The sequence below is a fragment of the Budorcas taxicolor genome, chromosome 8, assembly GCF_023091745.1.
Source record: "Budorcas taxicolor isolate Tak-1 chromosome 8, Takin1.1, whole genome shotgun sequence".
NCBI classification, from domain to species: domain Eukaryota; kingdom Metazoa; phylum Chordata; class Mammalia; order Artiodactyla; family Bovidae; genus Budorcas; species Budorcas taxicolor.
In genome coordinates this window covers 9874024-9946112 of record NC_068917.1, presented here as the reverse complement: position 1 = coordinate 9946112, position 72089 = coordinate 9874024, and the positions used below count along the sequence as shown (strand labels likewise).

Sequence of the window (72089 nt, the reverse complement as noted above, 5' to 3'; positions counted from 1 at the left end):
GACAATAAAAATACTTTTTCTTGTAAATTAATAATTTTTGTATTTATTTTTATAAATATAGAAAGAAATTTTATATTCTTCAATCCATTTTAAAGGATTAAAGAATAAATAGGAAGTGATAGATTTAAGATGATTAGTATGTACCGATATCAAAATTGTTGTTGCTGCTGTTTAGTTACTAAGTCGTGTCCAACTCTTTTGCAACCCTAGGGACTGTAGCCTACCAGCTCCTCTGTCCATGGGATTCTCCAGGCAAGAATACTGGAGTGGGTTGCCATTTCCTTCTCCGGGGGATCTTCTGGACCCAGGGACTGAACTGAGGTCTGCTGCATTGCAGGCGAATTCTTTACTGCTGAGCCAATGAGAAAGCAACAGATCTTTTTTTTTTTTTTTCGAAAGTGTTTCCATAAGATTGATGCCAATGGAGAAAGAGGAACTGAATATAAGGGGGAAAGAAAGCAGATAAATGGTGAACTAACATTGCCATGAAGAGGAAAGGACTGGATTTTAAAGTACAGATGGAAAAATTAGAGTTATGCCAAAGATGTGACATTGCTAGTGTGATCTAGATGCAAGGAAAAAGGAAGAAAAAGCCATGGGTATGATAATAATAAGAGAGATAATAAGATAGTAATATTATGATAATAACACTTTATGCTTTCAGGGAAATTATAAGGTCTCCTCCTGACAGTAAAAGGAAAAGTATAGAGATAGAAGGGTTAGTAGAGACTTTGAATCCTTGAATTATTACCCCTGAGTATGAGAGGACAGCAAAGAGTTGGGCATGAGAGAGAGGACTGCCAAGAGGGTCACTCCTATCATTAGAGTTAATGCCCTCGTAGGACCCGAGGCCTGAATTTGAAAATAGAGAAGTTGGATAGATTTGTCATTATAGTTCATCCACTATATGAATATTGGTGCTTAGGTAATTGGCAATAAGGTAGTGCACTAATGGGTTGTGGATCCTAGAGAATATGTGTGTGCGTGCTCAGTTGCTCAGTCATGTCTGACTCTCTGTAACCTCATGGACTGTAGCCCACCAGGCTCTTCTGTCCATGAAGTTTTCCAGGCAAGAAAACTGGAGTGAGTTTCTATTTCCAGTTCCAGGGGATCTTCCTGTCTCAGGGATTGAATCCATGTCTCCTGCATTGCAGGCAGATTCTTTACCACTGCGCCACCTGGGAAGCCCAGAAAAGATGAGGATCAGAGAAAATGAGATGCCAGGTAGGCAAGGAGAATGCCTGAAGATATGGAGGTGCAAGTTTAAAAACCTCGTATGTTCAGCTAATCAATTCTTTCGTGGATCATGCTGGATGTACAGATTTATTATCAAACCCAAAGTCAACCTACATATCCACCTCTTTTACCTTCCAGGGATTTTATAGTTTTGCATTTTACATGTAAGCCTGTGATCCATTTTGAGTTAATTTTTGTGACGGGTCTGTGCCTGTTCATTATTTTGCACATGAAAAAATGTGTTCCAGCTGTCCCAGCACTGTCTGTTGAAAAGACTGTCTTTATGCCATTATATTGTCTTTGCTCCTCTGATGAAGATCAGTAACTACACAGATCTCTCTCGACTTATGATGGGGTTGTGTCCTGTAATTTGAAAATATCAAAAGTCAAAAATGCATTCACTATACCTAATCTACCTCATAGGAACAGCTCATTCCTCCTTTCTGACTAGTTAGGATATGGTTCTGACCCCATTTTGGAAAATAAGACCCAGACTGGATATTGCTGGCAACTTGCAAAAAACTATGTTCTTCCAGTTTCAATCTAATTTGAGTAGCTGACAAACCCCACCTAGAAAAGATTACAGGGCTCTGTGGTACTATTTTGTGTTCTGGATGCCACGGTTTTTTGAGGGTCCAGAGGTTGCCCTGTGGAGGAGGAAGCTGTGACAGTCTCTAGTGCTTTCAGGAGAAAGATGAATTGATTCTCTTTTCCCCAGGGGATGTCACATAACACCCAGCATACAGGAGGAGAGCTGTTCCCAGGTACTGCAAAGGAGTGTGCGCTCTGACGTCCAGAATTCGGTTTGCTAGAATCACTTGTGGTAAGTTGACAGGGGCCAGGCTGAAACCATAATTGGTGCAGAGACACTGAAGAGAAGGCAATGGCACCCCACTCCAGTACTCCTGCCTGAGAAATCCCATGGGCGGAGGAGCCTGGAAGGCTGCAGTCCATGGGGTCGCTAAGAGTCGGACATGACTGAGCGACTTCACTTTCACTTTTCACTTTCATGCACTGGAGAAGGAAATGGCAACCCACTCCAGTGTTCTTGCCTGGAGAATCCCAGGGACGGGGGAGTCTGGTGGGCTACTGTCTATGGGGTCACACAGAGTCGGACACGACTGAAGTGACTTAGCAGCAGCAGCAGCAGAGACACTGCATATGATTAATAGGGTCTGGAGCTGACTGCCCTGAGTTAGAGAGAAGGTGCCTTTTCTGAAAGTGCATCCACAGATGTCCCAGTGACAAAGTCTATAAGAGATGAATGTGTACACCCCATACTAGGACTCTTCCTGGAATTGAGGTCATTGTCAGAGCAAATAAGGGTTTGTTTACTCCCACAGCCTCCAGACTGTTCACCTTGAGGCTATTGCTGCACAGTCAAGAAAATGAAGATAGAGGAGAGAGAAATCGTATAGTCTTTTATCACGCAGCCAGAGTTTTGTTGACTCAGATAGAGATAATTTTTACTGCTTGCCAATGTGGCCAGCTACTAAGGAACGCTGCTCTTCCCAAGGCATGGAGAGACAGAAGGTCAAGTCATTATAAGCTTGCCAAAGCCTCTGGTTTCTGGAAAAACTATAGATAGAAACTTTTACTGAATCATTTTTTAAAAGTTCTATTGACATCTGATATGCTATAGACTGCGTATAATTAAAGTGTACAATTGGATTTGTATGCTGCTGCTGCTGCTCAGTCGCTTCAGTCGCGTCCGACTCTGTGTGAGGTACGTATAAATCCATGAAACCATTGTAACCATGCTAGCGAACACATCCATTGCCCCTATGTTCACCCTGTGTCCTTTTATAATCTCATCCTGCCCTCACCAGCCCTCTGGGAATCCACTGACTTACTTTCTTTGACAATAAACTCATTTAAATTTTCTAGAATTTTCCATGACTGGAATCATAATGTTTGCTTTAAAAAAAATCTGGTTTTCTTCATGCTTCGTAATTATTTTCAGGTTCAAAAACAGTATTTCTGTGAATAGTTTATTATTTCTGTTGTTGAGTAGTATTCTACTGTTTGGATATACCACTACTTGTTCATCTATTTAGCTGTTAATGGACATTGGGGCTCCTTCCAGTTTGGGGCTATTACAGAGAAAGCTGCAGATTTTAAATGTATAATTTGATGTTTTGATACATGCTTAAATCTTTGATACCAAAAGTCTCTTTTCAGCCTTTTTACATCCATCCTTTGTGACTTGTAAAATTATTGGTGCAAGGACTCTCAGAGTGGATATTCACTTGCAGTGGATATTGATATGTCCATACAAATGGTGAGGGCCCTGTTATGAAGCCCTAGTCCTTCACTGACTGTCATCTCACAGCTATTCTTGTATCATCAGTCTCCACCACATTACAGGGTTATTTTACTTGTAAGTTCAGACATCCTGTCACTTAATGCATAACCTCTTCAGAGTGTATTTCTAAAGTGTAATTTCATAGCCTTAATAGCTATCACACAAAATAAAAATATTTAAACTATGACCAAAAATGGATAAGGTGAAGGAGTTTACAATTCGCAGAATAAAAAAATAAAATTGACCAATAAACATACAAAAAATACCCAGCTACACTAGCAATCAAGATATACACATTCAAATACAACCAACAACCAGCTGTATAAATTTTTTTGCTCAAATTTAGCAAAAATTTAAAAGTGTGACAGCATTAGCTGGTAGGAAAATGGTCACTTTTATACTAGTTGGTGGGAGTATACATTGGTATCACATTTTTGGAAATATAATCTGATATATTCTAACTCAGAACTTTTACTTTTTGGAATTTAAATTAAGGAAATAATTATAAAGGGTTTTTTAAAGTAAAAATGCAAATAATTGAAATATCCAAAATAAGATATTTCTTTTCATGGAGTAATATGTGTCATTTAAAATAATGATGTTGAATAAAGAAGATGGGCACATAAATACAATGAAATATCACTCAGCCATTTAGAAGAACGAGATAATGCCATTTGCAGCAACATGGATGAACCTAGAGACTGTCATACTGGGTGAGTAAGTCAGACAGAGAAGGAGAAATAGTGTTTGACATCCCTTGTATGAAAAATCTAAAAAGAAATGATACAAATGAACTTATTTACAAAACAGAAACAGACTCACGGATTTAGAAAATTAACTTATGGTTGCCAGGGGTAAGGATGGGAGAAGGGTGATTAGGGAGTTTGGGATCTACAGGTACACACTGCTGTATTTAAAATGGATAACTAACAAGGTCCTACTGTATAGCACAGGGAAATCTGCTGAGTGTTATGTAGCAATCGGGATGGGAAGGGAGTTTGGGGGAGAATGGATCATGTATATGTATGGCTGAGTCCCTTTGCTGTCCACCCAAACTATCACAAGTTGGTTAATTGGCTATACTCCAATATAAAATTAAAAGTTAAAAAAAATTAGATAATGCCGTTAATAGGATAGCAAATGTATTTCAGTTCATGTGCAAAGTCTAAAATATGACTTTCCTTTATGGATCACATTATTATGCAAATATAATATAATTAACTCTGATTTGTTTGTGTGTTTAAATGTTGACATTTTATTAGCAAAGTCATACATGTGTTGGAAATAGTGTGTCCATGGCAGTATAATCCAAGCAATCAATATTCAGTTAATAAATGCTTTGTAGACCACATGAGTTTAGTACAACAGAAAGACATTTGAAATATATAGTGTTCACAAAAATATAATAAAAAAGAATTATAAATATATATGTACAGAAACATTTATCAAATGATTATTATTAATAATAACAACAATAATAAAGATGATATAGTATTTGCAGCATGGAGTAACAAGAAAGCATTGTCTGGCATTATTCTGCAACTTACCCATTATATCTTTCATCTTAACTTTTAAATATAATGCTTATTCTATACTTATATAGGATAATGTTCTTGTTTATTGACCCAAAATGTTATGGGGTTATGGGGCAATGTGTTGATAACTTATTCTCAGATGGTAGTGGGAAAAAAGTTCCTTTTATTATATTTTGGATATTTTTCCAAGTTTGAGATTATTCCAAAATAAAGACTAATTTAAAAATCTTACCAAGTGAATTCATTCATAAGTCACATGTGTAGCATTATGACTCACTAACACACCAGGCAGACAATACCTCTGTACATAATTTTATTTATCATTGATTGACATGTACTATTTAACTCCACACCTTGATGGGAGATTTTCACTTTCAAAGCATAAATAAACTCAGTGTTTCATAGGGTCATATACTGTTTTACCAGATGTAGATACAGCCACATATTCATTATAAACAGATTTATCCTGTCTTTTAGTCTTCAAAGGCAGATTTGGAATTTGTTAGTTTATTACAAAGCAAAAATGGGTATTTTATTTACTGAAAATACTTTATCATTTACCTTGCGCATTTTATTTGGAATGTAAATCACTAAAATGAAAGAGAGTGAGAGAGAGATTAATAACAAAATTACATGCTATGTTACTACCAGCAGATAAAACTGCCATTTCTAATGTAGCTATGCAATTTTTGAAAATAAAGGAAATTTGAAAATTTTGCAAAATAACTTTAAAAAAGCAAGCTATTAAACCAAGCTTTTTCCTCATATGCCTTTCTCAAATCTAGAATTGTTTGGCTACTGAACTATTGGGTGGAAATTATATTGGGTTAGTTTGACATGAGGAATTCTTATGGAACCCATGCTGGCTCCTAGTGTTAACCATCCCAGCTCCCTGAGAGCTTAAAAAACATTGATTCATGTTAGAGCATAAAAGTATGCTGGAGATGGATGTCAAAGTCATCCCACTACAACTTCTGGAATGTTCCTATGCTAACTTCTCCCCACAACTTGCTTCCCCACCCTCATTTTGACTTGTCCTTTGAAAACATAGCCATTTGTGCATTCTGGTCATCTGACACTGGGCACAGTCCCCTCCAAGAATCTTCTCAGCAGATCTTCAATCATAAAAGAAAATACTTAGACGTTGAAGAATGTCATCTGTTTGGATTAACAAGTAACTCATTTTAAAACTAGACCTTTCATTTGTTGTGCAGAAGCTTTTAATTTTAATTAGATTCCATTTGTTTATTTTTGCTTTTATTTCCAGAATTCTGGGAGGTGGGTCATAGAGGATCCTGCTGTGATTTATGTTGGAGAGTGTTTTGCCTATGTTCTCCTCTAGGAGTTTTATAGTTTCTCGTCTTACATTTAGATCTTTAAGCCATTTTGAGTTTATTTTTGTGTGTGGTGTTAGGAAGTGATCTAGTTTCATTCTTTTACAAGTGGTTGACCAGTTTTCCCAGCACCACTTGTTAAAGAGATTGTCTTTACTCCATTGTATATTCTTGCCTCCTTTGTCAAAGATAAGGTGTCCATATGTGTGTGGATTTATCTCTGGGCTTTCTATTTTGTTCCATTGATCTATATTTCTGTCTTTGTGCCAGTACCATACTGTCTTGATGACTGTGGCTTTGTAGTAGAGCCTGAAGTTAGGCAGGTTGATTCCTCCAGTTCCATTCTTCGTTCTCAAGATTGCTTTGGCTATTCGAGGTTTTTTGTATTTCCATACAAATCTTGAAATTATTTGTTCTAGTTCTGTGAAAAATATCGCTGGTAGCTTGATAGGGATTGCATTGAATTTGTAAATTGTTTTGGGTAGTATACTCATTTTCACTATATTAATTCTTCCGATCCATGAACATGGTATATTTCTCCATCTATTAGACTTTTGGACTCAGAGGGAGAGGGAGAGGGTGGGATGATTTGGGAGAATGACATTGAAACATGTATACTATCATGTAAGAATCGAATCACCAGTCTGATGCAGGATACAGCATGCTTGGGGCTGGTGCATGGGGATGACCCAGAGAGATGTTATGGGGAGGGAAGTGGGAGGGGGGTTCATGTTTGGGAATGCATGTACACCCATGGTGGATTCATGCCAATGTATGGCAAAACCAACACAGTATTGTAAAGTAAAATAAAGTAAAAATAAAAATTTAATAAAAGAAAAAAAATAAAATATAAAATTCTTTTGAATTCTAAAAAAAGTAAAAATAAAAATAAAACTAGACCTTTCAATCTTCTAAAGTTTTTGTGATCTTCAGACCACATTTGTTTTGTTCTATTTAGTGTAAATAATGCTCTCAAAGATGGCTACAAATAAATAGCAACACCACAGTGTTATGGATATTCAACTATTCATGATCATTTGTTACATCAGCCACTCTGTAATCTCCTTGCCATATATTTGTGTATGTGCATGCTGTGTGTTCTCAGTCGCTTCAGTTATGTCCAGCTCTTTTCAACCCTATCGACAGTAGCCCGCCAGGCTCCTCTGTCCATAGGATTTCCCAGGCAGGAATACTGGAGTGGGTTGCCATTTTCCCCTCAAGGGCATCTTCCCAATCCAGGAATCAAACCCACTTTTCTTGTGTCTCCCGTAGCGCGGACAGATTCTTTAACACTGGCTGGAACCGGGAGCCCATATTTGTGTGTATATATATGTATATGTATGTATATGTATGTATATGTACATATTTTTATTTTTATACGTTTCACATACATTTATCTATACATAAACATACACACATATGTGTTACTTTTTTTCACACATTTTAAAGAGCATTTTGTAACCCGTCCACAGTTTAGAAATCTCAGTTCAGCAGAGACTTTGAGTGTTAGTCACTCAGTCTGGTCTGATTCTTTGCAACCCTATGGACTGTAACTTGCAAGGCTCCTCTGTCCATGGAATTCTCTAGGCAACAATACTGGAGTCAGTATTCCCTTCTCCAGGAGATCCTTCCAACCCTGATCAAACCCAGGTCTCCTACATTGCAGAAATATTTTTTATTGTCTGAGCTACCAGGGAAGTCTGACCATCATAAAACTCTTCTTCAAACCTTGGACTTGCTTTTTTCCAGCAACCTTCACAAAGCTCCTCTTCCTTGTTTCCTCTCAACTCCCGAGGCACTTCCTCAGATGCCTCCTTTTATGGCTGGATCTCATGAAATCCTTTCACTTCTCCCACCCACATCACTGGAACTTAGTCCTGATTTATTGTTTTTGTACCACTTATTCCTACCTGCAGTAATTATTTTTCGGTCTTCTTCAGCTAGAATGTGAGCTTCATGAAGGCAGGACAACTACTGAGACCCTAGGGCTTAGTCCTGACACAAGCACACAGTAAATATCAAATAAATATCTGTTGAATACAGTGCTGATGCCCCAAACATTAACTGGTACAGGACAGACACTGGACAATCAGAACAGGGGTGAGAAGTGAACAACTGGGGGTGCCCTCCTGGCCTGAACAGACTGAACATTGGCCTTCCTTAAATGAATGAGAGTCTCAGCTGATGTCATCTGCCTTCTTTCCACAAATGGAGTATGGCTTTCCTCATTGGCTTCTTAGGAATGCCTCTCAAATTTGTACTTTTGAGTGACCACTTGTAGTTATAAAGCAGAATGTTATTACTGCAAACCTCACAGATATTTCCAGTAATATTTCTTTATATTGACATCTAGTCATGGGATCGTTCTCATACTTTCTCAGAATTTTCCATAATCTGGCTTTTGAAAGACTAATTCTTTTTTAAAAAGTTTGTTTATTTATTTGGCTGCCCTGGGTCTTAGTTGCATCATGTGGGATCTAGTTCCCTGACCAACGATGAAACATGGACTCCCTACATTCGGAGTTCTGAGTCTGCCCCTGCACCACCAGGGAAGTCTCAAGACTGATTCTAATTCTAGCATTTCTTTCTTTGTCCAATGTGAACACAAGACGCCCAACTTATTACAAAATCTCAGCATAAAATCAGTTCTTCCTTTTAGATTAGAAGGCAACATTGTTGCACTTTTCCTTTTTTTGCTTCATCTCTCTTGGGATTGAGAATGAGTAAAATCAAATATATTTCACATGCTTTGCTCTTTCAGTTGAAAAGAGACACAGTCCACTGCCCCATGATCCTGTCTTCCTGTCCTCCTTCTGGAAGAGTGTTGTCTACTTGCTCTACTCACAGCTTCCAGGGAGTAAGTTATTTAAAGTCATGACTCGTTTATTCATTTTTCCAAATCCTCACCACTAGGCAGCAGAGTCTGACTATAAATGGGAACAATAGCTTTAGGTGAAATTGAATTGAATATTCTTTTTCTTTCTTTCTTGGCCCAATAATTTCTTCTTTACCTTCTTGGAATTTCAATTATGCACATGCTGTCTACCCCCCTGTCCCTGTTCTTAGAGATCTAATACAAGGAAGCTTTTAGCCTGCCATATTCCGGTCTTGACTGTCACCTCACTAGTTCCCAGTAATAACGAGATCTAGTTTACCTCTTTCTGGTTCGTTTAAATGTCATTTTATTCATTACTCCGAATCACTCACATTTTCATATTCATTTTCCTGTTGCTCTCATTTAAGAGTTACCAGGACCATCCATGTTGCTGCAAATGGCATTATTTCATTCTTTTTAATGGCTGAGTAATATTCCAATGTATATATGTACCACATCTTTATCCATTCATCTGTTAATGGACTTTTAGGTTGCTTCCATGTCTTGGCTATTGTAAACAGTGCTGCAGTGAGAAGTGGGGTGCATTTATCCTTTGGGACATGTGTTTCTTCAGATATATGCCCCTGGAGTGGGATTTCTAGATCATATGGAAGCTCTATTTTTAGTCTTTCAAGAAACCTCCATACAGTTCTCCATAGTGGTTGACCAAATTTACATTCCTACCCAAAGCATAGGAGGGTTCCTGTCTCTCCACACCCTCTCCAGCATTTGTTATTTGTAGATTTTTCTTTTTTCTTTTTTTTGATGATAGCCAGTCTGGATGAAAGTGAGGTTTGAGGGAGAATGGATCCATATATACATATGGCTGGATTTCCCAGGTGGCACTAGTGGTAAAGAACCCGCCTGCCAATGCAATAGCCATGAGATACGGGCTCAGTCCCTGGGTTGGGAAGATTCCCTAGAGAGGGGTATAGCAACCCACGCCAGTATTCTTGTCTGGAGAACCCCATGGACAGAAGAACCTGGTGGTTACAGTCCATAGGGTTGCAAAGAGTCCCACACTACTGAAGCGACTTAGGATGCACACAGAGCACATATGTATGGCTGAGTCCCTTCGTTGTTCACCTGAAATTACCACAACATTGTTTAAAGTTTGAGAAAAAAAATTTTTTTAATAAGATTATCATTCTGTAAAAAAAAAAGTTACTGGGAAACCCAGCCAAAGTATTTGGATTTTAATTTTATCTAATTATGTGCCCCTTCTTCTGAAATTTTTTTCCTTCCATCCATCTTTTCTCCCTCCTTTCTTCCCTTCCTTCCCTCTTTCCTTCCTTTCTTTCTTCCTTCTTCTTTCAGCTTCTGCCTCTGTCCTCTCTCTCTCACTTTCTAAGCCAGACTATTGACTCTAATTCCACAAGATACCCAGGTTACTTGCATAGTTACAGTTAAAACCCATAGCGCCTGTCAGCAGGAATTTTTCCATCATTAGCTTCCATTGTTATTTAGACAGCATAATATAAGGTCTCACCTTATCGGTTCCAAAGTTTGACAGCAATTAAGAAAACTAAATTCCAAAGCAGAGGGAAAGCAAGCTAGCACATTTTCCCAAAGGTTAAAGTCTTGAAAAGACAACCTCAGTATCAGTTTTCGATTAAAGAGCCTGATTGTTTGAGTTATTTAGGTGTGTCCAGATATATTTTAAAACAAAATTAAACAAAAAACAACATTTTAAGGGGTGTCTGGAAAACTACACTTGCCTAACTTCTCCAATTATTTATGGCCTTTTGTGAGTCAAAGAGCAAATGAGAAAGTAAAAGTCTTCTTTGGTCAGATAGAGCTCCAGAAATTCCACTGTGTTCCCAGATCAATGAGAGAATGTTCCTGAAATGTAACCAATAAATTATACAGCACATAACTAGCCTTTATTTTTAGGTCACCTTGAGGAAGTCAGTTCATAAATATTAATGGCTCTGGATCAAAGATAATAACTTTATTATTTTATTTATTTATTTATTTTTCCAAACTAAAGGTTAACCTAGTTGTCCCTATTTGAAATAGATGTGTCTGATCATGGGCCTCTGATATAGAGATGGCTAGTTCTGATTCCATATCCTAATATATGTTATGTGTTAGTAGTATTAGATCCAAGATAACTGAGACATACACTTCGAATTTCGTAGTACTTGAAAATGCTACATCTAGTCCATCCTATTTTTTTTTTTTTTCATTCAAATGACTCTGTGTTGTTATCATGTGTCACTGATCTTCACCAATATTTCAAGAGCAGAGAGCATGTGGTAGGTGGAATGGACATATGTGAACCCCTGAAACTTGTCTGCCCCACTCTCCACGATGCCTTCTCCCATCTTCCACCTTTCCCTCTTCCACCAGGACTCACGGGACTCAGGGGCCTGTCCCGGACCTGCACATGCAAAGCCTTCAAACCAAGGAAGAAGTCCGCTTGATACCCAGTTCCCTGTCCTGCCTACATTCTTCATTCCCTATTTTTCAAGGAATTCTAGGCCTGAATTGGAGCACAGGGCAAAGCGGAGGAAAGAGACAGAGAGAGAGAAGGAAGAAGATGGGGGGTTAGGGAGGAGTTCTCCCATCTCCCCAAGCCCTAATCTTCAGGACCAGACAACTGAGGATTCATTTTGCAAATACCCACAAAGCCTACAGAGGGGCAAATTCTCCAGGATTCCAAGTCATAGATCCTAGCAGTTTCCGAATTTGGTTTTCTGTTGCATATTCTAACTCTCAGAACCAAAAATAGCTTCACTGAGGAACATTTTTCAACCTTCATGTATAAAGGCCATTAAATCGATTGCCTTAATGCCCTGCCCAACTTACACAAAACATGGAAAATCATGCATTTTAAAAGTTCCTTGCAAGTCTAGGCACTAGATATCTCTGAAAGTTGTCCTCTACCATTACTAGAAGGCTGACCATCGAAGAATTGATGCTTTTTTTTTTCTTTTTTGAATTTAAATTTATTTATTTTAATTGGAAGCTAATTAATTTACAATATTGTATTGGCTTTGCAATACATCAGCATGAATCTGCCACGGGTGTACACGTGTTCCCCATCCAGAAACCCCCTCCCACCTACCTCCCCATACCATCCCTCTGGGTCATCCCAGTCCACCAGCCCCAAGCATCGTGTATCCTGCATTGAACCTGAACTGGTGATTTGTTTCATATATGATATTATACATGCCATTCAATGCCATTCTACCAAATTATCCCACCCTTGCCCTCTCCCACAGAGTCCGAAAGACTGTTCTATACATCTGTGTATCTTTTGCTGTCTCACATACAGGGTTATCGTTACCATCTTTCTAAATTCCATATATATGCATTAGTATACTGTATTGGTATTTTTCTTTCTGGCTTACTTCACTCTGTACAATAGACTCCAGTTTCATCCACCTCATTAGAACTGATTCAGATGTATTCTTTTTAATAGCTGAGTAATACTCCATTGTGTATATGTACCACAACTTTCTTATCCATTCATCTGCTGATGGACATCTAGGTTGCTTCCATGTCCTGGCTATTATAAACAATGCTGCGATGAACATTGGGGTACATGTGTCTCTTTCAATTCTGGTTTCCTTGGTGTGTATGGCCAGCAGAGGGATTGCTGGGTCATAAGGCAGTTCTATTTGTAGTTTTTTTAAGGAATCTCCACACTCTTCTCCATAGTGGCTGTACTAGTTTGCATTTCACCAACAGTGTAAAAGTGTTCCCTTTTCTCCACACCCTCTCCAGCATTTATTGCTTGTAGACTTTTGGATCACAGCCATTCTGACTGGTGTGATGTGGTACCTCATTGTGGTTTTGATTTGCATTTCTCTGATAATGAGTGATGTTGAGCATCTTCTCATGTGTTTGTTAGCTATCTGTATGTCTCCTTTGGAGAAATGTCTGTTTAGTTCTTTGGCCCATTTTTTGATTGGGTCATTTATTTTTCTGGAATTGAGCTGCAGGAGTTGCTTGTATATTTTTTAGATTAGTTGTTTGTTAGTTGTTTCATTTGCTATTATTTTCTCCCATTCTGAAGGCTGTGTTTTTACCTTGCTTATAGTTTCCTTTGTTGTGCAGAAGTTTTTAAGTTTAATTAGGCCCCATTTGTTTATTTTTGCTTTTATTTCCAATATTCTGGGAGGTGGGCCATAGAGGATCCTGCTGTGATTTATGTCAGAGAGTGTTTTGCCTATGTTCTCCTCTAGGAGTTTTATAGTTTCTCGTCTTACATTTAGATCTTTAAGCCATTTTGAGTTTATTTTTGTGTATGATGTTAGAAAGTGATCTAGTTTCATTCTTTTACAAGTGGTTGACTAGTTTTCCCAGCACCACTTGTTAAAGAGATTGTCTTTCCTCCATTGTATATTCCTGCCTCCTTTGTCAAAGATAAGGTGTCCATAGGTGCATGGATTTATCTCTGGGCTTTCTATTTTGTTCCTTTGATCTATATTTCTGTCTTTGTGCCAGTACCATACTGTCTTGATGACTGTGGCTTTATAGTAGAGCCTGAAGTCGGGCAGTTGATTCCTCCAGTCCCATTCTTCTTTCTCAAGATTGCTTTGGCTATTTGAGTTTTTTTGTATTTCAATTCAAATTGTGAAATTATTTGTTCTAGCTCTGTGAAAAATATCGCTGGTAGCTTGATAGGGATTGCATTGAATCTGTAGATTGCTTTGGGTAGTATACTCATTTTCACTGTATTGATTCTTCTGATCCATGAACATGGTATATTTCTCCATCTATTAGTGTCCTCTTTGATTTCTTTCACCAGCGTTTTATAGTTTTCTATATATAGGTCTTTAGTTTCTTTAGGTAGATATATTCCTAAGTATTTTATTCTTTTCGTTGCAATGGTGAATGGAATTGTTTCCTTAATTTCTCTATTTCCTCATTATTAGTGTATGGGAATGGAAGGGGTTTCTGTGTGTTGATTTTATATCCTGAAACTTTACTATATTCATTGATTAGCTCTAGTAATTTTATGGTGGAGTCTTTAGGGTTTTCTGTGTAGAGGATCATGTCATCTGGAGACAAGGATTGAGAAGATGCAAAAAAGTTTTAACCAGGACCTAGAAGAAATAAAAAAGAGTGAATATATAATGAATAATGCAATAAATGAGATCAAAAACACTCTGGAGGCAACAAACAATAGAATAACAGAGGCAGAAGATAGGATTAGTGAAGGAGAAGATAGAATGGTAGAAATAAATGAATCAGAGAGGAAAAAGAAAAATGAATTAAAAGAAATGAGGACAATCTCAGAGACCTAAAGGAGAATATTAAACACCCCAACATTTGAATCATAGAAGAAGACAAAAAGAAAGACCATGAGAAAATACTTGAGGAGATAATAGTTGAAAACTTCCTTAAAATGGGGAGGGAAATAATCACCCAAGGCCAAGAATGGATGCTTTTGAACTGTGGTGTCAGAGAAAACTCTTGAGGGTCCCTTGGACTGCAGGGAGATCAAACTAGTCAATCATAAAGGAAGTCAGTCATGAATATTCATTGGAAGGACTGGTGCTGAAGCTAAAGCTCCAATACTTTGGCCACCTGATGCAAAGAACTGACTCATTGGAAAAGATCTTGATGCTGGGAAGTACTGAAGGCAGGAGGGGAAGGGGACAACAGAGGATGAGTTGGTTGTATGGGATCACAGACTCAATGGACATGAGTTTGAGCAAGCTCTGGGAGATGGCAAAGGACAGAAGCCTGACATGTTATGGTCCATGGTGTCACAAAGAGTAGGACACGACTGAGCAACTGAACAATAACACAAAAACCATTACTAGGTGCTAAAGAGCAGGGACTTTTTTGACAACCAAAAAAAAAAAAAAAAAAAAACCCTCAGGTCACCAATGGCACATGAGCAACATATACACTTCTGAATTCTTAAATCTTTCCTCCAAAGAAGACTTTGCTTGTGTATTTGAGCATAGTGAGACACAGGCCAGTTTTGCTAAAACCTTTCATAGTCTCCCTGTCTGGTAAGTCCTCTTACTGGAGAACCTAAAGAATGGGGAAGTGTTTTGGTAATCTGTGCCATGAAGTTTGAAAACCACCAAATATCAAGGAAAATTTTGTGTTCAGTTCCTTTTCTGGTGTAATGTTAAATTGTATAGATTATTAATGCATGTCCACTGAACATAACCCTGGTTTTGTGATATAACTGCTTAGATTTTATTGGTGATATTAGATTAGTGGTTGCATTAAACAGCTAAATTTCCATTGTGATTATTAATTGAAAAAAAAAAGAATGGGGAAGTGTTTTCTCCACGGTGCATGGGAGGGTCTAAAAATTGCATAGAAAACCTTCAGTGCAGGAAACTTGCATCTCATTTTCCCCATCATACTATGGCACTAGAAAAGACTAATCTGATTACCCTTCTGTGACTAGAATGGTTAAATTTCCAAATAAAAACATACAAACCACTAGGTATAAAATATGGGTATGTTGTACAATGCAGGGAGTATACAGCCAATACTTTATAACTAATAAATGGAGAACAATCCTGAAAGTTGTGAATCACTATATTGAACACACGTGGCTTACATAATATTGTACAGCAAATATGCTTCAATAAAAATAAATAAGAAATTTAAGAAAAGGGCTAGTCTTAAAGAATTTTCTAGGACACTACCTAAAAATTCAAAAAGAATAAATAACATTCCAAAGATAAAGCAGCTCAGCCAAGTACCAAGAAAATTTCCTTCCCCAAGATTAAAAACCAGATGTATAAGCCCTAACATCCAGCATTATACATACACAACATATTTGTTTTTCACTTATCAAGAGTGCTACAAACTCAAAAACAAGAAACAATTCAATGGAAATGTGACTAGGTGGCTGTCCCAGGAAGTTTCACTGACAGGCATCCTCCTGATTCTATCTTGCCTGGTGGATTCTTGTGGTTAGTGTCATGAAGGAATCTTCTCTTCTCTTGCTGTCCCCACCAGAACCATTCCTCCAAAACCCCTAGACTCTGTCAGTGTAAAACAAGATAAATACAGTTGATCTTATTCCCTTGCCCTAAACTCCAACTCATTCTCCAAATGGAATCAAGATAAACTTTTAAAAAAATGTTTAATGAATCTTTTATTTGGACTATATTCCACTACATAAAATCATAAAGCAATGAAAAAGTATTTCAAATTGTTGTTTATATATATATATATATATATATTCTCTTTAGTAGACAGTGTGGTAAAGAAGGAAATAGCAATTACCCCAAATCTCACCACTAAAAAACTGTCACCATTAAAGCATTGATAGATTTTCTAACAGTTCTGTTTTCACAAGCAATATACATAATTTTTAATCAAGATTTTGGTGTTGTTGTATTTTGAGTTTAGCATTCCATTCCATTAGGATTTCAGCTTACTGCTATATCAGAAGATTCTCTAATTTTTCAGCATTTGTTGTCTAATAATCTTTATTCATCATACCATTAACTGAAAAGTAGAGATGAATTTAGCTTTCAACAGCTAAGGAATTGCTAGTACATCATTGTACATCCTCTCCATCAAACATTTAACCAACATTAAAAATAATTTTCTTAAAGATAAACTTTTAAACACTTAAATCTGAGAGCAATCTCTGTTTTTTTAAGGCCATTCAGTGACTTGTTAATGTCCGAGAGTGAAATCTGATGTTCATTTTATTACTTACAAGGTTCCTGGGATCTGGTTCTTGGCTTTTTCTCCAGCCTTACCTTCTGCCTTTACTTCAACCCCCACCATCATCACCAAGTGAGGAATTTCTTTTTCTGCTCCCTATACCCCCATCACAGATCACCACCAAGTGAGCATTTAGCAGCTGTGACCTTGACCATTTAACTCTCCTCCCATTTCTTTTGCCTTCCAGGTCTTAATGCCCACAGGAAAATGTGATGCCTTGTCAATTACAAGTCACAAGACTAACTCAGCCTCAAATGCCATGTAGATTACAAGGTTCTCCAGTTTAGTAGAGTCAGTAAATGGAATTCCATTTTCAAACTGGAAAACCTGCTATGGGATGAACTCTCCTCCCACCAATCATAAATTCATCTGTTGGAACCCTAAACCCTAGGACCTCAAAATGTGATTGTATTTAGAGATAGGACTTTTAAAGGAGGGGTGAAGTTAAAGTAATGGCCATAATGATGGGGCCCTAATCTAATTATTATCCTATAAGAACCAGAGATTGGGATACACAGGGTAACACCAGGTAATGCACAGAGAAAGACCATGTCAGGACACAGAGAGAAGGTGGTCCTCTGCAGGCCCAGGAGAGAGGCCTCAGAAGAAATTACTCCTGCTAACACTTTGATTGATCTTGGACTTCCAGCTTCTAGAGCTGTGAGAAATAAATATCTGTTGTTGAAGCCACAGAGTCTATGGTGTTTTATTGTGGCAATCCGAGCAGACTCGTACACTATGAAAAGTTAGAAATATTTAACTTGCATTCTGGAGCTGAAAATCTATCTATATCATCATTAATTTTCCATTTTCAACTCTCTTTACCTCTAAATCTAGAAAATAAATATGAACATTAAAGAAGAACCTAATAACAAGGATTCATTCATTGGTCAACATGTACTGGGCAGGCCCTATAATGGGTGCATCATGAATGCCAATTTATTCTCCACATAACAGCCCAGGACACTTAGGACCACACAGGTTGCGTAACCAGCCCAAGATCACACCATAAGCACAAAGTTAGAGATGACATTTGAAAGTGCATCTCTGTGAGAGCTGAGTTTGGTAGGAGCAAAGGCTTGAACCCAGAAGTGTTGCTAAATCTCCAAGTCTGATCTTAAATCAGATTATTTGTCTTCCATGAGCTCAGTTTCTTCATCTGTAAAATGAGGATAGTGTGTTATTTACTTTGCAAGATTGGAGAAAGGATTAAATGAGATAATATGCAGAAGAATAAGAATGCAGTAGATATTCAAAAGTGGTCAACCCCTCTATTGTAGCTTGTCTCAGAGGCAAAGCCAAGAAAAGAATCCTTGATGCCAATATCAGCAGAAATTCCCTTGTTTCAGCAAGGCCCTTCAGTTTCAATAAAGAAAAAGCTTATATCTCTGTTGATTTATATGTGATCATTTATAAATTAAATAGGCTTTTAAGTGACTGATCTGCCTCCGTCTAAACTGGGGCCTGTGACTAGGTGCTTTGGGGATGTCTGTGCTCACCTCTAGAACAGGACAAAAGAAAATCAAGTGAAGACTGGCCCATCTCGACGAGTCAGAGCTGAGCTAACAAAGTCTAGTGCCTGTGTGAAAATATAAGGTGAACTAGAAACTCTGATTTGAATTAAAGTCTATTTGTGTTTTTTAAAAAAATCACTATTCAATCATGGTGACGAGTACTGCTCAGCTATAATACTTTCAAAAAAATAAGGAGTTTAATTGAAAAAAAAAAAAAAGAAGCACCACTCAGGAGTCAGCCACACTTAGAGTCAAAGTCACCTCCTTCAATTTTCGAGATAAGTGACCTGGGCCAAATTCCCTAACCTCCCCAAACTGGTTTTCCTCATCTGTAAAATAACCACAATAATAATTGCCTCATGGTCTGGTTGTAAATAATAAATGCAATTATATATGTATAGTGCTTCATGATAATAGCATTTACATAACACTTGCTATGTGTCAGTCATTGGCTTAAGCACTTGACTTATATTTATTCAATTTGGTATAGTCTTCATAACAATTTTTTGGAATAAGTACTATCATCAGCTTCATTTTACTGAGGAGGAAGCTGAGATTCAGAGAAGTTAAGTCACTTGCCCAAGGTCACACAGGAGTAGTTGGTGGAGCTGGATTCCAGAGGCTGTACATTTAGCCTTTATGGAATGCCTGCCTCTGAGTAAATACTTAATACTTCAGTTCAGTTGCTCAGTCATGTCCAACTCTTTGTGACCCCATGGACTGCAGCACGCCAGGCCTCCCTTTCCATCACCAACTCCCAGAGTTTACTCAAATTCATGTCCATTGAGTCGGTGATGCCATCCAACCATCTCAGCCTCTGTTGTCCCCTTCTCCTCCCGCCTTCAATCTTTCCCAGAATCAGGGTCTTTTTTCCAATGAGTCAGTTCTTCGCATCAGGTGGCCAAAGTATTGGAGTTTCAGCTTCAGCATCAGTCCTTCCAATGAATATTCAGGACTGATCTCCTTTAGGATGGACTGGTTGCCTCTCCTTGCAGTCCAATGGACTCTCAAGAGTCTTCTCCAACACCACAGTTCAAAAGCATCAATTCTTCAGCACTCTGTTTTCTTTATAGTCCAACTCTCACATCCATACACGACTACTAGAAAAACCCTAGCTTTGACTAGATGGACCTTTGCTGGCAAAGCAATGTCTCTGTTTTTTAATATGCTCTCTAGGTTGGTCATAACCTAATACTTACAATTGCATTAAAGAAAAACTAATCCCTTTTGACTCTTAATTTTTGTTTTTTATTTTAAGAGGACTTTGTACAACAAACTAAAGCATAACCTATCAATAGGAATGCTTTCAAGAATCATATGAATATGGTTTGTTTCAGATTTAGCCTAGTTTTAACTAAGAATTATGTTTTTAATTACATAAATTACATTGATGATAGAATCACAGTAAGTTAATGTAAATGAAATTAAATAATGTTAGGAGCACAGAAGATGAGAAATGTTTATCAAAAAGTCATAGAGGAATGGAGGATTTGTTTACTGAATAAAGAGTACCTTTTTATGATTTTCAAATATACTGTACATAATATCCTATAGTTTTAAGTGAAAATGTACCTTTCATATAAAATATAATATGATCTCAAAACATTCTTGTCCAAAGATATAACACCTATGCATTTTTTTTCCCAATCTTATGTTTAAGTTGTGTAAAAATGTAATCACAGTATATAGGAATTTTCACCATCTAATTCACATTCAGGGACTTCCCTGGTGGCTCAGAGATTAAAGCGTCTGCCTGGAATGCGGGAGACCCAGGTTCGATCCCTGGGTTGGGAAGATCCCCTGGAGAAGGAAATGGCAACCCACTCCAGTACCCTTGCCTGGAGAATCCCATGGAGGGAGGAGCCTGGTAGGCTACAGTCCATGGGGTTGCAAAGAGTCGGACACAACTGAGCGACTTCACTTCACTTAATAATTCAAATTTTCTGTCTTTTCTTGAACACATATCTTACGTTTATCTCACATATCATACTTATTATTTTTCTTCATTCAATCCTGCTGGCTCAAATGGTAAAGAATCTGCCTGCAGTGCAAGATATCTGGATTCAATCCCTGAGTACAGAAGATTCCTTTTGAGAAGGGAAAGGGAATGGCCATCTACTCTAGTATACTTGCATGGAGAACTCCATGGACAGAGAAACCTGGCAGGCTTCATTCAGTCCATGGGGTCCAAAGAATCAGACATGACTAAGCGACTAACACTAAACTACTAACATATACTAAGTACTCACTTTGGGTGGTCCTGCCCTGAATGCTCAGGACACAGCTGTCGTTGGAGACACTCAGAGACAGGAAGGTAATTATAATAAGGCGAGCGGTGTTTCCACTGTAGTTCTTCAGCTCAGTAGGAAGACGAGTGAAGAAGGTAGGAGAGGACTGTGCTCGGGTAAGCAGATACTGTACTGGTATGCCAAAGCCTGAGCCTGGGCAGTGAGGTCAGTTTTAATGGATGCAGCTTCCCAGGCTGCAAAGCGGAGCTACAAGAAAGATAAGGGGTGTGGAATGCCTCCCATGCCATGCCAAGGACTGAGATATTTTAAGGGTTTTAAACATAAGAATGTCTAAACATAATCAGATCTGTGTTTTAGGATTTTTATTGGAAGGAGTGTGGAAACTAAATTTTTTTTTAACTGGAGGATAATTGCTTTACAGTGTTGTATTAGTTTCTTCTGTACAACAATGTGAATCAGCTGTATGTATACATATATCTCCTCCCTTCTGAACCTCCCTCCCACTCCACTCCCCATCCCACCTCTCTAGGTCACTGCCGAGCACTGAGTTGAGCTCCCTGGGCTATACAGCATGTTCCCACTAGCTATCTGTTTTACACATGGTAGTGTATATATGTCAATGCCATCTGGAGGCAAAGAAATAATTCAGGAGTCTAACTGCTATTTGTATCGGAAGAGAAAGTATAAAGGGTCTGAACAAAGACAGTCACCATGGAAACTAAGGGGAAGGAAAGGGGTGGGGGTTATCAAGTGTGCTCGAACTCACAGTCTTTCCTTTCTACTAATAAAACTATTTCTCACATTTTTCTCCATCTCATGTGAACTAAAATTGTTATCAATTTATGCCAGACCTAATTTCATTGTCCCTAAAGTCTGGTAGGAACTGCTACTTACCAATAAGGGCTCTGAAAACACCGAGCTGAAGCAACTAGCTCAAGGTCACACAATCAGGGCAGGAGCAGAGAGACAAGACCCAAACCAGCTTTGTCTGAATCTGCAGCTGATGTACCCCACCCCTACCCACGCACCCACCCACCCCCTTTCTGCTTCTATTCCCCTGTTTTTCACTCGCACTGACTGGCTTTTAACCTGAATCCATCCCTGTCCTTTCTTAAAAGAATAACTCATCTGTTTACTAGTCTTTTCAACTACCGTGCAATCTCTTGCTTTCCATGTCATGTTAGTCTTAAACCTCTGCAATGTTCACCTTGTCATCATTTTTTTCCTTAAATTTCAGCATTTGGTTTCCGTGCCATCTAAATGTACTGACGCCAGGACTTCCCTGGGGGTCCAGTGGTTAAGACTTTGTGTTCCCACTGCAGGGGCATGGGTTTGATCCGTGGTCGAGGAACTAAAATCCCACAAGCCACAGGATGTGGCCAAAATATAAGTAAACATAAACACTGATAAAAAAAAAACCCATGATGAACAAAAATCAAATTTAAAAAGCAAATATACTGACACCAATTATTGTCTGGAAAATTTTAAAGTATTTCTTCATCCTTCTTTCCCTGTGCTTATCAGAGTACTTTGCATTAGTAATAACTCCTTTATTCCCTGAAACTCTTTTCCCATATGCTTTTCCACCATGTCCCTGTGTCACTCCAGCGGCTCCCTCTCTGGCTCTTATGTTAGTTCTTTCCTGATAAAGAAAAGCATTTCCTTTCTGCTATGTTCTGTACGTGCTTCTAGAGGTTTGGGTTTTCCTTTGCTTCCTTTTAATTTTTTTTAATCCTCTGCTGTTCTCTTTCTATATAAAGACCTCTGTTTCAGTGGTGTGCTGACAACATATACTTCACACAACCTCCCCATACGTGCCTGCGTGCCAGTTACCTCACCTGCTGCCTCTTGGGAGCAACAAAGAAGTACACAAAGGATTCATCCCTGTTGTGTAAGCTTTCTGCCTGACCTCTGTCTCCCCAAGTACTTGGATTTCTTTGATCATGAAAATAAATGCCAGGCAGGTATTCAGTTTACAGAACTAGAACTAAAGCCTGCAGATGATAACAGGAAAGAGAGAAAGACAAAGTCAGCGGAATACCCCCAACTGAATGCATCTTAGTGCAACAGCTCCAGCTCAAGTTCCTGGAGGACCAGGAACCTCTGTCCCATACTTAACTGGAAGCCTCCAGAACTAGTATGACTCAACCAGCAAACATTCCATTGAACCTGCGCCTCACCAGGCTGACAGCGAGGCTGGAAGCCCAGTGCAGTCAGTGATGACAGTTCTTGCTAGGCACTCTCAGAGTGACCCAGAATTGACACTGATCTGAAACCCGGGTGTCAACAAGACTCCTAAAAGTTCCAGCCTTGAAAGACAGGATCCATGGGTTTCTGTCCAGAGCACAGTGCACTTTAAAGCACAATTCAGTAAGAAAAAAAAAAAAAGGAAAGAAAGAAAGAAACCTAAAAACGGTGTTAGTCACCTCTGCTCCCTCCATCCCCACTTCGATGTCCATGAGATAAGAATTAAAAACTTAGATCAAGACAAAAGGGCAGCCCCTAAAATTGTGCTTTACTGTTTTTGTTTTTGTTTTGTTTTGTTTCTTCTTTTTCTGTTATTTGGAGGGTGGGGGTGTGGGGGGAGAGTGGGGTGAGGGAGGAAGACCTGGGCACAGAGGAGGATTCCAAGCTCTTCAGCTTCTCCTCTGCCCTCCTTTTATGGGGTGGTCTTCAGCGCACGGAAGGGATCTCTTCTTGGGGAGTAACCTTTCTGCGTGCTCTTTAACCAGCCAGCCTGCGTCCAAATCATCATCTCCCCAGCTAGCTTAGGTTACAAGCTCCACAGAGGCAGAGATGTTTATTTACCGTATGTCTCATGCCCTAGTGCAGGGGGAGGCTCCTAGGTTCGGCTAAGAATCAGGAAGGCAAAGGTCGCCGGGCCGGAGCGCTCAGGGCCAGGTGACACAGTCCTGGGTGCCGGCGCTGCTTGACAGCTTCATCCCCGCCCACTGGCAGGCGAGCGCGGCCCGGCCACACATGCGCGCGCGCAGGGTCCTTAAAAGCCGCGGGCGCGCGGAGACGCCGAGCTCGCCCACCGAGCGCAGGCGGCGACATGCACGTGAACGGCAAAGTGGCGCTGGTGACTGGCGCGGCCCAGGGCATCGGCCGAGCCTCCGCCGAGGCGCTGCTGCTCAAGGGCGCCAAGGTAAGCGCGGCGAGGCGCACGGCCCACCCGAGACCCGCTCTCCAGTCGAGGCCCCGGGGAGTGAGCGACCCAGGCTGCGCCCCCGGTGCTCTCCTTGCCGCCTCCAGAGCTGTCCAGGCTGGCGCACTCCAGCGGACTTCGAATGCGCTGACAGAGAACCCGATCTGTAAACTGCCCGATCTCAGGTCCAAACGAGGAGCTTCCTGTTGTCTCTGTATTGTCGGTCTGTCTGCCTGTTTTACCAGGCGCGAAGGATCTCGATTCCTCTCCTTTTGTCCGTAGGTAGCGCTGGTCGATTGGAATGTCGAAGCAGGTGTCAAGTGTAAAGCTGCCCTGGATGAGAAGTTTGAACCTCAGAAGACTCTGTTTATTCAGTGCGATGTGGCCGATCAGGAACAACTGAGAGGTAAGCGAGGGGAAAATCAATCCATCAGCGCGGAGCGCGCTTTGAGCAAGTAGCAACCTGAAGGCAGCCTGCGCCAGAGAGCTAGCTTGGGGTGGCGGCGGGGCTACCTCCTGCAGAGCAACTACCTCAGAGCTCCAAGAGACAGCCGACTGCTACCTGACATCCCAATAGACATAAAAAAAAACTAAGGAGAGATATCTGACATCCCGATAGACATACAAAAACTAAGGAGGAAGAAAAGCCAAGCATGTTTGAGAAATCCTTTTCTTTTAGTCATTTGGCAGCACATAATGTAATCAAAATTCCTTGGTGTATTCCAAGATAGTGCTGCTTCAGTAGTTATTAAATGATTGAACTTGCAAATGGAACTTAGAAAGATAAAGTAGGCTAGGGGATTACGGCAGACTACTTCTCCCAGAAAGCTGGAAGACGGCAGAATCCAATGGCAGTCAAATGTGGCAATGTTTCTCCTTGGAACATGCTAGAATGCAAGGTCAAGGGTTGTCATCACAGCTGTGCTGGATGCTTTTGACCAGATGGTCTCCCTGATTTTTCCCCTATGAAATGCTTTAAAAACAGTAATAGTTGTATTGCAGAAGAAAAGTTCCTGTCAGATTTTCCTCAATGCTTTCCTGTTTCTGTCTGCTCGCTTGACAGACGGATCTACTTGACCAGTCCAGAGACAGTATTGGTGTAGACAAAAAAACAGATTTGGTCATTTAGAAGTCCAACAGATCAGTATGAGAAAATACATGTATTTCGAGGAAAAATGAGAAAATAGAACATTTGTATTTCACAAAGTTTTTTTTTTTTGAAAGACTAAGTGAAAAAAATTGCTAGGCACATCTTTAACGGATCAAAAAACTTTCATGAAAGTCATTTTAGTACTTCTTAACATGGATGAGTCTGTGTGTGATTTTTTTTTTTTTAATGTTGGAGTGTTCTGTGAAAGAGTGAAAATGGAGTGGTATGTTAGAAGGAAACAAATTGTTCAGGGAAATTGTTTCAAAGGAAATTATGTAATTAAACTGAAAATTTTATAAAGATCCATAACATGGATTATAAGTGTGAGCAGAAGAGACCTGTAAACACAGTGCCAGAGCTATGTATTTTGCCAGAGGATAAAGTTTTGCTGATTGCACAGGGTATTTTTCTTCAAGGGTAAAGTCATGTCAAATCCCAACAGCCACGATGATAGAATAGGGAACAGTATAGGTCATCTGAAAGCTATTTCTGTCTGAATTTATGTAGTTTTTCACATGACATTTAACCTTAATTGTTTTGCTTCCCAGTATTAAAATTAGTACCTTGGCTGTAAACACGTTCCTTAAGGATAACTGATTGTGGAGGAGGAAACCAGACACATAATGAGTGGCCAGGAGAAGCCATGATGGTCAATGAGAAAGCCACATGTTTTCTGGACATCAGTGTTTATTTGCATTTTAGGGAAACTTGGCATTGACTCTTCCAGTTTCAGGATTTAGTGTGGCCTACAACTTTTAAAACTATGTAGACACGTGGCCCAAGAGACATCATTGAAATCATAAAAATACAGAGGTGAAAAAGTTCTTGGAGATGACCTACAGATGAAAAAAAAAAAGCAACAGGAAGAGTTTAGGCAAATTATAAAGGATGCCACAGCGTTTAAATGTCAGCAAAACCTAGATTGTAAGTTGCTTGAGCCCAAAAGTGAGACGCCATTAGTATTTGACAACCTAATTTCCTGTAAGGTGGTTGTGGAGTTCTGAAGAGTGTGTGCATACCTGCTAAGTCACTTAAGTCATGTCCAGCTCTTTGTGACCCTGTGGACGGTAGCCCTCCAGGCTCCTCTGTCCATGGGATTCTCCAGGCAAGAATGCTGAAGTGTGCTGTCATGCCCGTCTCCCCATCGAATCCGCATCTCTTGTGCCTCCTGTATTTACAGGCAGGTTCTTTACCACTAGCACCACCTGGGAAGCCCACTAGGTACTAGATGCACTGAAAAGGTCATAATGGATCTGAATACACAAGTGTTTAATATGACACCTTCTGAAGATAATATGGCTTATTTTTAAAAGGATGTTTGTCATAGGCTAAGCCACAGAACTTTAGTAACTTCTCAGGGACAGAGATGCTGGCTGCCCAAACTGACTTCCAAGAGCACTTAGCACAGGGTGCTCAGCTCTCTAAAATTTACCCCATTGAGGTACTGCTTACAGAACTTTAATGTGCATACAAATTGTCTATAGATCTTACTAAGGTTAAGATTCTGATTCCGTAGGTCTGTGGTGACCACTGATTCTGCATTTTTGACAGGTTCCCAGGTAATTCTGATTGATGGTGCTGGCTTCCAAACCACACTGAGAAGCAAAGCAATAAGCCACAGTCTAAGACTGTAATTTTCACCAGAAGACTGCATAAGTTAAAACATCATTTCAGGGCATACACTGTGATAAATGTGTCTGGGCAAAGTAAGAACGGATCTATAACGTCTTCTTTTTTTACTAGATACTTTTAGGAAAGTTGTAGACCACTTTGGAAAGCTGGACATCTTGGTCAATAATGCTGGAGTGAATAATGAGAAAAACTGGGAAAAAACTCTGCAGATTAATTTGGTAAGCTGTCTAAACCATGTTCATCCTCTACAATTATTTCATAAAAGGATGTCTTAAAAGGAAAAAAGAGTTTTTTTCATGGAAACAATATAATGACCTACAATTTAGAAAAAGAGAATTTACAAAAAGCTAGGGGAAAAAGCACTTCCTTTCACAAATAGGAAGACATTTGAGATTTTCAATTATGAAAATAAATCTGTCTTAAAATATTAAAGGACATAGGAAAAAAACATCATTTATTGAATAACTTAATAGTTGTCAAGCTATGATCTTCAGCCAAACTAGCCTGCCACCTGTTTTTGTATGACCTACAAGCTACAAATGGGCTTTACATGTTTTAATAGTTGAAAAAATAGTATGAAAAGAAGAAAAAAATAAAATGTATAAATATATGAAATTCCAATTTCAGTGTCTGTAAAGCCTTATTGGCACACAGCCAAGGTCTTTTATTTACATGTTGTCTCTGGCTACTTTTCTGCTACAACAATAGAGCTGCATAATTGTGACAGTGGTCCTGTGATACACAATGCCTAAAATGTTTACCATTTGAATTTTTTCAGAAAAAAATCTTTCCAATTTCTGCCTTACATTATTTATTTAAAAACTAAATTTAGTTCCAGGACTACAATAGAAAACAAGGCTAAAGTGACCATTGTACTTTGTAATAATTAAGATTTTTATTATTAATGTCAGCGTATGCGTGTGTGTGTGCATATACGTGTGTCATTTCTACAATGTTTCTGATTATTTAATTCTTTCTTGAATTGTGAAAATGTAGAATTAGGAAATAAAATTTGTTTTCTGCATTGTATTACAAGCTTACTGATTATCCCATTTTATAAACACATGACATAAACCATTGGGGTTTAGAAATACTGAAACTTTAGCTAAAGCCAGATGTCAGAGCTGGGCTGGGCATGGGGTCACCATGCCCTTGGTAATTTCTTTTATTTGGTAATCTTTTTTATTAGTCTTGCAAAGCAAGCATGTGTAAAGTGCAGAGGGGCTACGGTGTGTATATAAACACATAGGGAGTGCTCCCTACTTCACCATATCCAACTTCTTAAAAACAAGTACCATGTGATGTTTTTCCTTGTTCTTCTCTCAGTAATCAACACGATGTCCTGAAGACAGTGCTTAGTCAATAAATATTTTACTTGAACTGACATTCTCATGAGTAGTGACTTAACTGTAACCACTTGATAGAATTGATGGGAATTACCCTAACTCGCAAAAGAAGGTCATCTGTGAGCACTACTTTTTTTAAGGTACAGAGTTGCACCCCAAGCTTGACAGAGACCTAAAATCCTTCGACCCAGATCAAAAGGTACTATTTTAAAATGCAAACACCCTCCTTCTAGTTCTATCTAAAATTTGTCTCAAGCATTCCTGGGTATCGTATTTCAAAATAACTTTAAAAGGTATTTGTCAAGTGTCTCTCAAAATGTTTCTGATGTGTGTGTGTATGTTTAGAGACCTCACAACTGCTGTTTCTGAGTTGAGACAACTCTTTGATTTTCTTCTACTTTATACAAATAGTATAGATAAGTAAAATGAAATATTTTCATTCTGTGAACCGTAGTTACATCTCTTGGCTAAATCGTACTTTATTACTGTATATCAATGTCTAATGCCATTGACTTTGCTTAGTTACACCTCATTTAATTTTATATTCCTGTCTCTGTTATGAATGATAAGATCTTATCATTTTCTGAAAATATTTCTATTTGATTTGGCTGTCAGTTATTCCTTTGCTTACTTTTTATCTCCTTCATTTTTCTGTGTCTGAATATGTAGTTATATCTCAAATGACAATTGTCAATTTGCCTACCTCTTTCAGTCATCCTGTCAGTTTTAATTCTGCATAAATGGCTGGTGATCATAATTTATCGACTGTTGACTCTTTAAAGTTGTAACCCTATTGCAACCTGGGATTTTTTATTTGTTTTCTATTTCCAGATATAAAACTGGCATCCATGTTTTCTTTTGATTCTCATTTACCTAGGCATACTTTTTTGTTTCTTTATTTTGAAAATGAAAATAACCTTTTATGTTAATTTTATCTCTTGCTAACAGTATAATGTAAAATCTTATTTTTCAAATCACATCCTAGAACTTTTTATATTTGTGAATTTAAGCCACTCATATTTATTTTTACTCTTCTGTTAGGATTTATTCCTTTTGCTTTAGTTCATACTTCATGTTCGCTAAATTTTCTTTTTGTCTATGTTCTGTTTCCATGCTTATCTTAAATTCCATTGGATAGCCTTAATTTTCTTTGGCTGGTAAGAAAATAGTACATTTTATGCATGCTTTTTGGTGGTTATCCCTGACTGATTATGAACCATACTTCAGTATATCCTTTGGTTGCCAGACTTAAAAAAATATTGTTTTTGAACATGCAACCAATTGGAAACTTCAGGAATTTAAAGAAGATATATTTTTATGAACTTATGCCACTCTCTGAAACCACATAAACTGACCAGATTTTTTTACTTGAGCTATACTAATAAAAAAAATTACACAACAGTTCTTTCCCTTGTGTATCACTATTATTTTCGTTTCATCAGTAAAACTCCAGATATTTTATAGATAGAGGTCCCTAGGATGTAAGTTTTCCATATTCAGTTCATTCATAATGGGTAACTACTGTGTCTTTTCTCTGAGAAATCAGCTGTCAGAAAACATGTGCAATGATTAGAGTTAATATAAAGAAACATGAAAATAGCGAAGAGAGATCACAGAGGGAATAGGTTGGAGTCTAGTGATCTGTTTTCATCCAGCAGAGCGGGCATGTTTGCTTTATTTTAATAAATACACAGGTGAATAAACATCTGCTCCAAGCTGGGAAGTTCTTGCATTATCTTCAAATAGAGAATTCTGGAAGATGGGAATTTTATTTGTCCCCTTTGGTTATAGCTCACTCTCCAGGATTCTTCCTCACTGAAACTCAACTGGCCTTTACTTTGCTTTGAACTCTGCTGACAGAGGCCACTCCTTAGCTTAACTCTAGAGACTGATGACATTTGTTTAATGTTACAGAAAGAGAACAAGCTATAACCTTTGTCACCCATATATAACTTAAAAACAAGTTCCTTCACTGCTACCTACAATACTCATTGCAAGAGTAGATTAGAGTCTGACTAATCATTGTCCTCCAACTGGATTACCTCTGGTAGTAGAATGCAAATATTTGTGTGTGGTTTGTGTATAGTGTTTTTTTTCAATTCTGCCCTGGATATAATTTGCTTCCTTGAATTATACAATTTCGTGTCTGGTCTTTTCCATGTTTTTCCATGTTCTTGTCCATGTCAGAGAGTCACCAGTTAGTTAAAGAACCTCACCACATATCATTCCCTCTTCTGAAAGCTTATATAACATAACTTATCCTCATAGGGCTTATCGGTTTTTGAAATTTTGTTAGAATTATTTTGATACGTGTACAACTTATGCTTATATGCTGTAAGTTCTTTCAATGCAGAACATTTTTGTTTTGCATGCTTAGTAGATGTTCAATTAAAATGTATTAGAAAAATAAACTGCTATCCTGTGATATTTTGCAGACATGGATATTCGTTTTAGTGTTTCAGTACAATGTTTGGATGGTTTCCTATTACATCAGTGTTGCAAACGGTATCGTCTATCCTTCCACTTTTTTTCCTTACCAAATTTATCCCTTCTTTATTCTTCAGACAGTGGTTCTCACCGTGTGTCCCACACAAGAGCTCCAGTAAACCTCTTCCCAGTCTTTTTTTCCCATTAGACTTCTCTGTTCTTCCTTTTCAGTCTGAAATCAGCCACAGGAGCCTTATTTGTAGCTGCTCAGACTCACAAGGAACATTCAGGAAAGAAATACTTTTTACATAACTCTCGGTTGGTCTGGCCATTGAGCAGAGGTAGACTTAACTTTGAATACTGATAAAGTTATTTGGTAATGTATTTATTTCACTACTTGAAACTTTAATAAACCAAAATAACTCATTCACACTCGGGTGGGACTTACGACCTAATTTGGACATATGACTAACTTGTATTGACTCCATTAGTATATTCAAATAAAAATTAAATAAAATTGATGGCTATCACTGGGGATTCTTTAAAAGGATTTGTTCTGTACCTGAATTTAAAATTCATGAACTTTTGGGACTTCCCTGATGGTCCTATAGGTAAGCATCCATGCTCCCAATGCAGGGGGCCCGAGTTTGATCCCTGGTCAGGGAACTGGAGCCCACATGCCATAACTAAGACCCAGCACAGCCGAAGAAATAAATAAAAGTAAAATAAATAAAATATTTTTTTAAAGTTTATGAATTTTTATTTCATTTTTCTGATTTTGTATTTCCCAGATTGGAAAAAGATGAAAATAATCCTTTTACCTCTAAGGTTGGTTAAGCTTCAATAAAGCATAATTTGTATGAAGTCACATTGTCTTCATTCCCACCATCCCATTTCTAAATGAGGTAGACTTTTCTGCTCTACTCTGCCTCTAATGAAGAGTTGAGGAAACAGATAGAAACACTGTTGTCAAGCATACTCCTTTTTCTTGGCTCCCAAGCATGCTGATTACAACTTAAATTAATAACTACTTTCTGTTATTGCAACTCTATCATACCTAAAGACCCTATAGAACTATTTTAGTTAGTTAGGCAAGGCTTCCTGAATTATAAGTAGCTTCTGCAAGGGGGAACACAATCATATTTACCCCCTAAATAAGCAGAAATGTTGAAAGATTGAACATGGAAGAAAAAAAAGATGAAAATAGATTTCAGAAAAAAAAATGATCATCTCTATTAGTATCCCTTGAAAACTGACTGGAGGAAAAACAAGATCCTAAAAGGTAGAGTTTTATGATTATATGACAGAATTTTTTATAATTGCTTTAGTTACTATGTAGCACAAGAATCATAAATAAACTGAAAGCAACTCCAGAGTGGAGGGAAATGGGATAAAGGAAATAACAGATTAGAAAATTTCAGTAGTAAACACACACACACACACAAATATAAATAGAACATATATACATATATGTGTGTGTATGGTGCTCTGTTGTGTCTGACTCTTTGTGACTCCGTGGTTCCTCTGTCTAGGGAATTCTCCAGACAAGAATACTGGAGTGGGTACCCATTTTCATCTCCAGGGATCTTCCCAACCTGGCAATCAAACCCAGGTCTCCTGCATTGCAGACAGATTCTTCTTTACTGTCTGAGCCACCAGGGAAGCCCATGCTCTCCTCCATGGGATCTTCCTAAGCCAGGGATTAAACCCATGTCTCCTGGTACTTCTGCGTTGTGTTTTTTTTTTTTCTGCTGAGCCCCCAGAGAAGCCTGTCTATACATATTTGTGTGTATAATAGAAGACATGATGCTTAATGAGAGGAGCTAAGTTCATTTATGCATTTATCTTTATTACTAGAGAATCATTTCCAGGATAGGGGAATTTATGAGAGTGATTTTTAAGTTACAGAATGCCTTAATTCATGAAAAAAACTACTTTAAGATTTGGAATACTAAACAATTGTAATTTCAGTATACATATAAAAATTCTCTCATAACCAAAAATATTGAGTAAGCCTGTGTTCATTAGATTATTTTGTCAATAGTCAAGTTTTTATTTATTCTCACTATGTAAAATTAGGGCTTCCCTGGTGGCTCAGTCGGTAAAGAATCCACCTGCAATGCTGGAGACCTGGGTTCGATCCCTGGGTTGGGAAGATCCTGTGGAGGGCATGGCAACCCACTCCAGTATTCTTGCCTGGAGAATTCCCATGGACAGAGAACCAGGCTGGCTGCAGTCCATGGGCTTGCAAAGAGTCGGACACAACTGAGTGACTAACCACACGTAAAATTAGACCTTGAATTTTCCTTAATATATGATCTGGGATGTGGAAGAGATTGTCATAGTAAAGGAAAAGAGGTGAAAATATCATATATGTTCAGCTAAAACATTAGAGATTTTTTCTTGTAGATTTATTTGAAGAATACTTTCATTTGAAAAAGTACTCAATTCTTAACCTGATAATAGATAGCACGACAATTATTTTTCCTCCTCAATCAAAAAAAAAAAGCAGGAAATAAATATAGCTTTTAAAAAAATTGGAAACATTCCTCAATCTTCTATCTGGCTGTATCATGTAGATGTTGAAAACCCAAAACAGGTGTCAGCAAAGCTGTAAATACCTGAGAATAAAGGAGTAGTGCCAATACGCATAAACAGAAATCCTGTTCAGACATGCCAGAGACCTGGACAGAAACACACAGAATCTGACTTCAGTAATTCCAGTCATGTACATTTTTTAATCCTTCTTATATAAACCACTGAAGGTGTTTTTTTTTCTCTTTAAAAGGGAATCATGTGCAAGTTTTATTCATTCTCCCTGAGTTTGCTTAATATCACACTGATACATGGCTTGAATCTTCAGTTTACTTCTTTGTGTTAAAACTACTGTTAGGTATAGAGGCAACTCTGAATGCTTGTCAAGAAAACTCCAAAAGGAATTTTTAAAATAAAAAGAAGGTAACCATCAATATATGCCCTCAGGTTCAGACTCGTTATCTCATTCTCTGTTATATTGTTTTCTTCCCAGTATTGTAAAAAATGAAAGTCATAAGAATTAAGATGTCAAAAGGAAATTTTCTATTAAAAGTCTGAGTTGGAAGGGAGAGGCGTTCTTAATTCTAAAAGGGAATGCTGCTACTGCTGCTGCTGCTGCTGCTAAGTTGCGTCAGTCCTGTCCGACTCTGTGCGACCCCACAGACAGCAGCCCACCGGGCTCCCCCGTCCCTGGGATTCTCCAGGCAAGAACACTGGAGTGGGTTGCCATTTCCTTCTCCAATGCATGAAAGTGAAAAGTGAAAGGGAAGTCGCTCAGTCATGTCTGACTCAGTGACCCCATGGACTGCAGCCTACCAGGCTCCTCCGTCCATGGGATTTTTCAGGCAAGAGTACTGGAGTGGGGTGCCATCGCCTTCTCCGAAAAGGGAATGTACGGTTTCAAATACGTTGCATGTCACAAGTTGCTTTTGATAGTGGTTAGTTCTTATTTATTTACTTTTGCTTGCGCTGGGTTTTTGTTGCTGCACTCAGGCTTTCTCTAGTTGTGGAGAGCAGGGGCTATCTCAGGTTACAATGCACAGGCTTCTCTTGTCATGGAGCACAGGTTCAGTAGTTGTGGCACATGGGTTTAGTTGCTCTGTGGCGTGTGGGATCTTTCAGGACCAGGAGTCAGACCAGTGTCTTCTGCACTACAAGGCAGATTCTTAACCACTGGACCACCATAGAAGTGCCAATTCATTCTTAAGTGTTAGAATAATACCGAAAAGGTGCCTATATGTGGGTGTCAGTAATAAAACAGAATTAGCTATCAAAAAGGTAGCTGGAAGAATGATGAACAAAATTAAGTGGTTTAATTACTGAAGACCATGTGTCCAGGGAACAATAATCCCCCACTCAGTCTAGGTGAAACAGCTATGTGATCTCACAGGACACTGAGTTCGGGGCTGCTTGATGCTGCGGCTCTGTGATATCATCAGGACAGTCCCTGTCATCTTTCCCACCTGCCGTCCTTCATGGTGGTTCCCTCTTAACGAAGCTATCTCTATAACTTCATTCCACAATTGTTGCTCAGTCACTCAGTCATGTCCAGCTCTTTGCCACCTCGTGGACTACAGCATGGCAGGCTTCCCTGTCTGTCACCAACTTCCAGAGTTTGCTCAAACTCATGTTCATTGAGTCGGTGATGCCATCCAATCATCTCATCTTCTGTCACTCCCTTCTCCTCCTGCCTACAGTCTTCCCCAGCATCAGGATTTTTTCCAACTAGCTGGTTCTTTGCATCAAGTGGCCAAAGTATTGGAGCTTCAGCTTCAGCATCAGTCCTTCCGATGAGTATTCAGAACTGATTTTCGTTAGGACTAACTGGTTTGATCTCTTTTCAATCCAAGGGATTCTCAAGAGTCTTCTCCAACACCACAGTTCAAAAGCATCAATTCTTCAGTACTCAGCCTTCTTTATGTTCCAACTCTCACATCCATACGTGACTACTGGAAAAGGTCAGTTTTCATTCTAATCCCAAAGAAAGGCAATGCCAAATAATGTTCAAACTACCACACAATTGCACTCATTTCACATGCTAGCAAAGTAAGGCTCAAAATTCTCCAAGCCAGGCTTCAATAGTACGTAAACCATGAACTTCCAGATGTTCAAGCTGGATTTAGAAAAGGCAGAGAAACCAGAGATCAAACTGCCAACATCCGTTGGATCATAGAAAAAGCAAGAGAGTTCCAGAAAAACATCTACTTCTGCTTTATTGACTATGCCAAAGCCTTTGACTGTGTGGATCACAATAAACTGTGGAAAATTCTGAAAGAGATGGGAATACCAGAACACCTGACCTGTCTCTTGAGAAATCTGTATGCAGGTCAACAAACAACAGTTAGAACCAAACTTGGAACAACAGACTGGTTCCAAATCGAGAAAGGAGTATGTCAAGGCTGTATATTGTCACCCTACTTATTTAACTGATATTCAGAGTACATCATGAGAAATGCCAGGCTGAATGACGCACAAGTTGGAATCAAGATTGCTGGGAGAAATATCAATAACCTCAGATATGCAGATGACACCACCCTTATGGCAGAAAGTGAAGAAGAACTAAAGAGCCTCTTGATGAAAGTGAAAGAGGAGAGTGAAAAAGTTTGCTTAAAACTCAACATTCAGAAAACTAAGATCATGGCATCTGGTCCCATCACTTCATGGGAAATAGATGGGGAAACAATGGAAGCTGTGAGAGACTTTCTTTTTGGAGGCTCCAAAACCACTGCAGATGGTGACTGCAACCATGAAATTAAAAAACACTTGCTCCTTGGAAGAAAAGCTATGACCATTCTGGATACATATTGGAAAGCAGAGACGTTACTTTGCTGACAAAGGTTCATCTAGTCAAAGCTATGGTTTTTCCAGTAGTTATGTATGGATGGAGAGTTGGACTGTAAAGAAAGCTGAGCATTGAAGAATTGATATTTTTGAACTGTGGTGTTGGAGAAGACTCTTGAGAGTCCCTTGGACTGCAAGGAGATCCAACCAGTCCATCCTAAAGAAAATCAGTCCTGAATATTCTTTGGAAAGACTGATGCTGAAGCTGAAACTCCATTACTTTGGCCACCTGATGCTAAGAACTGACTCATTGGAAAGACCCCGATGCTGGGAAAGATAGAAGGCGGGAGGAGAAGGGGATGACAGGGGCTGAGATGGTTGGATGGCATCACTGACTGGATGGACATGAGTTTGAGCAAGCTCTGGGTATTGGTGATGGACAGGGAAGCCTTCTGTACTGCAGTCCACGAGGTTGCAAAGAGTCAGACATGACTGAGCAACTGAACTGAACCTTTGTTGGCAAAATAATATCTCTGCTTTTCAAAGTAATGTCCCTGCCATTCCCTGCATACAAAGCAATGAAAAGGGAGTAATGCAATCATTTGGTTTTCTTAAGAGCACTGAAAATTTTCTCTGTAGCATACTCTTTCATCACCCTCCCCAATCTGGACCCGACTTGCAGCTGACTCCTTCTCTGGTCTTACTGGCTGGGAAATGGGTCACTTTCATCTCCTAAACCAGTCACAGGCGAGGGGAATGGGATTTCTGTGACTCAATTAGATTAACCACTGTCAGCACTAAAGCAAGGGAGATCACCTTCCTTTGTATTACATGAAGAAGTAGATACAAATGCAAAAAAGAAGGAAATGAGAACTGTACAGGCAATCAAGGGTATCCACTATGATATATTCCAAGAGGCAAGAGAATGAAACACAGCAGATAGATGTAGAATACTTGGGCAAGAGAACTATGGGCTAAACAGGGTGAATAAATTTTGTATCCAGTATTTAGAAGAGAAAAAGAATATATAGAATTCTTGAAGGTGCTGTGAATTAACGAAAGTTAATAAGATACTTTTGCAATATAACATTTTTCATAAAATCTCAGAAATTGGGCAACTAAGTGAAATTTTGCGGAAATGTGATGAGCTCTACAAGTTTAGGCAAACAAAAGAGTTAATGACTAACTTAAAACAAAAACACAGCCATTTCATAACCTTTCATTGATAACTTTTGCAGGAATCTCCATCAGTGTCTGAGATAGCAATAGAAACGTTGGGGTGTGACTATATCATAAAATATAATGATTCTGTTGCTTTTCCTATTTCTGCCCCTGGACTAGGTTTCTGTGATCAGTGGAACCTACCTGGGCTTGGATTACATGAGCAAGCAAAATGGAGGTGAAGGTGGTATCATTATTAATATGTCCTCTTTAGCAGGTAAGGACAATTATGATGTCAATAATGATTTATTATTGGTCACTTGGACTACAAAAGTATCTCTTCAAAGTGCATTAATTACCAACTCAGGTTTGAGATAGCAACTAGGTTTACTTTTCTTTTTACTGGTTCTATGGGATTTTCTGTTTCATAATATCAGAAGTTTGAACTCAAAGTTTCTTTCGTTTTAAGTTGTGACTTTAAAGTTACCTAATGCACAACTGCTTTCAAGAAACATGTTGCTGTTGTTCAGTCATTAGGTCCTATCTGACTCTTTCAAACCCAAGGACTGCAGCACACCAGACTCCTCTGACCTCCACTGTCTTCCAGAGTTTGCTCTAATTCATGTCCATTGAGTCAACGAAGCTATCTAACCATTTCATTCTCTGCTGCCCCCTTCTCCCTTTGCCTTCAATCTTTTCCAGCATCAAGGTCTTTTCCAATGAGTTGTCTTTGTATCAGGTGGCCAAAGTATTAGAGTTTCAGCTTCAGCAGCAATCCTTGCAATGAAATTTCAGGGTTGATTTCCTTTAGGATCCACTGGGTTGGTCTCCTTGCAGTCCAAGGGACTCTCAAGAGTCTTCTCCAGCACAAGGTGGAGAAGATCTTTTTCTCCAGAAAAAGGTGAAAGCATGGGCAATACTTAAAAGACATATTTGATCCTAGAGAGGGCTGAAGTTTAGATTCTCTGAGACTGGAATCCTAATTCAACAGCATCAGTTCTTTGGCACTCGGCCTTTTTTATGTTATAATTCTTACATACAAACATGACTACTGACAAAGCTATAGCTTTGATTGTACATATATATTTTCCTAGCATTGCTATTTGTCAAAGGTTATTGTGAGATTCCTAAACAGTAAAGTTTGTAAAAACACCTTTGATGAACTGAAAAGGACTAAAATGAAGTTAAGGTATTGTGATGGTACTAACAGTGTATAATTTTAAAATATGGCGTATATAGTTAGTTGGGATGTGCTATAGGGGAAACCAAACTTTATCTCTTTCTTGGTGTCCCTAGCCCAGTGCGAGAATTAAATTGACATAAGATAGATCAACAGAGGAGAAAAGTATACAGGTTCTCACATGTCCACGAGAGCCCCCGTGGGAGAACGAAGATCCAAAGAAATGGTGAGACCTCAGTGTTTGTAAACTAGGTTGAATGAAGCGAGGCATTTGTGGGAAAGTAACTAAAATATATGAGGAGACTCAAGAAAGATAAGAGTTATTTTAACAAGATCTGTATAGATGTCTCTTCTTGACACCAGTCTCTGATGATAAAGTTTCCTTCCTCCTGGGACTGGGACAGCATCTTTTGCATGGAAGTTCTGTGTCCTGTTTTCAGGAAGAAAAGAGAGATTAAAGTGTTCCCTTACACCTGCTGTTTTACAAGTGCCTTTAGCTCAAAAGCCACCCTTATGCTCAGGTGACATATTTTGAGATGCCATACTCCACCTCCTTCCAGTGCTAAACTTCTTTCATAAATAGACCCAAACGGGTAGTGGCTTAAATATAGCATAAACTTGTTCACCACTCATGGATCAACCTAGGGCAAGATGCTCGCTGCAGGCAACCTTTTCTGTAGGCAACCTTTTGGGAAACCAGGCTGGCTGAAGCTGGGAGTCTGGGAAATGCAGGCTAGTTGTGTGCCTAGCCTGTACACAGTGATCAGCAGAGAGCTGATCATTCTTTCCACAATATGCCATTCAAATTGTGTTTTATTCAGGGCTATGTGACTTGTGATCAGCTGATATCATTTTGCTTGGTAGAAGCCATAAACCTTTAGGGTTTCCCAGGTGGCACAGTGGTAAAGAACCCACTGCCAATGCAGGAAACACTAGAGATGCAGGTTTGATCCCTGGGTCGGGAAGATACCCTGTAGTAAGAAATGGCAACCCACTCCAATATTCTTGCCTGGAGAATTCCATGGACAGAGGAGCCTGGTGGGCTGCAGTCCATGGGGTTACAGAGTCGAGCACAACTAAGCACAGCACAGCAGCAGCTATAATCCTTTTGGCAGGAACTTTTGGAGCAAAAGACTTCACTTTGAAAATTCTAGGAAAATCATCATGAATGGTTCTTGAATAGTTCAAGTGGAGTCATGAAATTTTATAAACCTGACCAATATTGACACCAAATCTAAACTATCTGTGTTCAAAAACAATGAGACTTTCTTCAGTCATCAGATTGGTTTCAGTTATTGTGGTAATGGCAGAATCAGTGTGCCCACTTCCTGTTCTCCACCCCTCAGCTCCAGTAACATTGCAAGCATCAGCATTAGAGGTGCCTGTGATTACATACATGTCTGAGGCTCTGCGTTTTTCTCATTCCATTGGGAATCATTGTCAGATAGTGCTTAAACCACTGTGAACTTCACCCGAGTAGAAATGTAGACATCTCCTTTCAGTTCAGTTCAGTTCAGTTGCTCAGTCATGTCCAACTCTTTGCGACCCCATGAATTGCAGCACACCAGGCCTCCCTGTCCATCACCATCTCCCGGAGTTCACTCAGACTCACGTCCATCGAGTCTGTGATGCCATCGAGCCATCTCATCCTCTGTCGTCCCCTTCTCCTCCTGCCCCCAATCCCTCCCAGCATCAGAGTCTTTTCCAATGAGTCAACTCTTCGCATGAGGTGGCCAAAGTACTGGAGTTTCAGCTTCAGCATCATTCCTTCCAAAGAAATCCCAGGGCTGATCTCCTTCAGAATGGACTAGTTGGATCTCCTTGCAGTCCAAGGGACTCTCAAGAGTCTTCTCCAACATCACAGTTCAAAAGCATCAATTCTTCACTGCTCAGCTTTCTTCACAGTCCAACTCTCACATCCATACATGACTACTGGAAAAACCATAGCCTTGACTGGATGGACCTTTGTTGGCAAAGTAATGTCTCTGCTTTTCAATATGCTATCTAGGTTGGTCATAACTTTCCTTCCAAGGAGTAAGTGTCTTTTAATTTCATGGCTGCAGTCACCATCTGCAGTGATTTTGGAGCCCAAAAAAATAAAGTCTGACACTGTTTCCACTGTTTCCCCATCTATTTCCCATGAAGCGATGGGACCAAAGGTTCTCAAAAATAAACTACCATTTCATTTTCTGGGTTGCTTCAAGACAAAAATGACATCTCTAGAGTTATTATAGATGTAGTTATATAAACTGTTCAGGGTAATCTGGTTAGTTTTCCTAATCTGACATCTACTTACAAATTATAATACTTCAAGTCCAAGAAAAAGGTGAAAGCATGGGAAATACTTAAAAGACATATTTGATCCAAGAGAGGACTGAAGTTTAGATTCTCAGAGACTGGAATCCTAAAGGGAAATTGTCAAGGCTAAATCTATACACCTTTGAAATAAAATCCTAAGAAAAATATATAAATGATTGGAAAATTAAGAAAAATGTTTAACAGTTTATTAAAATATAAACGTGGAAAAGAACCTATGGAGGCAATCAAAAGGTAATTCCGTGAATTCCCTCTTAAAGTTAAGAGGTCTCATAACACTTGGAGAACCATGAATGCCATATCGTGGGAGACCCTTGACCTTGTGTCATTGGAGGCACTGATTTTAGTCTCAAGAGGACTAGAAGCCCTCAGTGTTGAATCAATATAGGATTCTCTGGGAGAGATTCTATCGCAGAAGAGGCTCAATTTCCCCCAAGAGCATGAATAGAGAAATGCAATGTAGTACTGCCTCGTATCCAATGAAATTATTTAAACATGTAACAGCAATTAACTTTAACTGAGCACTCACCATTCGCAGGATACTCTTTTAAATACTATGGACACCTTGGGCTGTGCTTAGTCACTCAGTCGTGTCCAACTTTTTGTGACTCCATGGATGGCAGCCCACCAGGCTCCTCTGTCCATGGAGATTCTCCAGGAAAGCATACTGGAGTGGGTTGCCATGCCCTTCTCCAGGGGATCTTCCCAACCCAGGGAACCTAGGTCTCCCACATTGCAGGTGGATTCTCTACCGACTAAGCCGCCAGGGAAGTCCTTATCTCGTTTAATTTTCTCAACAGCCCTGTGCAGTAGTTTCTATAATCTCCATCTTGAAGATAAGGGAGCCTAGTCTGGAGAGCATAATAAGTATCTTGCACAACCTTACATGCAAGGAAGCTGGGGAGTTGGAGTTCTCATAACAGCAGCCCGATAGGAGATCCCCTATGCCTTAACCGCAAGATTTTCTATCTCTTCTGTCTATGAGTTTGTTAAATCTGTGTCTGTTTCCATGTCTATCTTAGCCTAACTATAAAGAAAGAGAAACTGAAGTCCTGTAACTTAATTAAGCCAGTGTGATGTCCCAGTATATTCAGGACTCCTGGGCACTATTTTAGTCTCAGGACTACTTACTCAACCTTCAGTGAAAGCTTAAGCTTTTGCCCTGTTTGACACACACAGAGTAAAGCCCTGGAACCATGTGGGGAGATTACCAGTGTCACAAGTCAAAACATGCCAAACAGAAGAGCAATTTAGATGTCCACTCACCTTAGATGTCCACTCGCCTTTCTTGGCTAAGAGCTTGGTTTGTCACACTTCTTCCCATCCTGAGTGTTAATTAGCTCTTCTTCATTATCCCAGAGTTAATATTGGGAACCATGCGTGAATCTTTTGCTAGTCATGTAGATAAAGCAATGAATGGATAGAAATTCAATGAGGAGACCATTCTGGCTTTGAGTTACTTTCTGACACTCTTACAATCTAGTGAAAATCAGAGCAATCCAAAATGATTCCCCCTCTGATATTCCTCCTGATAGGCAGGAGGATGATGGTTCATTAGTTCATCTCTGTCCATTACACTTGACTAGGTACCTTCATAATGCCCATCCTCCATACCTGCAACACCTAACACCATTTCCTTGTTGCCTCTGGCCCATCTGGGCAACCCCTGCTAGCTCTCCTCTGACCCTTGGCTTTGACACTGAGGTTCTCTCATCTCAGAAAGAATATTAAAATGTACTGTTTTGTGTCTTATCCACTCATTATGAGCCTCTGATCTTCCCTTAATGAAATCAGTTTGGTAAAAATACAAGATTTTGTAATAGTATAGCAGAAAATAAATTGTGGCTATCTCACATCTTCACACTTTCCTCAGAAATAATATCAAAAATTTTGTACCCTTGAAGTCAGAGCATGTTGGCAGATGCCAGATGATCAAAAAAGCCTTTGGGAATTACCAGAGTCAAAGTTTTGTTTGTTTTTTTGTTTGTTTTTACTTCTCAGCTTATATGAGATATAACTGACAAATGAAATCATAGGAAAACTAGTTCTAGTGCTTCCTTCCTGTGTTTTCCGGATGTTCTTTCCCTATAGACCTTTCCTCTTTTCCCCTACTGCTCTCTCTGTTGAAGGAATAATGGGTGCTCTTCAGTCCAACCAGAGTCCATCCCATGATCTCGTGCCCAGATCCAGTGGAATCATTTAGTGTCATAGAAAAACCTCAAGTTGACACACTGGTTTGGGCAGAGGAGTTAATGAGTAATGACCACTGACGCAGACAGAGTATCAGATGCAATTAATAAGTTTAACAAACAGAGGAGCAGTTACAGTAGAGAGTGATTCTTTGCTGTGTGGAGGGAAGGGTGTCTCCAGTCTGGAGCCAGGGAAGTTGTTCCAATCTCTGTTAACCACATAGACTCTTCTGTATGAGCTTTTGTCTATAAATGTAATATATAAACCTGCACTCAGTTTGCCACATTCATCCTTAATTATGAAGCAAGAAAAAGTTGAACAACAGAGAAGAGCAAAGTCTGGTTTAATGCAGATAATCAAACAGCTCTGCTCCCGTAAGACATCCCATATATGTGTGCGTGAGTGCTCAGTCGTGTCTGACTCTTTGTGACCCCGTGGACTGAGCCTGCCAGGCTCCTCTGTCCATGGGACTCTCCAGGCAAGAATACTGGAGTGGGTTGCCATTGCCTCCTCCAGAGGATCTTCCCAACCCAGGGATCAAACTCATGCCTCCTGCACTGGGAGGTGGGTCTTTACTAATGAGCCATCTGGGAAGCCCAAGGCATCCAATAGGAGTCAAGTATGCTTCTTTATACTTAGTTACTCAAATAGTGGGAAAAGAGGAGAAGTCGTCATAGGAAAAGGAGTCTGCCCACCAAACCTGTTCCCAGCTGCTCAGCTGCTGCAGAATTGGTGTTTGCTGCAGGTGATCTATGTGCTTCAGAAATAAGGCGTTCAGTGGCATTTTGTGAGTGACACTGTGAAGGTCATATGACTGAATTGAAAACATTAAGAGTCCTGTGAAAATATCTGGATATCCCAGAATTTTTTGTAGTTGAATACCAGCCCAGTGACATACTCATTTGAGCTATGTCATATCTAGAACAATATAATTTGTTGTGTTATGGTAAAAGTGCTAAGGTTACCACTTCAAATAACACATTCAAGTTAACCAAACATGCTGAACATCTACAGAAAGGAAGCTATATGTCAGGAGCTGTATGTCAGTGTCTGTTGGAAGTATGCAGCACTAAATATTGGGTTGGCCAAAAATGTTCATTTGGGTTTTTCTGTCACATCTTATGGAAAAACCCAAATAAACTTTTTTTGGCCAACCCATTAGTTATCATGGCATAGATGAAGCAGAAACATAATAAGCAGTGAAAGTCTTTAAGACTCATGTGGCCTGAAGAGAAGCATTTGGGCTGCAGTGTCACAACAGACCAGAAAATTCAGGTTATCACATGGTACAACCCTCTGTAACTCTTCTTGCTTTAAAGAAGGGGGACTAACATATTTAGCAAGTTCCAGGCATTGTGATAAACCATTGGCTATATGATGTTACATTTAACTTTCACAGTTCCCTACAATAGAAGTCTGTTTAATTATCTCCAATTTATAGTTGAACAACTCATCTTGAACAAGTTGCGTAACTTGTGTAAAGTGGTGAGAATTAGTTACGAAAGCAATGGACATGAGTTTGAGCACACTTCGGGAGACGGTGAAGGACAGAGAAGCTTGGCATGCTGCAGTCCATGGGATCGCAGAATTGGACATGACTTAGAGACTGAACAACAATGATTTAGTGTATCTTGTACAGTGGATGACTCTTCATTATCTGGAGCTTCGTTGGTCCAAAGAGCCGCCTCCCTCCTTTAGTACCAAAGGACGTTTTCATGGTGCCATTTTGCTGTCTTATGACTTAAAATTATTAAGAAGACACACACTAGAATGAGTCAGTAGGAAAGGTCAAATATTTTATTGGCCTTTGAGAAATGGATAGAAAATTTAGCATTTCCTAGCCGTGTTGGGGGTTAGGAAGACTGTTAAGGAAATGAATAGTCTTTCAGAATTCAATATGAGAGATATTACCTTTGTTTAGAGGTAAATTCTACTCTGGGGCAGGTCCTGCCATTATGATGCCAGTCCTTGGCCCCAACTTTGAGGAACAGGCCCCTAAAGTTTGCACAGGGACATTCTTTGAGTGGCTAAAAAAGCTCATCTTGGTTTCCTCTAAACCCAGCATAGGCAATAACTGAACTTTTAGGAAGGGGTATTTTGATGGGATATTAGGGGCAACTTTCTGAGAATTAACAATCCCTGGAAAGTGCTACTGAAGTTACCGATTGGAAAGATTTTTATTACGAAGATGTAGTCGTTTTGTGAAAATTTAAGCCACTTTTTACATCACGGCACATTTCAAAGCATAATTTGTTAATGGCAGGCATGAGACTGAGAGGGGAAAAAGCAGCATCAGATAAGGTGTTCTACTGTGTGAAAGATCATATAATGAAGACATCCACCAGTTACTTCAGTTAGCTTTCTGCATAAACACAGATAAATGCATTCTCACTAGTTCTCTCTTCCCCTTCTATTAGAGAAGTGGTGGTCAAACGCAGAGAGATAGGTAGACAGTGTGAGATGGGTAGAAACTGTGAAGAGTTCCAATTCCTGCTTTTGGGCACAGCTGCTGAGCCCAAGTTTATCACGCAAAGAAATCAGTAAGTTTAGACTCTCAATTTACTTTCCTAAGTCGAATTTCTTTAACACTTCTGTGTAGTTTATTTTACATGGTTTCTATCCACTTGAAAGCAAGTATGTTCACAGATTCAGTAAAATTGCCATCTGAGCGTATTTCAGTTTTTTGCACCAAAACTTTTTGAGCTTTTTACTGTCAGTGAAATGTAGATATTGAAGCTATCTTTTGTAAATACGGGTAGAAAGAATGTTAAAGGTCAAAGAACTAATGGAAATGGAAATGATATTTTATCTTTCTGAATGACTTTATTCTTTAATTGCATGTTTAATTTTCAAGTATTTAAACGGGTTTTGATAGTTATTCCACCAGTTTGTATCATTTTGTGTTATTATCCTCAGCGGTTGTAGAAAATATTTCTCTGTTTCATAAGTAGAATGTCTCACTCTGTTGATATTATTTTTCTTAATCTCAGTTATGACAGACATAAACCTGCTACTAATTAGACGTGTTCTATTTTGGAGAGAGCCATTTTGCAATTCTTTAAGTAAACTTGCACAGTGCTGGGCCTAGAATAAATAAGCATTAAAAGTTACTTCCTAACTTTTTTATAATTTAAGGCATCTATTTTTAAGCACAATTGAGGATTCCCCACAACGTCCAACAAAATGACATTTCTTTAGAGACTGTTCTCTCCTGGTCACAATCCTTGTTTTGTTATTCTTAAATCCTTTAACATGAAGACAGTAGAATTTCTCTGTGCCTATGGGAATTAATTTGCAAGATTTTAAAATATCTAAATTCATTCCAGCAACTGCGCCTGCAGTCATTATACTGGCAGAATTCCCTGTGAAGTCAGATGGGGTCATCTGGCTGGTTGAATATCAAAGTTCTACCCTACCCCAGCACAAGGGGCCCTCCGGTTTGGTTTACACATTTCAACAGAGCATATTTTAAATACTACTTTCATTATCCTTTGTATTTAAAGTTGCTGAATACATAGTTCTTAAATGAAGACATTCTGTAAAGACTTTCGAATTGGGATTAGCAACAGTCCACAGTTGGCCAAGGGTTAGAAACCAAATCGAGTTAGGATGCTGTACCAGATTTGTGGCATTTTTAGTATAAAAGATACATTTTCATAAAAAGGTACACTGTGGATAAACAGGTAAACTAATTAATAAAACAAGACTTTGAGATGTTTCATCTTAAGAAAAATGTGTAATTTGCATTTATAGAAAAATAACAGCAAATGATAGGTAGAGCTTATTATGTGTTATGCACAGTTTTAAGTATTTTGTGTAAATCAGCTCATTTAAGATGCACAATAGCTACTATTAGTCCTCAAGTTCACACCAGGAAAACACCACGATATCCAGAAGTAACCCCTCCAAAGGTAGAGCTCACTGTGGTAGACTCAGAATTTGAGATCAGCTAGTCTGGCACCCCAGATCCAAACTCCTGTAATTCCTCTCAACAAATTCAATTAAAAGGACATTTTTAAATGGTTCGATAATATAAGAGATGGCATTCTGGTCAAATGGTGATCCTCCCCTTGGTTTTATACATTTTTAACTAGCAATTTAAAACATGTTTTCATTCTATTTGGCACCTAATTGGTACCAAACACATATTTCTAAAGTGAATTCACTCCTATAAAAGCTTTTGAATTAGCACACACTGTGTTTTAAGAGAAGGAAACTAATGGGAAGTCTCGAGACAGAGGAAGAGATCCTGGCTGGAAATGTGGAATTTAAATTTAAAAATCATGTGTGTTTCTGTGAGAGGGAGAGAATGAAAGAGACATTGAGAGAATGAACTGCATCCACAAGACTGGATAAAGTCACACAGGGAAAGAGTGTGCATGGAAAGAGAGGGGCTTCTTTGGTGGCTCAGTGAGTGGTAAAGCATCTTCCTGCCAATGCAGGGCACACGGGTTTGACCTCTGGCCTAGGAAGAATCCCACATGCCTTGGAGCGACTAAGCTGTGCACCACAACTTTTGAGCCATGCTCTAGAGCCCAGGAGCTGCAACCGTAGAGCTCACGCACCTAGATCCAATGTTCTGCAACAAGAGAAGATACTGCAGTGAGAAGCCTGCACACTAGATGGTAGCTCCCACTCTCTGAGTCTAGAGAAAGCCCACGCAGCAAGGAAGACCCAGGACAGCCAAAGATAAATAAATAAATTAAATTATTTACAAAGGCAGAGAGGGCCAAGGTCAGCTCTTGGGTCCTCCAGCCTATTCCTGGGTCTGGTTGAGGAGGAGGAGGAGCTGCTAGCAAGGGTAAGGTGGAAGGACACCAGCGAAAGGAGGGAAGTACTTCAAGGAGAGCTTAACTCACTGTGTTTGTTGCGGCTGAGGAAAGTGTCCAGCAAGATGAAGGCTTAACCTTAGCAGACATAGGTCACTGGCAACCTCCGCAAGATCTGTTTGACTGGACTGGTCAGATGAAAGCCTGATTAAGGTGAACTATGAGCTATGCAGAGGTAGCTGGAGAAAGAGGTGAAACCAAGAGGGCTACTATTTTTATTTATTTTTTTAAGTTTGATTTTTTTTGTTGTTCATCATGGATTTTCTGGTACCAGTTTTTAATTTTTATTTACTTTTGGGTGACAGCTACAATTTTTAGATGAGAGATTTTGAGACTTGTTAATATCTCAAAGAAAAGAGATTCTCTTTTGATTCTGCACTTGATAAAAGTAACCCATATAGGCTTCTTAAAATATTTCCATCTTTAATTTCTATGACACGATGCTTAACTTGTTTTCTTCCTACCTCCACTGGTTCATCCTCCTCTACCACAGAGGGCTTCCATGTATGGTTGTGCAGGTTATAAACTGCAGGAACTCTGTGGGGCACAATTTCTACAAACTACCATGTGAGTGGTGATCCCAGAGTCATACTGCACACACCCTGAACAATTCTCTGTGCTGACCCTTATTTCTAGCCTCAGAACAGATTTTTATCTGAAGCATGTGGAAACCATATATGAGTATATGCTAGTACTGTGAGTCTAAGGTCAGTAACAGAGTATGGCTAACCAACACTGAAGTTGATTGCAACAGAAATGATGTTTATACTTGGATCGTGAGATCCAAGAGAAAATGTTGGATTTCTGAAACATTTCAACCTCAGTTAAAGTCATTGTCAAAAAACCAAAAACACTTTTCTCTCTCCCTTTAGCCTTCCTTTCCAAAGCAGCAAACTTACGGAGAAAGAGCAAATGTCTACATTGAAAGTTAGTTGGCAAGCTGGGGACAAAATCCTGTAGGATCTTTAGCTGTTCAAAATGTAAGAAGCAATAGTTAAAATCTGCATGTAGTGGGGAGATAAAGAAAAACTATTTAACTAAATTAACTACAACTTGCCTAAATAAAATAATTGAAAAAATAGAATTTTCTTTCTTTTATCATCCTCCAAACTGAATATATCTATCAAAAGAGCAAGGTATATGCAATTGATAGGTATATCCTTACAGTGTAATACTATTCAGAAAAAGAAAGAGAAATGACTTATTGATAGACGTTACAACATGGGATGAATCCCATAAGAATTATCCTGAAAGAATCCAGATAGAAAAGTTTACGTTGTGTGCTTATATTTATATAAACTTCTAAAAGAGGCAAACTAATCTATAGTGACACGGAACAGATCAGTGGTTGCTTAGAGGGGAGGGAAAGGCAGAAGGAAGGGATGACAGAGTACGCACAAGGAAACTTTTGGGGGATGTTTGTGTTCGTATCTTGATTGTGGTCATGGTTTCGTGAGTGTCGATGTATGTCAAAGCTTATCAAACCACACACTTTAAATATGTGCCAGTTTATTTTATGCCAGTTATACCACCAAGCTGTAAAAATATCTTAAAAGGATGTTTGGTTTTTGAATGTCTGAAAAGGATTTATGCAGCCTTTGATCTAATACCAGAAAGTGAAAGCAGAGCAAGAGGAAACATTTTGCAGGATCATAGTGAAAATATCACTGGAATGCTAGGGGAGTTACAAGACCAAGCGCCACTTTAAAGATGCAGACAAATTCTGATTGCATCTCCAATATACCTTTAAAGGAAAGTGCATTTATTTTGCAGCTTGCTTCTTAGAAGCAACACAACAATATTAGATCTCCTTCACTGCTGTGACACTTTGAACTAGTTTGGGTTCAGAAGTTCATTGCTCCCACATATGTAACAGAAATTCATTCCACCTTCATCTTTGACAACATCTGTGAACAGTGTCCTTCTGGGTTTTGTGCTGTCAACTAGCTCATCTCTGATTCAGGTTCACTCTGCATTTCCTGCAGTCTGTGAACACCACCTTCAACCATTGCCTTGGCCTCATAAACAGTGAAGGAGACGATAGAACAGTAACTAACTTATAAGAACAAGAAGCAGCAGTGTCTGACTGTACCTGTTTATTTGCTTTATCTTGATCTCTTAATACACCTGTATACCTAATACATCTGTGAAAGAATCATTAATTCTTTCTTGTTGACTGACACTGAAGACCTTAATTAACTTGCACATGTTACTGAACAAAAACAAAATGAAAAGGAGAACCACATGTTCCATGCTTTGAGATCACTGGGTGGATGCACTCTGTGTGATCTACCATCCCAGGGATTTAAACTGCTCTTGAGCAAACACACTTCATAAATTGAGACTTGGCAGGCACCCAGGAAGTGGTTAAGGTTCACTGAACTTTGGCATAACCGGCTCACGATCCATCCGTAGTGTTCTCGGACTAGTTAGCTGGGTGGAGGTGAGCACATCTCAGCAGAATCATTTAGTAGTATTAGCATGATATTTGATAGTAATAACATTATAGAATCAGGGGTTGCTGCTTCCTGATTTGGAGAAGGCACAAATTTTAAAAATGATAGAGCATGTTAACTCAGGAAGTTAAAAGCCAAGATGGAAAAATGGCTGTAATTAAAAGTTTCACTGTTGATTGAGATAGAGAATTGACAATTAGGAGAAATAAAAGTGAACTTGCTTACAAAACAGAAACAGACTCACAGACATAGAGCACGAACTTAAGGTTGCTCAGGGGAAGGATGCGAGAAGGGACAGTGAGGGAATTTGTGATGGACATGTACATACTGCTATATTTGAAAAGGATAACCAACAAAGACCTACTGTCTCTCCCCAAAACCCCTCCCATCCAGGGGAGTTTGGGGAAGAATGGATACATGTATATATGTATGGCTGAGACTGTTCTCCTGAAACTGTCACAACATTGTTAATTGGCTATACTCCCATGAAACAGAAAAAAAATTTAAAAAAAAAAGCTTGATAGTACAAATATCTACAGTAAAGTTTGTTTTTCTCGATTCATTTCTTTGGGTGGGAGGTGCTGTTGGGCTGGGAAGTAGGTGAGAAAAGATACTATTTATGGTATAATACTACCTTTTCCTGGACTGTGAATTTAATCATATATTTGAAGAGTTACTATTGCATGTCTATGGAAAATTAAGCCAACTGTAAAATTGCTTGAATTCTGTTGTTGAGTATGTAATTATGAAAGGACATAAAATAGGATCAAACATTTTTGTTTCTGGTTTTCTTTTCCTAAGTCATGGAATGAGAAGATATAGGCATCTGCTACCTCAGAATCAAAAGAAGTTAATTTTTAATTTTCTTCAACACTTAGGGCATCTTTCAGGGCAGGGCAGAGAAATGCTGACCAACCTAAAATGAAGACAAATAAAACCCTCCAAATCCTATTTAAGCTATCTAAATTCCTTCAGCCTTTAAAAATGTAAAATATACACTTTTTAAAAATCCAGGCTTAAAAACTGAAAATTAGATAATAACTTACTGGATTTCAAGATGATTCTTTTGGTGTTTTAGATAAGGTCAACTTTTCTTGACTTTGTCAAGGAGGCAGATAAACTTTTATATCACCCTTGCCTGTATCCCTAGGCTGTAACTTACCAACTGTAAATTCAGAACAATAGAGCAGAGGTCATGCTAGAAATATATGATGCTAGGACTAGTGAGTTTTACAAAGTTGTCCAGTGATGACCTTAGAGTATTTTCTAAGATTAATCTTAAAATGGAACATGCACAGATTATGTATTTTCTTAGCAATTGTTGGGGTTTGTCTGCTTTTTTTTAAATAAAATTGTTTTGGTTTTTATTTGTCTGTTTCAGGGCTCATGCCTGTTGCACAGCAGCCTGTTTATTGTGCTTCAAAACATGGCATAATCGGATTCACACGCTCGGCAGCGGTGAGAACACAGCCACAATATCTCTCTTTCTCTTTCTGGGCACATGTGACAGATGAGCTCTATAAAGTAGAGGGGAACAGAGTTAAAATTCAGTACATTTATGGACTTCCCTGGTGGTCCAGTTGTTGAGATTCCTCGCTTCCAGTCCAGGGGGCGTGGGTTCAATCTTTGGTCAAGGAACTGAGATCACACATGCTCGGTGGTGTGATCAAAAAAAAAAAGCAGAGAAGTAAACAGTGCAGGTAGAGTGCATTGTATGTTTACATGTTTATGGGAAAAAAAAAAGCCAAAATTTGCTTTAAATTTTTTTGATACATTTAGATTAAAGATAGAAAAATAAATTATACTTCAGAGTTGTTGTTCAGTCACTAAGCCGCGTCTGACTCTCTGTGATCCCATGGACTGCAGCATGCCAGACTTCCTGGCCTTTCACTATTTATTTCCCAGAGTTTGCTGAAATTAATGTCCTTTGAGTTGGTGATACTAGCTAACCATCTCATCCTTATTTATTATTAAAAATAGTTTCCAGGTAACATAAAGGACCAACTATAGAAGGCAATGGCACCCCACTCCAGTACTCTTGCCTGGAAAATCCTATGGATGGAGGAGCCTGGTAGGCTGCAGTCCATGGGGTCGCAAAGAGTCAGACACGACTGAGCGACTTCACTTTTACTTTTCACTTTCCTGCATTGGAGAAGGAAATGGCAACCCACTCCAGTGTTCTTGCCTGGAGAATCCCAGGGACGGCAGAGGCTGGTGGGCTGCCGTGTATGGGGTCGCACAAAGTCGGACATGACTGACGTGACTTAGCAGCAGCAGCAGCATAGAGTAGATTGTTTTAACATGAAGTAGATTCTAAACACAGGTTACTGAAAAAATCTTTAAGGATTAAAAAAAACCAAAAAGATAGGCTTTATTTTTGAAATTGACTCCAAATTTAAAAATCATCAACTATAGACTTCCTTAAATGCTCAAGGCATTACTTATCTTGACGATATGGTAAAAATGAGTCAGAGCCTGGAGGATGGAGGAAGGGGTGAGGCTAGCTTTTATCTGGTAGCATTGTCAAGGATTCTATCTCCATAGAGATCTAGGGTAAATGTGTGCGGAGCTTAGAAAAATATTTTAGCCGTAACTGACCACATGCATTGATAGTATGATGTACCTTAATATAATAACTGAAAAAAAAAAATACAGCTTAAGTGAAGCCTGATGAACAAGGGTAAAGCAGAAGGATGACTGATTAGAGGTGTAAGCAAGAACCAGACCAAAAGCGACTTATGGGTCAAGGTCATGAACTTGGACTTTATTCTAAGTGTAGCCGTCATTGGGTCTTTTCTGCACAGGAGTGACAAGATTATATTTCCATGTGAAGAGGACCATTCTTGCTACTATTTAGAGGACGTATGGGAATTCCCTGGTGATCCAGTGGTTATGACTCTGCACTCTCACTGCCAGGGGTGAGGGTTCAATCCCTGGTCAGGGAACTAAGATCCCTCAGGCCGAGTGGTGCTGCCAAAGACAAAACAAAGAAAATGTATGAGAGAGGACAAAAGTAGAAGACAAAAGAGCAGCTGAGAGACCTCTGCAGTGGTTAGTCTAGGTGAGATGGAGAGAGGGGCCTGATGACGAGGAAATCGTTAATTGCAAGCAATGATAAGCATAGAGAAAGCAGATGGTGAATGGTAAATGTTCAGTCAAAAAGAAAGATGAGCAGCTGTCACACTCGTAATTGAAACTGACTGAAAATTTTAACTTGCAAAGTCTTAATCTTCAAATCAAGTTTTAATGAACACAGAACACTATTACAAAGCAAAGTGCAATCACGCGTGCACACTAAGTTGCTTCACTGGTGTCAGACTTTGTGACCCCATGGACTGTAGCCTGCCAGGCTCCTCTGTCCATGGGATTCTCCAGAATAGAATACTGGAGTGGGTTGCCATGCCCTCCTACAGGGGATCTTCCTGGCACAGGGATCGAACCCGTGTCTCCTACAGCTCCTGCATTGCAGGATCCTTTACTGCTGAGCCACCAGGGAAGCAAATAAATCAAAGCAAAGACCAGAAATGTTGCATTTACAGTTACAAGACTGGAACTTGTACTGTTGATGCTCATTATTCATTAGTTATGTTCTGTAAAATCACTTGCAAACACTGAATTAGAGGATACTGAACTATTACTTTTAAGGGAAATGTGTGGTTAAGTTCCTGCAGGGAACTTATCACAATGTCTTGTTCAACCAATCCACACATAGCATAGTTTTAAGTATATTTCTATTTAAAGACACCTTATTTAATATGTATTGTGTGTAATATGTATTGTATTATTAATAGCATGGCCAATAGCATTTATACCTCACACCTGAAGGAAGCTCCTCTAATGTATGCATTTTCTCCCACAAGGCACATTGCAGCCTTCTTGCACTTAGAAATACTAGACAGCACTTCAGCACTATGCCTTGAGGGCATTTCAAATAGTAAAATTGCCAACAAAAAGCACAAAGATGAGAAAAACCTGGGCAAGTACCCTGAAAAGGATGCGTGTTTATGGTAGAGGATCTGAAACAAGAAAGCAGAGCATCGTTTTGTTTGACCTTAGTCCACATCAGGCAACTCAAATTTCTTATTACTCTCTGTTTGTCTACAGATAAACTTGAAAGCACTATGAGTATTGATTTGAGGTCTTATGAGTAAATTTTAGTAAGGAAGAAAAATGAATCTACAAACAATTGGCTTACATTTTGTTTTACAAATAGTTCAGATAAAACCTATAGGTTGAAAATTAAGCCAAAAGATGTTAGTCTGAAAATACTTAAAATTGTCTTCCTGCTACTGCTAGGTCACTTCAGTCGTGTCCAACTCTGTGCGACCCCATAGATGGCAGCCCACCAGGTTCCCCCATCCCTGGGATTCTCCAGGCAAGAACACTGGAGTGGGTTGCCATTTCCTTCTCCAATGCATGAAAGTGAAAAGTGAAAGGAAAGTCGCTCAGTCGTGTCTGACTCTTGGCGACCCCATGGACTGCAGCCTACCAGGCTCCTCCATCCATAGGATTTTCCAGGCAAGAGTACTGGAGTGGGGTGCCATTGCCTTCTCTGAAAATTGTCTTCCAGATAGTGCCAATTACTAAATGTCTTTAGAATAATCAAAGCCCTAAAATTTTCCACTAAAAGTATTTTTAAGCAAGTAAGAATACTTTAATACAACCCATTGCAAAGAAAACTTTGGATATCAATTCTAAAGCCTTAGCTTCTTTTTTTATTTTATTTTAAACTTTTTATGTGTGTGGTGGGGTATAGCTGATTAGCAACATTGTGGTAGTTTCAGGTGGACAGTGAAGGAGCTCAGTCCTACATATACATCTTTCCACCTAAGCCTTAGCTTCTTGCCTTCAGCTTCCTGCAATGTTCAGTAGGTAAGAGTACTTTAGATAATCAAGTATTTTCAGAAGTGCCCAATACTGAATTTTTTAGAAAGTAATCAAGTGACGCTTTTGGGAATTAGTTTACCACTTTAGTTTTGTATTCCTTTACTTTCTGCCATCAGTCAGCCTTATCATAGCCATCTTTACAGAGCTAGAAGGATAGCTGTTTCGTGATTTTCACATCAGAGTCTTTTAACTAGCTTTAATTGTCAGTTTACCCTACATGATACATTTATGAAACTCCTGAAACCTGCAACCTTCTACTTCCAATTGACAGATGGCTGCTAATCTCATGAACAGTGGTGTGAGACTGAACGCAATTTGCCCAGGCTTTGTTGATACACCCATCCTCAAATCCATTGAAAATGAAGAAAACATGGGGAAATATATAGAATACATGGGTCCTATCAAGGATATGATGAAATACTATGGAATTTTGGAGTAAGTAAAGCTATACCTATCTTCCTTTAATAGGACAAAGCAAAGGGCTATCTAGACATAAGCAATCAAAAGGGAAAAAAATAGCTTTTATATCTGAGAAACTCACGTGAGCTTCAAAGTTTTAGTTTGGCAAAATCTCTGCAAAAAAACTTTTTTTTTCTGGGTTTCTGAATAGACTATATTTATATATCATGAATTTTGTTTTTAGATGTAGAGAATGCATTATTAATACCTTCAGCCATAAGGAAGTATTTTTTTAAAAGGTGATGTTTAATTGTCTTTCAAAGAAGTGATACCTTATCTGCCTAAATTCCAAGCAATGTTTAAATATACCCTTCGTGACATTTCATGTGGCCCCTAACTTCATCCACTTTCCTAACCATGTCTGAGTTAGAGCAGTTGACATTTCACAGGATGGAGTCATTGGTATCAAATCCTGACTCTACCACCGACCACAAACTTATCCGTCAACTTCTGGGAACCTCAATTTTCTCACATGTAGAATGGGAGTGATAGTAAAACAAGCTTACAGGACTTGGAAAAGTCTACAAACAAGTTGATAAACAGAAGGTACTTAAAACAGCAGCAGATAAATAATAGACATTCAGTAAATGTCGGCTACAATTCTTTCTCCTTCTAAAATTCTTTCTCCTTCTACAATTCTGCCTCCTGAGAAATCAGTACTCAGGTCAAGAAGCAACAGTTAGAACTGGACATGGAACAACAGACTGGTTCCAAATCAGGAAAGGAGTATGTTAAGGCTGTATATTGTCACCCTGCTTATTCAACTTACATGCAGAGTACATCATGAGAAATGCCAGGCTGGATGAAGCACAAACTGGAATGAAGATTGCTGGTAGAAACATCAATAACCTCAGATATGCAATGACACTAACCTTATGGCAGAAAGTGAAGAAGAACTAAAAAGCCTCTTGATGAAAGTGAGAGAGGAGAATGAAAAAGTTGGCTTAAAACTCAACATTCAGAAAACTAACATCGTGGCATCCAGTCTTATCACTTCATGGCAAATAGATGGAGAAACAATGGAAACAGTGAGAGACTTCATTTTCCTGGGCTCCAAAATCACTGCAATTGGTAACTTCAGCCATGAAATTAAAAGACACTTGCTCCTTGGAAGAAGAACTCTGATCAACCTAGACAGCATATTAAAAAGCAGAGACATTACTTTGCCAACAAAGGTCCGTCTAGTCAAGGCTATGGTTTTTCTAGTAGTCATGTATGGATGTGAGAGTTGGACTATAAAGAAAGCTGAGCACTGAAGAATTGATGCTTTTGAACTGTGGTGTTGGAGAAGACTCTTGAGAGTCCCTTGGACTGCAAGGAGATCCAACCAGTCCATCCTAAAGGAAATTAGTCCTGAATATTCATTGGAAGGACTGATGCTGAAGCTGAAACTCCAATACTTTGGCCACCTGATGAAAAGAACTGACTCATTGGAAAAGACCCTGATGCTGGGAAAGATTGAAGGCAGGAGGAGAAGGGGATGACAGAGGATGAGATGATTGGATGGCATCACTGAATCGATGGACATGAGTTTGAGCAGGCTCTGAGAGTTGGTGATGGACAGGGAGGCCTGGAATTCTGCAGTCCATGGGACGGCAAAGAGTCAGACATGACTGAGTAACTAAACTGACAATTCTTTAAATTTCTACTCTAAGAATATTTCTGATAAGTCTAAATTCTGCTGATAGGCTAAAGGTGGGAAAATAATCATTTACTCAATGTAAATAATAAGGATAAATTCATGAATCCTTCCTATCAAAACAACAAGGTTAGGTGTGGACATCTACAGCAAATTTATAGTTCAGTAAATATCTCATTGAATTAAAAACTCAGGTAGCAGTGCTTCATAACATACATTTCTCAATTATTTGTTAAAGGTAATAGATACTTCAAAAATAACTCAAAGTGATGTGACAATTAGGCCTTATTCTTTAATTTTAAAATATTGATTTTCCCTTTATATTTAGCCCTTCGATGATTGCCAATGGATTAATAACACTCATCGAGGATGATGCTTTGAATGGTGCTATTATGAAGATCACAACTTCTAAGGGAATTCATTTTCAAGATTATGACACAACCCCATTTCACATGAAAATGCAGTGAACATCTTATATGTCAGCTTTAACTGAACATAAGCACAAATGACATACTCCATCTTCTATTGAATATAGCTCTTTAAGTGAAATGTTACTGTTTTAAGCCTTCCTTTCACGCATGTGATGTTCATTTTCTCTAAATGATTAGTTAAGTATATAGACTTTAAAAAATGAGGAACTATAAAAAATATGACATAGACCAAAGCTAGGTTTTGATCTTTATAGTCTAAACAAGGGATATTCCAGGAATATTCTGCCTTTCAGAAGATATATTTAAATTTGTGATTCATAAATGTTAATTTCTTCATAACTTCATTTTAAAAGAGATACTTGAATTGTTATTTAACTCAAAGCAGATGTAAAAAGCTCATTTTGTCTCTATGTTCACACTTTAAAAGAAGGAAGCTACCTACAATGGCAAATATTTAGTAACAATAACTTTTACTTATGCACCCTCTTTCAGCTGACTATTTCAGCTCTTTGAGAACATGACATATTCAGGGCCCAGTAGGTAAGGAGTAAATTATTGTATGAATATATCCCAAATGAAAAAGCTAATGCATGGAAAAATGACAAAAAATAACTGGCTGAAGTGTTGATCTACAGTTCACCCTTCCATCTGGTGAAAACATCTTTTCCTCTGTGCTTGCTTTAAAAATTTTGACTCCAAAAATCTCAGGAATGAAATTTTTAATAGCTACAGCAAAAAAGCATAGTTAGTGCTCCTAAAGTGTTGTATTTAAGACACACTTGTTAAGACAGAAATACAAATGTAATTTTTTTCAGATTCCTTCATTTGCGCCAATTTCAAAAATGCCTGCTTTTCAGTCAAACTATTTTTTTTTCTAATCTTCATGAGTTACTCAGTGTTCTATGTATAGATGTAGAGAAGAAACCAATTTTGTGACTCAACTGAAGATGTTTTTGTGTTTTCAAAGCCATAATAACAAGAAGTAAAATTAGCTGTGGTATTTTGCCATTTTCCATGTCAGGTATTTTAAGACAGGATCATTAAATGCACCTGCTTCAGGTAATGCTATTTGTAAGCAATAATTAATGCTAATAATAATGACATGCAAGATTTCCAAATCAATCATTTCCATGTAGAAATATTGAAAAGTAACTCATTCTGCCTGCTAGCTCCTAAGCTCCCAGGTGGAGCAAAATCCATCCATGTGAGATTAGTATGGATTTCTTAGGGATATTGGTGAGTTGTCAGATTATGGCTGTTTTAATTCTGCCATAGAGATCTATTACCTTCACTTTTAAGGAGTGGATTGAATATGAGGAACTGTTGTCTAGATGTCCACATACTTGAAAAACACCAAGACGTGAACATCAGTGAAAATCTAAGAAAAGTTAAGTTGTATAATTAGGCACAAGCGTGTTCATAACTTGTGGTGGTAACAAACCAGTTAGTGATGTAGGTATGAGGAATATCATTTATCTTACTCTGTCTTCCACTGTAATGCTCAAAGCTATAGCTTAAGCTTTTAATTTATGGAGAAGTCTTTGTACTGGTGGCCTTCACTATACATTGTGCTTTGAATTATTGTTTTTAAATCAATAAAGTATGCAGACATTTAAACCCAAATACTGAGTAAAACTGAAAAGAATGTGTTTTATTTTTTAAGATTATTTTTACATTAAAATGTTTATTCTATAAAAAAAACTTTAAATAAATCATAATGTTATATGCTGCTGTATATACTGGTTAAGAAAACTAAATATTAAATTTTCAGGAAAGGGAGTGGTGAAATCTTAAATGGATTTTTTCAGTGAAAACCCTAATGTAAATAATTTTTTGAGCCAATTTTTCTTATTAAGTGAAGTAGGGGTCCCAAGGTAGCAAAACTAAAAATGTATCGGTACTGAAAAAAGATTAAAAGATTGGATAATGACACTGAAATGTCTCACACACTTAGTTGTCCCATATGAACATAATTTTATATACTTGTAATAACATTTAAAATAGAAGTGATTATGTGATAATTTCTAATGTTGCCCTGTGTATAAATTTAGGACACTGAAGAGGTCTGACAGTGTACATATTTAATAAAAATTTAAGTCATTTCACAAATTAAGTATCATTTATGAATAGCTTTTTCGTGTATGTGGTTTGCAGGGTCAGCCCCTGGTGATACAGAACTGAGCAGTGTAGTGGAAAGGAATGGATTTGAGAATAAATAGACAGATGACAGGCATGACATACATTTGATATTTTTCCTGATATTGTCCCTGCTGTAGACTTGAGCTTGTCACTTCAGTTCAGTTCAGTCGCTCAGTCGTGTCCAACTCTTTGCGACCCCGTGAATCGCAGCACGCCAGGCCTCCCTGTCCATCACCAACTCCCGGAGTTCACTCAGACTCACGTCCATCGAGTCCATGATGCCATCCAGCCATCTCATCCTCTGTCGTCCCCTTCTCCTCCTGCCCCCAATCCCTCCCAGCATAGCACCAACTAAAAGTTGTTTTTAAGAGCCATGAATAAAGTGAAAGTGAAAGTGTTGGTCGCTCAGTTGTGTCTGACTCTTTGCGACCCCATGTGCTGTGGCCCACCAGGCTCCTCTGGCCGTGGAATTCTCCAGGCAAAAATACTGGAGCAGTTTGCCGTGCCCTCCTCCAGCGGATCTTCCCAACTCAGGAATTGACCCTAGGTCTCCTGCATTGCAGCTGGATTTTTTACCATCTGAGCCACCAGGGAAGCCCCCAAGGATACAATATTAAAACACACTGCCGGCCTTATTAAATCCTATCACATTTTTTGTGTTTAACCTCTTGGGTTTAAATTAAAAGGATAAACTGGTAAATTCCTAGATTTAGGTTGACCTGAAGTAATTGCATGCTAGTCAGGCACCATTTTCTAAAATCTAAATGTATAAATTTAAGTAAATTTGTACTTCTTTGTCCTTAAATTCATATGTGTGTGAAATATACAGAGAGAGACATATAAATATATATTTGCTCCTATAGCCACAAAATAATTTTTAGAACTATGTGTCCATTGTAATTATCTAGTATGAGTAGCAGAGGATTCAGATAAACCTTGAAACTCATGATTTAACATAATAGAATTGTTTTCCTTTGGTCACACAAGAGTCCAATGCTGGTATTCAGTAAGCATGTTTCCAAAAGGTGGTTTAGACTGCTTCTGCCTTGTAGCCCCGCCGTGTAGGACTCTGGAGTCATTCAAATCCAGCCAGTGGACTGGAGAAGAAAAAATGAAGAAGGTATTCCTGCTTCTTAAACATTTCAGCCTGGAAATAGCAGTCATTATTTTTACTCCTAGCCCATTGATGAGAGCTAGTGTAAAAGCCCTACCTGAAAGCAAAAGATGCTGGGAGATGCAGACACACACATGCCTCCCAGAAACAACTCTACACCATAGAAAGGGAGCATGAATTTTTAAGAGACAAATACATCTTTTGTCTTTGCCACATCAGCTATGTCTGTAAACCCCTCATTCCTCACATTGAATACATTCACTCCCATTCCAGAGAAACATCCTAAAATTCCATTCAGTCACTGTACGCAACTCGGATCCAGATCTCCAGTAGCTGCACTGAGCTCATTAAGATTCTGTGGCTTCTCATGATCCTGGGACAATTTATCTGGCCTGTGCACACACTCTATAGTCATAAGCAGAGAGAAAATCTACAGTCAAATCTCTCGTTTAGAAAAGGGAAGAATGGGATCACTGGTAAACCCTACAAGCAGGCACTGTGAAATCTTTGCCCCAAAGTGGGGAACTTTCTTGACTTTACTGCAGTCTTCAATTTGAGAATAACGATTTTTTTTAAAAAAAAAATTTATTTTTGTATTTGGGTAGAGCTGATTAACAATGTGATAGGATCGAAGGGACTCCGCCGTACATATACATGCGTCCATTCTTCCCCAAACTGCCCTCCCATCCAGGCTTCCACATAACATTGAGCAGAGTTCCATGTGTTGTACAATAGGTCCTTGTTGGTTATCCATTTTAAATATAGCAGTGTGTACATGACCATCTCAAACTCCCTAATTATCCATTCCCCCCATCCTCCCCCCCTACCTCAAAACCACAAGTCAATTCATAATTAAATGATTTTATCATTATGCTGGAAGAGCAGGAGAGTGAGGTGGACTCTGGCTTTGCCCTAAGGGGAGTTCTTTTTACTGTATTATCCTCCATGGTTTGTTTTTTGGCTTCTTGGTTTTTCTTTTTTTGCTACCAGATCTTTGAGGAAGTGGTATAGTTTTCACACATGCTATCTTGTCAATGCAAGTTTCAAAACCTGAGGGGTTTTTTTCAGTCTTAAACAGTTAAAGGTTGAAAAAGTCTGGCTTGTGATTTCTTCAGCTGAACAATTTGAAAAAATGTGTAGGCTTCTGATTATTTGCTTCCAGTTGGTTTAAGTTGCATGAAAAATGCCCCAATATATTGAATATTCATAATTAATAATCACAATTCTCCAGCCTGATAAATTTTTTTTCTCCCCATTCCGTTTCTTCTTTCAATATAAGTGCAGCTACATTGAGGTAAGCCAGCTTGGAGGGAAATCAACACTTATATTTTGTGGCAGAACTCTGCATTAATGGATCTTTAAGGCAGAAAACATTTCTGAATCAGACCTTTTCATTTTCAGAGTCTAAAACTAGTTGAATTTTCAACCCAAGAGGCTCCACATTTTTGGATTCTCTCTTCTCCTTTTATTTTCATTTTTACCACAAACTAGCCTAAACCAGCCTCAACTTACCTCCTAGTTCTATTCCTTGCTAAGTGTAACCAGAAAGCACCAAAAGATATCACTAGCATTCCTTCTTCCAACCTCTTCATCTAGAAATCGGCCTGAGGAGTCAGGGAAGACAAAATACTTGTCAGATGCTTCATCTTTCCTTCACAGGTTTTTTCAGTTTTGTAGTCTTAAGTATCCGCCTCCTGGGGGCTTCCCAGGTAGTACAGTGGTAATGAATCCACTTGCCAGGGCAGGAGACACAGGAGGCACGGGTTCAGTCTCTGGGACGGAGGAGCCTGGCAGGCTACAGTCCATGGGGTTGCAAAGAGTTGGATACAGCTGAGCACAACTGAGCAGCAGCACCATCTACCTGCTAAGTCAATGACACATGTTTTAGGGTTGTTTGATTATTGTCGTTGTGTTTGGCAGCTCTAGTTCTGGTACCGAGTGAATTAGCTAAGGTAGTGTTCAGAGCTATAAGGGATAAATCCCCAAACTGCAGGGGCTTGATAAGATAGAGTTCCTCTCAGAAAGATTTAATACAGGTGTGGAGTGGGCAGCCTCCCAAGGGGCTGAGTCAAGGATTCAGCTTCCTCCCTCCCATCGTCCATCTCTAGCATCTTTCGGAGCCTCAGAGTCTACTCATGGAGTAGCCAGATGCACCTGCTTCTTATGCACTCCAACCCACAAACCACTTGAAGACTCGCTCAGACACCCGCCTCCAGATGCAAGAGGTGGGGGTGCAGTGCTGAGAAGTGTAACCCCGGCCAGAGAACCCACTTTCCAGCAAAACACTACTCGCTGGAAAGGGGGGGCACAAATCTTTGGTAAAAAGCTAGCCATCTCTGCCATACTGCTCTCAGTTTTAAGTTAAAACATCTGATGTATGGCTTCCAGGTTGAACACATGGAAATGTGAAGAGAGAAGGCTGGAGAGGTCACAACAGCTGTGTACCGTTTTCTCTTTCCTTGTCCTGTGCATTGTTCCATCTGGCTGTTCCTGAGTTATATCTTTTTATAATAAACCAATTCTCTTAAGTGAATAAATATACAAGTTTAAATCACTACAAAGTATGTACTTTTGCATATTTTAAATATTGGCATTTAAAAATATCCAGTGGGAAAAATAAGCACCATGACCACTTTATGCATATCATCTGCTCTAAAATTCAAGAATAAATATTTTTGGAAATGTCAGAATTTTTATTTTTTTTAATTGTTTAGCTCATACTCATATCTTCTATAGCATTTTATCCTAAAGAATGCTTTCCTGGGAATTATTGTATGATCATCGCTCTTTGCAACAAGTGTAAATACACACACACAAATTAAAAATCAAGTTTTATTTTGCATATAAGGCTCTAGATGGTAAAAAATTTCCTTTGGATTTGGTAACATTAAAATGATTAATAACAAGTATATTAAATTTTTATAAGTGGTAATTATTCTTAAAAGCACAATGCATCATTATTAATATAATCTTTTAAAAATATTAAAAATCCAAGTCCACTTTCAAAAAATACAATACATTAGAAATGTATATGCCATCTTTCTAAATTCCATATATATGTGTTAGTATACTGTATTGGTGTTTTTCTTTCTGGCTTACTTCACTCTGTATAATCGGCTCCAGTTTCATCCATCTCATCAGAACTGATTCAAATGAATTCTTTGTGGGATGATTTGGGAGAATGGCATTCTATCATGTATACTATCATGTAAGAATTGAATCACCAGTCTATGTCTGACGCAGGATACAGCATGCTTGGGGCTGGTGCATGGGGATGACCCACAGAGATGTTATGGGGAGGGAGGTGGGAGGGGGGTTCATGTTTGGGAACACATGTAAGAATTAAAGATTTTAAAATTTAAAAAAAAAATAAAATAAACTAAGTGATACAAGGAAAAAAAAAAGAAATGTATATGGAAACTGAGATTTTCCCCCAAATTATTCATGTATTCAAGAATAGATATAAATAGTACTTGTAGATAAAATAAGCATCAGTATCAAATCTATCCCTATTATAACTTCAAGATTTAAGAAACTTTGTAAATAAATAGCTGGGAATAAAAGGAGTTTTGTTGTCTTCCTTGAATTCTCTCTGAATTTTATTCCAAAAGCATGCAATAATCTGTCCTCAAAAAAGTGTTGTTTTTGAAATCTATTAACTGACAACTCAGTTATTTCCTCCTTCAACTCTTATTGAAAGTAAAGAAAGGTCAGTTTTCCTGCCAAAGGATTTGTTATCCTTTACTTGGAGTCTGTGAGTGTCCCAATTGCCGAGAAGTGGAACAGAATGGCTATCCAAAATGTGTTGAATATCTTGTTTGCCATCCTAGGTTGCTGATATATATAAAGACTAACTACCCCTTTGCCTGTCAGCACCTGATGTGGTCTAGTCAACAGGAGGCTCTCAAAGCAGGCTGCAAGACCAAAGAAAGTGAGGTTAGGCTACTTTTCCTTGGCTTCATTCCCGAGCTATTGGTGTCAGCATCTGTCAGAGAGTCCTTCCCCACCACCCCACCACCCCCCAGCTCCACACAATGCATCGGTCCTGGTGACCATTCTCTCCTTTTCTCCTCCAGGTCCAAGGGTGGTAACAATCTACTGCAGTTGCTACCCTGTGCTTTCCCTGAACACCACAGATAACTTTATTTTATTTTTTTTTATTATTTTTTTTATTTTTATTTTATTTTTTCCCCCTTCTCTATACAAATTATTTTTTAATTTTAAAATCTTTAATTCTTACATGCTTTCCCAAACATGAACCCCCCTCACAGATAACTTTATAAATAATTGTTTTACTAAACTCGCTTCAAACTGCCCAGTTTGAGAGAATGCCATTTCTTTCCTGCCAGAACTATTACTAATAAACTGAACTTATCAAAAGACTGTTAGCTATAGCTGTTACTCTTTCACTCAATAGCACCCTGTCGATGAAGTTTAAATTAGGTGAAACAGGGGTAAAACACTTCACACTATTAAAAATAAAATGAAAATTCTGGAATAAAACTTTAGGAATAAAAACAGGCTCTTTAGAAAATGAAAAGATAGTACAAGGATATTATTAACAAATTACAATAGTAAGTTGGAATATTTACATTAAATGGGAAAACACCTAGAAATATACCACTTATTCAAATGGATGCAAGAAGGGAAAGAAAATTGGATTAGTCAGATAACTACTAAAGGGATTGCAAACTAGCCAATTTATTTATCTATAATTAAATAATTCCCATAAAAAAGTCTTTACCCGGATGGCTTCACTGGTTAATTCTCTCAAATATTTAAGGAGGAAGCGATTCCAACATTACACTGATTTTTTCAGAGGTCAATTCCAACTTATAACCTCGATTTCAAAATATTGATCTTAAAAATGAAACAGCTGATTATTTTACCAGCAAAAATGGGTTTACTCAGGAATATCAGAGAAACAGCAATTTGGGAAAAACAAACTATGGCAATAGCTGTTGGCAAGTCCAAGACAATGAAAAGGAAAGTTGAAAAGGGGCAAGTTGAAAGGGATTGTTTCGAACAAAAGTCTATTGGAGAAAAGTGAGTGTTTAGGGTGATGATGTTTTCTCACTAAAAGTTGGCTTAAAGCTCAACATTCAGAAAACGAAGATCATGGCATCCGGTCCCATCACTTCATGGCAAATAGATGGGGAAACAGTGGAAACAGTGTCAGACTTTATTATTTTGGGCTCCAAAATCACTGCAGATGGTGATTGCAGCCATGAAATTAAAAGACGCTTACTCCTTGGAAGAAAAGTTATGACCAACCTAGATAGCATATTCAAAAGCTGAGACATTACTTTGCCGACTAAGGTCCGTCTAGTCAAGGCTATGGTTTTTCCTGTGGTCATGTATGGATGTGAGAGTTGGACTGTGAAGAAGGCTGAGCGCCGAAGAATTGATGCTTTTGAACTGTGGTGTTGGAGAAGACTCTTGAGAGTCCCTTGGACTGCAAGGAGATCCAACCAGTCCATTCTGAAGGAGATCAGCCCTGGGATTTCTTTGGAAGGAATGATGCTAAAGCTGAAACTCCAGTATTTTGGCCACCTCATGAGAAGAGTTCACTCATTGGAAAAGACTGTGATGCTGGGAGGGACTGGGGGCAGGAGGAGAAAGGGACAACCGAGGATGAGATGGCTAGATGGCATCACAGACTTGATGGACGTGAGTCTGAGTGAACTCCGGGAGTTGGTGATGGACAGGGAGGCCTGGCGTGGGGCGATTCATGGGATCGCAAAGAGTCAGACAGGACTGAGCGACTGAACTGAACTGAGTTGCTGAGGTTGTCAGTTTCCTATAGGAGACACACATCTCTCCCTGTTGGGGCCTGTGATTGATGGCTCTTTCCTGTTGGTGATTCTTCTGTTGGGATGTGTGATTAACAATTCTTCCTATAATAGACATCAGGTGGTACTGCCTGCAAGTTCCCCCTTCTGGCTTCCTGACTGTCTTAGTGAGGTTTTTCTTTATGTTTTAATTTAATTTTTTTAAATAGGAGGTTTTGTTATTGTTGTTTTATTTATTTATTGGTCATACTACATAGCATGTGGGATCTTAGTTCCCCAACCAGGGATTGAAACCTTGCCCCCTGCATTCCTGCATTGGAAGCATGGAGTCTTATCCAGTGGACTACCAAGGAAGTCCCTGAGGTTTTCCTTTATTAATTTTCACCAAAACTTGCCAAAGATATTATCTTAAAAAGCATAGACCATAACACTTTGTCTGTAATAAACATAAACACAAAAATTCTCAATGAGTTAGCAAAACAATTCTTCCACATCAAAACAATAGCAGAAATCAAAAAGTTGATTAGTATGGTAATTAAATTTAGTCTAATATTTAAATTAAATCAGTGAAATTATCATATTAAAATTGTAATGAAAATATATGAAAGCACAAATGTTAAGGAGTACACAGAGTTAAGGTATTTATATTTTCTAAAATTTGCTGAAACCACTAATTAAAATTAGATATCAATAAATCAAGCATGCCTAGGGTAAAATATGATAAATCATATATAGTTCAGTTCAGTTGCTCAGTTGTGTCTGACTCCTCACAACCCCATGAATCATAGCAGCCAGGCCTCCCTGTCCATCACCAACTCCTGGAGTTCACTCAGACTCACGTCCATCGAGTCTGTGATGCCATCCAGCCATCTCATCCTCGGTTGTCCCCTTCTCCTCCTGCCCCCAATCCCTCCCAGCATCACAGTCTTTTCCAATGAGTCAACTCTTTGCATGAGGTGGCCAAAATACTGGAGTTTCAGTTTCAGCATCATTCCTTCCAAAGAAATCCCAGGGCTGATCTCCTTTAGAATGGACTGGTTGGATCTCCTTGAAGTCCAAGGGACTCTCAAGAGTCTTCTCCAACACCACAGTTCAAAAGCATCAATTCTTCAGCACTCAGCTTTCTTTGCAGTCCAACTCTCACATCCATACATGACCACAGGAAAAACCATAGCCTTGACTAGACGGACGTTTATTGGCAAAGTAATGTCTCAGCTTTTGAATATGCTATCTAGGTTGGTCATAACTTTTCTTCCAAGGAGTAAGCGTCTTTTAATTTCATGGCTGCAGTCACCATCTGAAGTGATTTTGGAGCCCCCAAAAATAAAGTCTGACACTGTTTCCACTGTTTCCCCATCTATTTGCCATGAAGTGATGGGACCGGATGCCATGATCTTCGTTTTCTGAATGTTAAGCTTTAAGTCAACTTTTTCACTGTCCACTTTCACTTTAATCAAGAGGCTTTTTAGTTCCTCTTCACTTTCTGCCATAAGGGTGGTGTCATCTGCATATCTGAGGTTATTGATATTTCTCCCAGCAGTCTTGATTCCAGCTTGTGCTTCTTCCAGCCCAGCATTTCTCATGATGTACTCTGCATAGAAATTAAATAAGCAGGGAGACAATATACAGCATTGATGTACTCCTTTTCCTATTTGGAACCAGTCGGTTGTGCCATGTCCAGTTCTAACTGTTGCTTCCTGACCTGCATATAGGTTTCTCAAGAGGCAGGTCAGGTGGCCTGGTATTCCCATCTCTTTCAGAATTTTCCACAGTTTCTTGTGATCCACACAGTCAAAGTCTTTGGCATAGTCAATAAAGCAGAAATAGATATTTTTCTGGAACTCTCTTGCTTTTCCATGATCCAGCGGATGTTGGCAATTTGATCTCTGGTTCCTCTGCCTTTTCTAAAGCCAGCTTGAATATCAGGAAGTTGACGGTTCACGTATTGCTGAAGCCTGGCTTGGAGAATTTTGAGCATTACTTTACTAGCATGTGAGATGAGTGCAATTGTGTGGTAGTTTCAGCATACTTTGGCATTGCCTTTCTTTGGGATTGGAATGAAAACTGACCTTTTCCAGTCCTGTGGCACTGCTGAGTTTTCCAAATTTGCTGGCATATTGAGTGCAGCACTTTCACAGCATCATCTTTCAGGATATGAAATAGCTCAACTGGAATTCCATCACCTCCACTAGCCTTGTTTGTCGTGATGCTTTCTAAGGCCCGTTTGACTTCACATTTCAGTATGTCTGGCTCTAGATGAGTGATCACACCATTATGATTATCTTGATCGTGAAGATCTTTTTTTAAAATCATATATAACTGGTAAGCTAACTGAGAATAAATTTTAATAATAATTATTTGATAAGTCCAAACAAAGGAAGAAAAAACCAGTACATATAATGGTGAACCCAATAGAACAATATTAGGTGTTTCAGTGTGCAAATCCTAATATGTCATCCTACACTTCTGTTTACAACCTCCATTGGTTTCCCTCTGAGGTTAAGACAAAATTCTCACTTGAGTTATTGTCAGGAAGATAGAATAGACAAAGTTTTCTCCAGGAAACAGAACTATAAATAAGTGGAAGTCCAAGGGTTGCGATTTAGGGTACCATCAGAATTAGGATACTGGAAAAAGTCAGTTTTCATTCCAATCCAAACAAAGGCAATGCCAAAGAATGTTCAAACTACCATACAATTGTGCTCATTTCACATGCTAGCAAGGTTATGCTCAAAATCCTTCAAGCTAGGCTTCAGCAGTATGTGAACTGAGAACTTCCCGAGGTACAAGCTGGGTTTAGAAAAGGCAGAGGAACCAGAGATCAAATTGCCAACATTCACTGGATCATAGAGAAAACAAGGGAATTCCAGAAAAACACCTAGTTCTGGTTCATTGACTATGCTAAAGTCTTTGACTATGTGGATCACAACAAATTAGAAAATTCTTAAAGAGATGGGAACACCAGACCACCTCACCTGTCTCCTGAAAACCTGTATGTGAGTCAAAAAGTAACAGAACCAGACATAGAGCCAGTTTGAACTTGACTGGTTCAAAATCAGGAAAGATCGAAGGCAAAAGGAAAAGGGGATTGTAGAAGATGAGATGCTTAGATAGCATCACTGACTCAATGAACATGAATTTGAGCAAACTCTGAGCGATAGCAAAGGCAGAGGAGTCTGCCTTGCTGACGTCTTTGGGGACATAAAGAGTCAGACATGACTTAGCGACTGAACAACAACAATGAGAAATCGAATGCATTTGCCCTGGAAGCAGACAGTTCATTGCTCAGTGAGATGATTGAAGCTGACGCCCACTAGCCCCTCATTAGAAATCTCATGCACAGCATTTCTACCTAAGTGAGAAATTGAACCAAAAGAGCTCTATATCTCTTTTAAATTTTATTTCTATTCTGTGCACTATGTAATGGTCTTCGCAGTAAAGTTCATACAAAGTAAATATGATCCATGGTAATACTTTTCTTAATCACAAAATATTGTTATGAGATTCCTGCACTAGTTTGCTTCGTTTCTAACTTTTTTTAAATGTCTGGTTTCCCCTATCTGTTTCACATATGGAGGCTATCCAAAACTCTGTGGCCCTACACACAGGCTGCTTCTGTGGCTTCTAACCCCATCATACAGCCAAGTGTCTACTTTCAGCCTCTGGCAGGACATTCTTAAATGAACATCATAAAGGCCACCTGACAGGATAAATCCAAAGATTATTTTATGCAGATTTTGTGGCAAAAGGCTCACAAAATGTTAGTTGATGAATGGCCTGCTCCATTCTTCCTGCCCATGGGAATGGGAGGGTTCCTTCAAAGAAGGATGTTTTGAGCATCGGTTTTCTTAAGGAAATTTTATCATCTTTATCTGATGGCTGCTCAAGTATTATGGCAAAAATGATCTTTTTTGGTTGCTTCCTCTTCCTGTATCTTATCAATGAGGGGATGTTGTAAGTTTGTAGGAATAGCACAGACACCTAGAGTTTTATAGGGATGAATAAGCTGCTTTATATGAAATTGAGTCAGAAAGTTGGATCTTTCTAGTCTATGATCTTTTGTTTCTCTCATCCCTCTGATTCACTCTCATTGCCCCAAATCAAGTTCTCATAATATCTTACATGTGCTAATTTACTTTTATTTTTCTCATTAACTGCTCTCAAGTCTTCAGAGTCTTTCCTAGTCTATTAATCCTAAATACTGAGTTAGTGTAACATAACACACGCTCCATTTGGGTCACTTCCCATCTCAGACTCTTCTGCCTCCTATTTCCAGAGGCACAAAATCCAGATCTTCAGCTGAACATTCCAGATGTTTCTCAATCAAACCACTACTAATCAGTCCTGCCTTATCTGGGTTCATCCTTATCAAATTATAGGCTTCCTCAAATCCACCCTGACCCCACCCTGGCTTTGGCTTCTCTTTCCTTTTTATCCTCATTTATAAATCTCCCTCATATTGAAGAGAGTAAAAGAATATGCCAGGGGTATGCTTCAGATAGAATTCCTGCAAGTGAAAGAATTTTAAAATTGGGAAAAAGGGGAGGGAATAATGGAGGTCTTAAGGTAATTTGAGTAAAATTTTTGGATACATTTCATAAAAATATGGTTTCCATATTTAGCCTAGTATAAAAACATAAGGAACAGATTTCTGAATCTAATTGTCTGCCTACAGATGTTTGCCATCATTGTGAATTCAGATTCAACTGAACAATGAATAAGATTTTCTTATAATCACAGCATTAAATACCTTCATGTGGTTCCCAATACCTCACTGGTTAAATGCTTATCACATAAAGTGCTTATTGTTAATACTTGCTGGTTTACCTGAACTGTTTAGTGACGGGGGCTTATCAGTCATCATCCAATATATTCCATCCAACATAGGACTTGATCCCTGACTATTCCTACTTCTTGTGTTCTAAAACATCGAAAACAAGCCAGGCGCCGCTGCTGTGGTGTTGCTCTGTCACCCAGCATCATTTCACACACAGATGACAGAGCCCTGTGTGATCTCTGCTTCCCATTATCTTTTTCATCTTATTATAAGTTGTGGTGAGTGACTAACAACAATTACTAAATTCCAAACAGTCCTATTTTTTTTGTCATTGCTGTAAAATATTTAAAACTTTAAAAAAAAAAAAACAACTAAGAACAGTAACACTATTTGTCAAGCTCTTCATGCACAGACACGCAAATGCACGGCTTGATTGTGTAGAAAGTCAGAAAGAAGAGAAATGGCAAACTTCCAATAAAACTTTCCTTTTCAAAAATAATTTTTATTGGAGTGTAGTTGATTTACAATACTGTGTTAGTTTCAGGTGTACAGCAAAGTGAATCAGTTTGCATATATTCACTCCTTTTAGGATTCTTTTCTAATATAGGTCCTTAGATTCTTGAATAGAGTTTTCTGTGCTATACAGTAGGTCTTCATTAGTTATATATTTTACGTGTGTTAGTGTATATATGTTCATCCCAATCTCTCAATTTATCACTCCTACCCCCTTGGGAACCATAAGTTTGTTCTCTACATCTGTAACTAGTTCTAAAATTTTCTCTTTTAAAAGGCTACTCATTTGTAGAGGTTTCTAAGGCAAATGCTAGTATCTTTGTTTCATTGACCTTCTCTTGGTTCCTCAAGCATTTTATAGTAGAGAAGAGGCTGAGTCAGCCCCAGAGGAATTCTTAAAGCTTCCCTAAGTCCATCCCTATTGATGTTCTCCCATTTTGTTGTTGTTTTAGTCACTAAGTCGTGTCTGACTCT

The 72089-nt window shown here is 38.8% G+C and overlaps 1 protein-coding gene across 1 annotated transcript; it reads left to right on the top strand.

The window, feature by feature from the left end:
* The first annotated feature begins 23768 nt into the window (after window positions 1–23768).
* On the top strand, window positions 23769–57316 carry HPGD (15-hydroxyprostaglandin dehydrogenase). Its single transcript, XM_052645311.1, has 7 exons — window positions 23769–23861; window positions 24144–24267; window positions 26755–26861; window positions 37074–37170; window positions 51246–51322; window positions 55023–55186; window positions 57178–57316. The coding sequence occupies exons 1-7, from the start codon at window positions 23769–23771 to the stop codon at window positions 57314–57316; spliced, it is 801 nt and encodes a 266-aa protein (XP_052501271.1).
* The last annotated feature ends 14773 nt before the right edge of the window (window positions 57317–72089 follow it).

What these genes read in the sequence shown, in the direction of transcription:
- HPGD (XM_052645311.1), top strand. Translation starts at nt 23,769, where the DNA reads ATGCACGTGAACGGCAAAGTGGCGCTGGTGACTGGCGCGGCCCAGGGC. An exon ending in AAACTCTGCAGATTAATTTG is followed by an intron (nt 26,862 to 37,073) that starts GTAAGCTGTCTA and finishes CCCCTGGACTAG; the next exon opens with GTTTCTGTGATCAGTGGAAC. An exon ending in AAATACTATGGAATTTTGGA is followed by an intron (nt 55,187 to 57,177) that starts GTAAGTAAAGCT and finishes CTTTATATTTAG; the next exon opens with CCCTTCGATGATTGCCAATG.